Source organism: Sus scrofa, unplaced genomic scaffold, assembly GCF_000003025.6.
Source record: "Sus scrofa isolate TJ Tabasco breed Duroc unplaced genomic scaffold, Sscrofa11.1 Contig740, whole genome shotgun sequence".
NCBI classification, from domain to species: Eukaryota; Metazoa; Chordata; class Mammalia; order Artiodactyla; family Suidae; genus Sus; species Sus scrofa.
The window spans coordinates 495,075-567,163 of record NW_018085303.1 but is presented as its reverse complement, the minus strand read 5'-3'; the positions used below and the strand labels follow the sequence as shown (position 1 = coordinate 567,163).

Here is a 72,089-nt window from a genome sequence, read left to right as displayed (position 1 = left end):
AATGTGTGCCCCAGATACTTGGTGAGCCAAATAAAGAAACCCAGGGTGATCTGAATTCTCTACTGAAAGACCAGGTTTTTTCTTGACATCTCCCTCATTAACACTTCACAGATATTTCTGTTCTTTTCAAAACATACTCCTCTTCTACTTTGCCCCGTCTCAGCTAATGGCATTTCTCTTGACCCAGTGATTCCAGCCAGAATTTAGCTCCTTCCTTTTCCTCACTTCTTTTACTAATCCTGCTTTGAGTTACTCCCAAATATTCCCAATTTATCAAGTTATTATCAAATCTTTTATCAAATATTTCCATTTAATGCTCCACCTAAACTTTCATTGTGTCTTTCTCTTTAAGTGTTTTGAGGCATTCTCAAAGTCTCTACCTCGTACCTTTGACTTTTCCAGTCAATTCCTCCAGTAAACTTTAAATATAAATAAAATCATATTACATTATGCTGACCTTTAAAATAAAGCAGGCAGTAATTTACCAGCAAAATGGAATAGCAGAAATATTGCAATTCAGGGTATACAAGCCATAGTATAACCATAAGCAAGTCTGGCAAACAAAGGAGAGGAATGTTACTTTATAGAAAAAGAAAGGAGGAAGTTGGGAGGTGCCTTGAACAAAAGTCTGTTGGAAGAAAGTGAGATTTTAGAATGGTGATAATTTCTCATTGGCCGGGGCTATTTCTAGGCAAAGAGAAAATCTTTCTCCCTCCTACTGGGGTGGTGAAGTGGTATCTTCTTCCTGTTGGAGATGCAAAGTAAATTTTCTTTGTGTTTTGGGACTGCAGACCACAATGAGTGGCAGTGCATGAGTGCTCCCCCTTCACGACCTCCCAACTCCATTTTAAATGTTTTCCTTTTATTAATCTTCACAAGCAACTTGAAAATGGTGAATATGTTCCATTGCTCTAGAAATAAAATCTAATCAACTTACTGAGTCCTTATCATCTCATCTCTTCTCCTCTTGGCTGTTACGAAACTCCTGCTTTCATTTCCTGGAACACACTGCCCCTTTCAGCTTCAGAGAATATCACTTTCTCCCTCCTCTGTCTGAATATTTTTTCTTCTTCACAGGTTATATTCTCATTTTCAAGTATTGGATGAAATGCCATTACACAGAGAAGATTTTTCTAAGAGCCCTTCCCTCTCCCCATACTCCTATTTTTTTTTTTTAATTTTATGACATTATTTTCACTTTTCCTAATACTAATTACAATTTTAAACAAATTTTTGTTAGTTTACATGTTGGTGTTTCTTCCTCCTTTCCTCCTCTCCACCCCAAGAGAGTAGACTCTATGCATGAAAGAACTGAGTCTCTGAGAACATTTTTCATCTCCAGTACCTGCCATAGTATCTAGCAAATTATACGTACTCAAATAATAATAATTTTTCAGTGAGTAATTGAATATATAAAGTGGCAATAAGGTGTGACTTTTTGTTTTCAAGACGTGCAGTGGGGCTTTGACCTTTTGAGACTGTCATGTAAATGGGATCATACAACATATTTCATCTTTATACTGACTTTTTTTACCCAACATAATGCCTTTGAGATTCATTCAAATCGTTAAATGAATCAATAGTGTGTTCTTTTTTATTTCTTTTGTTTTGTTTCTTTTTTAATTACTTTTTTATTACTCAAATGAATTTATCACATCTGTAGTTGTATAATAATAATAACAATCCAATTTCACAGGATTTCCACCCCATAGCCCAAGTACATCCTCCCACCCCCCAAACTGTCTCCTCCAGAGACCATAATTTTTTCAATGTCTGTGAGTCACTATCTGTTCTGCAAAGTTCAGTCTGCCCTATTTTTCAGATTCCACATGTCAGTGAAAGCATTTGATGTTGGTGTCTCATTGCATGGCCGACTTCACTTAGCATGATAATTTCTAGGTCCATCCATATTGCTAAAAATGTGGTATTTCATTCCTTTTAATGGCTGAGTAATATTCCATTGTGTATATGTAGCACATCTTCTTGATCCACTCCTCTGTTGATGGACATTTAGGTTGTATCCATTTCTTGACTATTGCAAATAGTGCTACAATGAACATTGGATTACATGTGTCTTTGTGAGTCGTGGTATTCTCTGTATAAATGCCCAGGAGTGGGATTGCTGGACCAAATGGTAGTTGTATGTTTAGTTTTCTGAGGCATCTCCATACTGTTTCCCATGGTGGTTGCACCAATTTACATTCCCACCAACAGTGTAATGGGGTTCTTTCTCTCCACACCCTCTCCAGTACTTATTGTTTGTAGACATGTGGGTGATGGCCATTCTGGCTGGTGTAAGGTGGTACTTCATCATGGTTTTGATTTGCATTTCTCTAATAATGAGTGATGTTGAACATCTTTTCATGTGTTTCTTGGCCATCTGTATGTCTTCTTTGGAGAATTGTCTGTATAGATGTTCTGCTCATTTTTTGATAGGGATGTTTGTTTTTTTAGTATGGAGCTGCAGAAGGTGTTTGTAAATTTTGGAGATTAATCCCTTGTCAGTTGATGCACTTGCAAAGATTTTCTCTCATTCTGTGTGTTGTCTTTTCATTTTTTTTAGGGTTTCCTTTGCTGTGTAGAAACTTTTAAGTTTGATTAGGTCCCATTTGTTTATTTTTGTTTTTATTGTTGATACTCTAAGAGGTGTATCTGAGATGATGTTGCTGTCGTTTATATTAGAGAGTGTTTGGCCGATGTTTTCCTCTAAGAGTTTTATAGTGTCTGGTCTTATATCTAGGTCTTTAATCCATTTGGAGTTTATTTTTGTGTATTGTTAGGGAGTGTTCTAATTTCATTCTTTTCCATGTGGCTGTCCAGTTTTCCCAGCACCACTTATTGAACAAGCTGTCCTTTTTCCATTGTATATTCTTGCCTCCTTTGTCATAGATTAGTTGGCTGTAGGTGTGTGGATTTAATTCTGGGATTTCTGTCCTGTTCCCCTGATCAATGTTTCTGTCTTGTACCAGTCCCATACAGTTTTGATGACTGTTCCTTTGTAGTATAGTCTGAAGTCCGGGAACCTGATTCCTCCAGCTCCATTTTTCTTTTTCAGGATGTCTTTAGCTATTCTGGGTCTTTTGTGCTTCCAAACAAACGTTAAAATATTTTGTTTGAGTTCTGTGAAAAATGTCCTTGGTAATTTGATAGGGATTGCATTGAATCTGTAGACTGCCTTGGGTAGTATATTCCTTTTGATAATACTAACTCTTCCAACCATGAGCATGGTATATCTTTCCATCTCTTTGTGTCATCTTTGACTTCTTTCATCAGTGTCTTACAGTTTTAAGAGTACAGGTCTTTTGTCTCTTTAGGTAAGTTTACTCCTAGGTATTTTATTCTTTTGGATGTGATGGTAAATGGGATTGCTTCCCTAATTTCCTTTTCTGCTTTTTCATTGTTAGTATGTAGAAATGCCGTTGATTTCTGTGTATTGCTTTTGTATCCTGTGACTTTGCCAAATTCGTGGATGAGCTCTAACAGTTTTCTGGTAGAGTCTTTAGGATTCTCTAGGTATAGTATCATGTCATCTGCAAATAGTGATCATTTTGCTTCTTCCTTTCCAATTTGGATTCCTTTTGTTTCTTTTACTTCTCTGATTGCCATGGCTAGGACTTCCAAAACTATGTTGAAGAGTGGTGGCGAGAGCAGACCTCCTTATCTTGTTCCTGATCTCAGTGGGAATTCTTTCAGCTTTTCACCATTGAGAATGATGTTTGCTGTGGGTTTGTCATATTTGGCCTTTATCATGTTGAGGTAGGTTCCCGTTATGCCCACTTTCTGAAGGGTTTTTATCAGAAATGGGTGTTGGATTCTGTCAAAGGCTTTTTCTATGTCTATTGAGAGGATCATATGGTTTTTATTCTTTAGTTTCTTAATGTGGTATATTACACATCTGGTTTTGCGGATATTGAAGAACCCTTGCATCTCTGGGATAAATCCCACTTCATCAAGTTGTACAATCCTTTTAATGTATTGTTGCATGTAGTTTGCTAGTATTTTGTTGAGGATTTTTGCATCAATGTTCATCAGTGAAATTGGCCTGTAGTTTTCTCTTTTTTGTGGAATATTTGTCTTGTTTTGGTATCAGGGTGATGGTGGCCTCATAGAATGAGTTTGGGAGTATCCCTTCCTCAGCAATTTTTTGAAATAGTTTCAGGAGAGGTGTTAGCCCTTTTCTAAATGTTTGATAGAATTCGCCTGTGAAGCCATCTGGTCCTGGACTTTTGTTGGTTGGAAGTTTTTTTTTTTGTTTTTTTTTTGTTTCATATTTTAAATCAGTTTTATTGGCATATAGGTGACTTACAGTGTTGTGTTGGTTTAGGTGTGTGGCAAAGTGAATCACCATACCTATACATAGATAGCCATTCATTTTCAGATTCTTTCTCCATATAGACCATCATGGAGTATTGGATAGATTTCTCTGACCTATAGAGTAGGTCCCGGTTCCTGATGGATTTTATGTATAGTAGGATGTATATGCCAGTCCCAGCCTCCAAATCTATCCTTCCCCTCAACATTTCCCCTTTGGTAACCATAAGTTTTTTTTTTTTTAATTTTCCCACTGTACAGCAAGGAGGTCAGGTTATCCTTACATGTATACATTACAATTACATTTTTACCCCAGCCTTTCTTCTGTTGCAACGTGAGTATCTAGACAAAGTTCTCAATGCTATTCAGCAGGATCTCCTTGTAAATCTATTCTAAGATGTGTCTGATAAGCCCAAGCTCCCGATCCCTCCCACTCCCTCCCCCTCCCATCAGGCAGCCACAAGTCTCTTCTCCAAGTCCATGATTTTCTTTTCTGAGGAGATGTTCATTTGTGCTGGATATTAGATTCCAGTTATGAGTGATATCATATGGTATTTGTCTTTGTCTTTCTGGCTCATTGCACTCAGTATGAGATTCTCTAGTTCCATCCATGTTGCTGCAAATGGCATTATGTCATCCTTTTTTATGGCTGAGTAGTATTCCATTGTGTATATATAACACCTCCTCTGAATCCAATCATCTGTCGATGGACATTTGGGTTGTTTCCATGTCCTGGCTATTGTGAATAGTGCTGCAATGAACATGCCGGAGCATGGGTCTCTTTTAAGTAGAGTTTTGTCCTGATATATGCCCAAGAGTGGGATTGCGGGATCATATGGAAGTTCTATGTATAGATTTCTAAGGTATCTCCAAACTGTTCTCCATTGTGGCTGTACCAGTTTACATTCCCACCAACAGTGCAGGAGGGTTCCCTTTTCTCCACAGCCCCTCCAGCACTTGTTATTTGTGGATTTATTAATGATGGCCATTCTGACTGGTGTGAGGTGGTATCTCATGGTAGTTTTGATTTGCATTTCTCTACTAATCAGCGATGTTGAGCATTTTCTCATGTGTTTGTTGGCCATCTGTACATCTTCTTTGGAGAAATGTCTATTCAGGTCTTTTGCCCATTTTTCCATTGATTGATTGGCTTTTTTGCTGTTGGGTTGTATAAGTTGTTTATATATTCTAGAGATTAAGCCCTTGTCAGTTGAATCATTTGAAACTATTTTCTCCCATTATGTAAGTTGTCTTTTTGTTTTCCTTTGGGTTTCCTTTGCTGTGCAAAAGCTTTTCAGTTTGATGAGGTCCCATGGGATTATTTTTGCTCTAATTTCTATTGCTTTGGGAGACTGACCTGAGAAAATATTCATGATGTTGATGTCCGAGAGTGTTTTGCCTACGTTTTCTTCTAGGAGTTTGATGGTGTCCTGTCATATATTTAAGTCTTTCAGCCATTTTAAGTTTATTTTTGTGCATGGTGTGAGGGTGTGTTCTAGTTTCTTTGCTTTGCATGCAGCTGTCCAGGTTTCCCAGCAATGCTTGCTGAATAGACTTTCCTTTTCCCATTTGATGTTCTTGCCTCCCTTGTCAAAGATTAATTGACCATAGGTGTCAGGGTTTATTTCCGGATTCTCTCTTCTGTTCCATTGGTCTGTCTGTCTGTTTGATACCAGTACCACACTGTTTTGATGACTGTGGCTTTGTAGTATTTCTTGAAGTCTGGGAGAGTTATGCCTCCTGCTTGGTTTTTGTTTCTCAGGATTGCTTTGGCGATTCTGGGTCTTTTGTGGTTCCATATAACTGTTTAGATTGTTTGTTCTAGTTCTGTGAAAAATGTCATGGGTCATTTGATAGGGATTGCATTGAATCTATAGATTGCTTTGGGTAGTATGGCCATTTTTCCAATATTGATTTTTCCAATCCAGGAAAATGGACTATCTTTCCATTTCTTTACATCTTCTTTGACTTCTTTGATTAAAGTTTTATAGTTCTCGGCATATAGGTCCTTTACCTCTTTGGTCAGGTGTATTCCGAGGTATTTGATTTTGTGAGGTGCAATTTTAAAAGGTATCGTATTTTTGTATTCCTTTTCTAATATTTCATTGTCAGTATACAGAAATGGGACTGACCTCTGAATGTTAATCTTATATCCTGCTACTTTGCTGAATTTATGAATCAGTTCAAGTAGTTTTTGGGTTGAGTCCTTAGGGTTTTCTAGGTATAGTATCATGTCATCTGTATACAGTGACAGTTTTCTCTCTTCTCTTCCTATATGGATGCCTTTTATTTCTTTTGTTTGTCTAATTGCTATGGCTAGGACTTCCAAAACGATGTTGAAGAGCAGTGGTGAGAGTGGGCATCCCTGTCTTGTTGCAGATTTGAGTGAGAAGGCTTTCAGTTTTTCCCCATTGAGGATTATATTTGCTGTGGGTTTATCATAGATGGCTTTGATTATATTCAGGAATGTTCCCTCTATACCCACTTTGGCGAGGGTCTTGATCATGAATGGATGTTGAACTTTGTCAAATGCTTTTTCTGCGTCTATTGAGATGATCCTATGATTTTTGACTTTTTTTTTTGTTAATGTGGTGTATGATGCTGATTGATTTAGTATGTTGAACCATTCTTGTGAACCTGGGATGAACCCAACCTGGTCATGGTGTATAATTTTTTTGATATGTTGTTGGATTCAGTTGGCTAAGATTTTGTTGAGCCATTTTTGCATCTATATTCATCAATGATATTGGGCGATAGTTTTCTTTTTTGGTGGTATCTCTGCCTGGTTTTGGAATGAGGGTGATGGTGGCATCATAGACTGTCTTTGGGAGTATTCCTTCTTCTTCAACCTTTTGAAAGAGTTTAACGAGGATGGGCACCAATTCCTCTTTATATGTTTGATAAAATTCACCTGTGAAGCCATCTGGTTCTGGACTTTTATTTGTAGGGAGTGATTTTATGACCTCTTCAATTTCATTTCTAGTGATCGGTCTGTTCCGTTGGTCTGTTTCTGCTTGATTCAGTTTTGGCATGCTGTAAGATTCTAGAAAATTGTCCATTTCTGCCAGATTGTCAAACTTGTTGCCGTATAGTTTTTCATAGTATTCTCTTATGGTTTTTTGTATTTCTGCTGTATCCATTGTGATTTCTCCTTTTTCATTTATAATTTTGGATATTTGGGTTGTTTCTCTCCTCTTTTTAGTGAGTCTGGCCAGGGGTTTGTCAATTTTGTTTACCTTTTCAAAGAACCAGCTCTTGGTTTTATTAATTTTCTCTATTGTTTTTTTGAGTCTCTATTTTATTGATTTCTTCTTTGATCTTTATAATTTCCTTCCTTCTGCTGACTTTAGGACTTTTTTGTTCTTCTTTTTCTAATTCATTTAGGTGGAGGGTTAAGTTGTCAATTTGGGATCTTTCTTCTTTTTTGAGAAAGGCCTGGATTGCTATAAATTTCCCTCTGAGCACTGCTTTCGCAGCATCCCATAGATTTTGAGAGGTTGTGTCTTCATTATCATTTGTTTCAAGGTAGTTTTTAATTTCCTTCTTGATTTCCTCATTGACCCATTAGATTTTTAGTAGCATGTTGTTTAGTCTCCATGGAGTAGGTTTTTTCTCTTTGCTTTTCCCATGGTTGATTTCTAATTTCATGGCATTGTGGTCAGAGAAGTTACTTGAGATAATTTCTATGCTCCTAAATTTATTGAGGTTAGCTTTGTGTTCCAATATGTGGTCGATTCTTGAGAATGTTCCATGAGCATTTGAGAAGAATGTGTATTCTGCTTTTTTTGGATGTAGTGTCCTGAAGATATCAATGAAGTCTAACTTTTCTATTGTTTCCTTTAGGATCTCTGTTGCTTTATTGGTTTTCTGTCTAGAGGATCTGTCCATTGATGTGAGGGGGGTATTTAGGTCTCCTACTATGATTGTATTCTCATCAATATCTCCCTTTATGTCTGTTAATATTTGTTGTGTGTATCTGGGTGCTCCTATATTTGGGGCATATATGTTGACGATAGTTAACATCCTCTCCTTGGATGGATCCCTTAATCATTAAGTAGTGTCCTTCTTTGTCTTTCTTTATGTCTTTTGTTTTAAAGTCTATTTTGTCTGATATGAGCGTTGCGACTCCTGCTTTTCTGTCATGTCAGTTGGCGTGAAATATTTTTCCCCAGCCTTTCACTTTCAATCTATATGTATCTTTTGTCCTAAGGTGAGTTTCTTGTAGGCAGCATATTGAAGGTTTTTGCCTTTTTATCCACTCAAGCAGTCTGTCTTTTGATTGGGGCATTCAGTCCATTGACATTGAAGGTGATAATTGATAGACGATTATTTATTGCCATTTGAACCTCGTGTTCCAGTTGAGTCTATGGTTCTCCATTCTTCCTTTCTTTTTCTTTTTTTTTTTTTTTTTTTTTTTTTTTGGTTGGATGGTCTCCTGTTATTATCTGCTTGAGTGTATTTTTTTTTTCATTTTTGCAAATGCAATATTTGGTTTTGGCTTGTGGTTGTCCTGTTCTTTAAGTATGCTAACCCCTTCCCATAATTGTGTGTTTTAGCCTGATGGTCCTGTAAGTTCAAACACTTCATTACTATATTAAAATTAAGAAGAGAAACATACAAACAAACAAAAAGGGTTATTTACTTTCTCACATCCCTTGCCCACATTTTATGGTTTTGATGACTCTTTTTTATTTTTTTCTTTTTAATTTTATTTTGTTTGAAGCATGTTCATGATTAAATCTGTATGCTGGCTTATTTGAGTGATTGCTCTCTGATTGCGGTTTCCTCAGTCCTAGTTCTTCCTCTTCTTCTTTTTTTTTTTTCTTTTCTTTTTTCTTCCCTTTCCTTCCTTCTTTTTGGTTTAGAGAAGTCCTTTCAGTATTTGTTTTAGCCTGGGTTTTGTGTTGCTGTATTCTTTAAGTTTTTGTTTGTTGGGAAAAAATTTTATTTCCCCTTCTATTTTAAATGATATTCTTGCTGGATAGAGTATTCTAGGTTGCATATTTTTTCCTTTGAGCACTTTAAATATCTCTTGCCATTCCCTCCTGGCCTGTAGTGTTTCTGTAGAGAAATCAGCTGATATTCTTATGGGGGTTCCCTTGTAGGTAACATTCTGTTTTTCTCTGGCTGCCTTTAGGATCCTCTCTTTATCACTAACTTTTGCCATTTTTATTATGATGTGTCTTGGTGTGGGTCTATTTGGGTTCAGTTTGGGGCCCTCTGTGCTTCCTGTATCTTGAACCCAGTATCCTTTAGATTTGGGGAGTTTCCATCGATAATTTCTTCAAATATATTTTCCATTCCCTTATCTTTTTCTACTCCTTCTGGAATTCCTATTATGCATAGATGGGCCCGCTTTATATTATCCCATAGGTCTCTTATATTGCTTTCCAGTTTTTTGATTCGGTTTTCTGTCTGTTGACCGGATTGAGTGATTTCCATTATTCTATCTTCCATATCACTGATTCGTTCTTCTGCATTATTCATTCTGGTTTTTACTGCCCCTAGTTCAGTTTGCATCTCTGCAAATGAATGTTCTAGTTTTTCTTGGCTCCTCCTTATATTTTCTCGTTCCTTTCTGAGGGTATCTGCATTACTGTTCATATCTTCTCTTAATTCCTTCAGTATTTTCACTATTTCTCTTTTGAACTCCAGGTCTGTCTGACTGCAGAGATCTGTTTCATTGTTGACTGTTTTAGGTGAGTTCTCCTGTTGGTTTGACTGGGGGTGGTTTCTCAGCTTCTTCATCTTGCTTGTTGTTTTCTTTCTCCTGAGGGAGTTGTACTCTCCGTGATCGGGCAGTGTTTGCCTTGTCACTGCCGTGGAATATTTCCTGAGGGCTAGCTTTGTTGGTCAATCTTTTTTGAGGCAGTGTGGCTTTTCTGGAGTGTTGATGGGGCTAACAGGGTTTCTTTGAAGCAAAGGAGGGCTTCCTGAGGGCAGACAGGACTGGGAGGTCCACACCACGATGGTAGCAGATTTCACTTGGTCATGCAGAGCTTGCTCTGGTGTTTTTAGGCTGTGGGGTTCTTGCAGGGGGTTGGCGGTGTTGGGCAGCTGCTCCTCAGGAGTGCAGCACCCCCTGGGGACTGGAGCAGCTATCTGGGTCACTGAGAACCTAAGAGGCTCTTCCCTAGGGCAGCCCAACTCAGGACAGCCTGAGAATGTAGGCGGATCTTTTCACAGTCTGGCCGAGCTTGTTGCAGCTTTTCTGGGCTGCAGGGGCTCTTCCAGGGGGCCGGTGGTGCTGAGCAGCTATTCCGCAGGAGTGGGGCACCCCCTGGGGGCTTTGGGGGTAGCAGGGCCGTTGGAAACCCAAGAGGCTCCTCCCCGGGGCAGCCTGACTCAGATAAACCATCCAAGAATTAGGCAAATCTATTCACTGCCTGGCTAGGCTTGTTCTAGCTTTTCTGGGCTGCAGGCCTTTTCTCGGGGATGGTAGTGTTTGGTGCTACTCTGCGGAAATGTAGCCTCTCCAAAGGGCAAGCAGGCCTGTGCAGGGACAGCCCCTGCGGTGGTAGGCTTCAGGCAATTGTTGAGGCCAGCCCTCCTGGATGGCAGGCAGCCCCAGGTCCTGTGAGAGCATAGTGGGTGGCGGGGGTGGGGGGAGGGGATGCACTGGAAGCACATCTTTCAGCTAGCTAGCAGGCCTGTAACCTTGCTGTGGCATGGGGGGTATTCTATGGGGACCCACCCCTTCTTCTCTCCCCTCCCCAGCATGGGCACAGACCAGGCTCTTCTCCCAGGTTCCCTCTGATGCGTCTTTCCACTTCCCCCCCCCAGAGTATTGCTCCCTTCCTCTGCAACAGGTTTGTTTTGTAGTCTCCCAGGCAGTCTCTGCCCCGTCAAATGGTCTCTAGACCTCCCAAGCAGTTTCTGCTCCGCCCCGCCTCCCCCAGCCCAGGGACTGACTTCTGGAGCGGAAGTCTCGGTGCCCAGCCCCCACCCAGGCGTCGCCCCGCCCTTTCTCGGGGACCAACTTTCGGAGGCAAGGTCTCGGTGCCCAGCCCCCACCCAGGCATCCCCCGGCCCTTTTTTGGGGACTAACCTCTGGAGCCGAATATTCAGTGCCCAGCCCCCACCCAGGCGTCTCAATTTTTGGTGACTGTGCCCGTAGTTCAGATGGTCTGTTGGGTTCTTGATCGGCTTTTCCGTACTCCAACTTACTTCTACACTTTTCTCTGCATCTGGAGATTCTTCCGGTTCGTTTGATCTTTCCCCTGTGTAGGTCACTTTCCAGGGTGCGGGATCCCTTTCTCCTCCACAGTTCCCTTTCAGGAACTCTCCTCTTCACTCACTCTCCTCTTTTCTCCTGTTCTGCCCAGTATTGTCACGAATTTCTTGCCGTTATTAGAGTTTAGGTTCTTCTGCCAGTGATTGGTTGCTGTTCTGTGCGAGTCATTTATTCTGTAGATGTGCTTTTTTTGTTGTGTTTGTGGGAGAGGGCGAGCGTGTCCCCCTACTTCTCTGCCATCTTTTCCTCTCTGGTTGGAAGTTTTTTAATCACAGTTTCAATTTCAGTTCTTGTGATGGGTCCATTCATCTTTTCTATTTCATCCTGGTTTAGTCTTGGAAGATTTTACTTTTCTAAGAATTTGTCTATTTCTTCTATTTTCCATTTTATTGGCATATAGTTGCATATAGTAGTCTCTTATGATCCTTTGTATTTCCATGATGTCCATTGTTACTTCTTTTTCATTTGTAATTTTATTGATGTGAGTCCTCTCTCCTTTTTTCTTGAGAAGTCTGGCTAAGAGCTTATCAATTTTGTTGATCTTTTCAGAGAACCAGCTTTTCGTTTTATTGATCTTTTGTATGATTTTCTTCGTTTCTATTTCATTGATTTCTGCTCTGATCTTTATGATTTCTTTCCTTCTACTAACTTTAGGTCCTGTCTGTTCTTCTCTCTGGAACTGTTTTAGATGTAAAGTTGGCTTGTTTATTTGAGCTTTTTCTTGTTTTCTGAGGTAGGCTTGTATTGCTATATACTTTACTCTTAGAATGGCTTTTGCTGCATCCCATAGGTTTTGGAGTGTTGTGTCTTTGTTGTCATTTGCTTCTAGGTATTTTTTAATTTCCTCTTTGATTTCTTCAGTGATCCATTGGTTGTTTAGTCTCCATGTGTTTGTGTTTTTTGCAGAATTTTTTCTTTTTGTTGATTTCAAGTCATATAGCATTGTGGTCGGAAAAGATGCTTGATATGATTTTAATTTTCTTAAAGTTACCAAGGTTGGATTTGTAGCCCGGGATGTGATCAATCTTTGAGAATGTTCTGTGTGCACTTGAGAAGAATGTGTATTCTGTTGCTTTTGGATGGAATGTCCTATAAATATCTATTAAGTCCATCTGGTTTAATGTGTCATTCAGGGCCTGTGTTTCCTTATTGATTTTCTCTCTGGTTGATCTATCCATTGCTGTAAGTGGGGTGTTAAAGTCCCCCACTATGATTGTGTTATTGTTGATTCATCCTTTTAAGGTTGTTAGCAGTTGCCTTATATATTGTGGTGAACCTGTGTTGGGTGTGTAGATATTTAAAACTGTTATATTTTCTTCTTGGATTGATCCTTTGATCATTATGTATGACCTTCATTATCTCTTAAAATATTCTTCATCTTAAAGTGTATTTTGTCTGATATGAGTATTGCTACTCCTGCTTTCTTTTGATCCCCGTTTGCATGAAATATTTTCTTCCATCCTCTCCCTTTCAATTTGTATGTGTCCCTAGAAGTGAAGTGGGTCTCTTGAAGACAGCATATATATGGGTCTTGTTTTTGTATCCATTCAGCCAGTCTGTGTCTTTTGGTTGGGGCATTTAGTCCATTCACATTTAAGGTAATTATTGATATGTATGTTTTTATTGCCATTTTATTAATTACTTTGGATTTGTTTTTGCTGATCTTTTTTCCTTCTTCTCTTGTTCTCTCCTCTTCTGGTTTGATGACTATCTTTAGTGTTGTACTTGAGTTGAGTTTTCTTTTTTTATGTATCAATTGTAGATTTTTGGTTTGCAGTTATTCTAAAACTTTGATATAAGAGTCTATATGTATATGAGATTGTTTTAAGTCGTTGTTCTCTTAATTGCAAGTTCATCTCCAGTGTCCTGCATTCATACCCACCTCTTCTCATGATTTCTGATTTTGGTGGTATACTTGTCCATGGATTATTTTGTGTCTTTACTGTATATATACCTTTACTGGTGAGCCTTGTCATTTGTGGTATTTTTGTGTCCTGTTGCTATCTTTTGTTTTCTGCCTAGAGAAGTTACTTTAGTATTTGTTGTCAGGCTGGGTTAGTGCTGTTGAATTCTCTCAGCTTTTGCTTATCTGTTAAGGTTTTGATTTCTCCTTCAAATCTGACTGAAAGCCTTGCTGGGTAGAGTAATCTTGGTTGGAGGTTTTTTCCTTTCATCACATTAAGTATATCATGCCACTCCCTTCTGGCCTACAGAGTTTCTGCTGAAAAATCTGCCAATAACCTTATTGGGGTTCCCTTGTATGTTATCTGTTTCTTTTCCCTAGCTGCTTTCAAGATTTTCTCTTTGTCTTTAATTTTGGACAGTTTGATTAATGTGGGTCTCACGGTGTTCCTCCTTGGGTTTAGTTTATATGGTACACGTTGTGCTACCTGGATTTGAGTAAGTGGTTCCTTTCCCATGTTAGGGAAGTTTTCGGCTATTATCTCTTGGAATATTTTTTCTGTCCCCTTCTCTCTCTCCTCTCCTTCTGAAACCCCTATAATACAGATGTTGGTGCATTTAACATTCTCCCAGAGTTCTCTGAGACTCTCTTCATTTGTTTTCAATCTTTTTTCTCTTTTCTGTTCCACATTTGTAACTTCTTCTAATCTGTCCTCCTCCTTGCTTATTCATTCTTCTGCCTCCTGTATTCTGCTCTTAGCTGCTTCTAGTGAATTTTTTCTTTCAGTTATTGTATTTTGCATTTCTTCTTGTTTACATTTTATATCTTGTGTCTCTTTGGCAGTGTTTCCTGGAAATTATCCATCTTTGCCTCCAGTTTATTTCCAATGTCTTACATCATCTTCAGCATCAAAAGTCTAAAGTCTTTTTCCTGGAGGGTGAGAATCTCCTCATTGCTTAGCTTATTTTCTGGGGTTTTTCCTTTCTCCCTCATCTGAATTATAGTTCTCTGTCTTTTCATTTTTATAGGTTTTTGGTGTGGTGACCTTTTTACAGATGATAGAGTTGTAGCCTCTCTTACTTCTAGTGTCTGCCCCTCTTTTGGCTGAAGTTTATATGGGGGCTTGCTGTAGGCATCCTGATGGGAGGGGCTGATGCCTGCCCCCTGGTAGATAGAGCTGATTCTTATCCCTCTGGTGGGTGGGGCTTAGTCTTTGGATGGGATTAGAGGCAGCTGTGTGCCTGAGGGGTCTTTAAGTGGCCTGTTTACTGGTGCATGTGTCTGTGTTCCCACCTGAATTGTTGTTTGCCCTGGGGCTTCTCAGTGCTGACTGATCGGTGGGGCTGGTTTTTCCCAAAATGGCTCCCTCCAGAAAAAGGCACGCTGCTGACTATTCTCAAGAGCTTTGCTTCCAATGTACTTCCCCCACAACAAGCCACATTCACTCCTGTTTTTCAGGATGTTCTCCAAGAACTGCAGTCAGGTTTGATCCAGATTCCTATGGAGATGTTGCTTTGCCCTGGGGCCCAGTGCATGTGAAAGTTTCTGTGCACCTTTTAAGAATGGGGTCTCTGAGGACTTCCCGTGTGGCTCACAGGAATTGGGTCTCTGTTTCCCCCAGTCCCGTGGAGCTCCTGTGCACAAGTCCCACTGGCCTTCAATGCCAGATGCTCCAGGGGCTCTTTCTCCCAGTGCCAGATCCTCACAAGTGAGAGTTTGATGTGTAGCTCAGAACTCTTCACTCCTATAGGTGAATCTCTGTGAACCAGTTAGTTTTCAGTCTGTGGGGCTTCCCACCCGGGAGGTATGGGGTTGTTTATATCGCAAAATCACTCCTCCTACCTCTTGATGTGGCCTCCCTGTTTGTCTTCTGGAGTAGGATATCTTTTTTAAGGTTTCTGGTCCATTCAAGTGAAGACTGCTCAGCCTTTAGTTGAGAATTTTGTTGTTTTTAGAGAAGTTGAGCTCCAGTCCTTCTATTCCACCATCTTAATCCCATCCTTCTTTTTTATTTCTGAGTACTGTTCTACATCAGTTCTGGAATTGACCATATGTCTTGTTTTTTCCCAACAAAATAATAGCAAAAAAAAAAATGTTTTGCATTTGACCTGACCTTTTTGCAACTCTGGAAATCTTGAAGCCACCATGTGTATAAGCCCCAGCTAGTCTGTTAGGGGATAAGAAGCAATAGTATGCTGGTTAATATTTAAGAACTGCTTCTGTGTGAAGATAGAGGAGCACAGGAAGGCCTTGACTGTTAATGTTTCCCAGCATCTGTGGTATACATATTCCTATCATGGTGGATTTCCAGCCAACAACAGGTTAACAACCACGTAACAAAATCCTTGATAATTTAACAAATAGTTCTCAAGGATTGGTATAAACAAGTTCCAACCAATCATAGAGGAGAGGCCATGTGGAGATTCCTTGGGTGACAGTCAGCGAGGGCTCCTGCTTTCAACCCATCAACCACCATATATATGAGTGAGCTCATTGTTTATCTAATTTCCAGACTCACCAGAGAATCCAGCAGAGATCAGACATGACCAAGACCAGAAGAAGAACCCACCTAATTTGTGAGTAAATATAAAAGTTATTGTTTAAATCTATATGTTGGGGGTAGCTTGATATGAGACAAAATCTAATGGATACAGCTGTCTACTATTTTATTCTAGATTACTGTCATATCTTAAATAGTATAAATAAATAAACCTTTTTCTAAAAATTTAAATCAGGAGTTCCCATTGTGGCTCAGCAGGTTAAGAACCCAACATAGTATACGTGAGGATGCAGGTTCAATCCCTGGTTACACCCACTGGGTTAAGGATCCAGCATTGCTGCAAACTGTGATGTAGGTCACAGATACAAATCAGATCTGGTGTTGCCATGGCTGTGGCATAGGTTAAAAGGTCCAACAGTCACAGTAGCTGTGGCATAGGTCACAGCTGTGGCTTGGTATTGAAGCCCTGACCAGAGAACTTCTGTATACTGCACATGCAGCCATAACAATAAATAAATAAATAAAAATTTAAAAAGTAATAAATGAATGCCTTCTAGAATACCTACCCAAACAAGAAATCTGAGAGCCAGTCTTGATTTCCCCTTATCTTCAGATGGAGCCAATCCCTGGTATTTATCTTTAAATGTCTCTGAATTTGTTCAACTCTAGCTATCTAGGCCTTCTCTCTCCTTGCAGGAATCCATTTCTTTCCTAAACAGCAGAGATAATTTATATGTATATATATATATATTATATATATATATCTGTATGTAGATAGATAAATATAGGTATATAATATATATGTATATACAATATACATATATTTATGTATATATCAGTAAAGATATGTATATACACACACATATATGTATCTCATACATTTATATCATTGAACACAAATGATAGTATGCTTTGCACATGACCATGCATGCTGATTTTCTCATATGTGAATACTTAGTGGAGTTATTTTCTGTCAGCATAAAGAACTCCCTAATACTTTTTTTTTAATTTTTCATCATAAAAAGAAAAGCATTTCTTTCTTGTGGTTTTGGTGCTTTAGGAATTCAGCAGTGATTTGGCAGTTCCACCTTGAGGGCTTGTTCTTATGAAGTTACAGTCATTGAAGGCATGACTGGGGCTGGATGATGTGATTCTGTGGCTGGCAGTTGGTGCTTGAGGTGGGAGGGAGGTATTGGTTCCACTCTGAACTTGCTTGAGTGTCCTCATGGCATGGGGACTAGCCTCTTCCAGAGGAAGCAGTCTAAGAGAGCAAAGTTTTTATGACCAAGCCTCAGAAGTACCACATGGTGATTTTCACCATATTCTGTTGGACGGCTCTAATTTGGTGTGGAAGGGACACCACAAAGGCATGAAAGCAAGGAGGTCAGGATCTTTGGAGGCTTGCTACCACAGTTGAAATTTATAGTTTTGTCAAGAATGGGAGAAAATGGGTGCCTTCATATGTTATTGCTGAGTGTATGAATTGGTGGATGATGTGACAGTAGTAAGACAAAAAATGAACATATCTTTGAATGTATTCTATTTGAAAAAAATATGTATAAAGATGTTCATTACAACAGCATTTGCCATAAAAAAAAGTAAGGAAAACGTAAATATCTGTATATTGGGAATGGGTAAATAAATTATAGAACACTGAGGAGAAGTTAAAAATGATATGGCAAATCTATGACTTACCATGAACAGATTTCTAAGACATAGAGTTAAGAAAACAAGCAGAATGTATACTTCCAAATACTTAAAAAAAAACAAACACATGAAACTGAATTTTGCATGTGCCATTGCACAAATGAATATGAATATTCACAGGAAACCTCTTAAAGAATACTTTTTAAAATGTCGGCAGTTACTTCTGAATAAAGTGTAGAGAGTGGGGTGAGAAGGCAGCACTTTTACATTATAATATTCTATCTTGTTTGGATTTTTAACAAAATGACTTTAATGATTTAAACATTTTAGTTTGGCAACTAACAGACTTTGAGTGACAGCCCAGAATGTCCTCTTATAGGAAAGAATGTGTTAGTGGTTAGATGTCTTAATATTTATTTTAGTTTTCAGAAACCTATTATGGCTTATGAATTTCTAATTGCTGCTACAGTTTTGTTGATCTCAGAGAAAATCTTTAGAAAATTAATAGAGCAAAGTCTTAACTTAGCAGTTTTCATTTGTAGTGTTGTAATGAATAGAAAATGGCTGTTGGATATGTAGACTTTCAACTCTTGGCTCCCATTAGTCTCATCATTTCATGATCTATAAGACAATAAGGATAAGATACACTACTATACAATGCCACTATGATCAGATGTGACACTAAAAGTCATTGACACTTATTAGATATTAAAAAAATGGCCATAACTAGTTCACATCCATTAACAATCTCTTATCAGAAATAATGTTTTGGTTAGTATGACTGAATACATACTAAGTGGAATGAAGTCAGTCATGACTTGTATTGGTCTACTCTTATTCTTTCCCAAAGGGTATGTAAAGAAGGAATACCATCTAAAGTAGAACTATTAGCTTATGAGAGTATGTTTGCTTGGATTATAAATCAAAACAATATTTATTGGTTTGCAAAGGAAAAAATCTTTGGAGAATTATTGCACAAATATTAAAGTCTCTATAACTAATGTCACCAAATTATAATACATTTATTCTCCAGAAAATCTTAACTATATAGTTATAAAAATCATTGGATCTAATATTAATTATAATACCTCTTCAGCTTGAACATTTCTCTCAGAATATCTATATTCATGAAATACCTACTGAAACAGCAACACACACACAGGGCTATAATTCTATGACCCTGCAACTTGATAGAAGGAAAAACTGAGGTATATAAACTAATCATGCCTATGTTACTAACTAATTAAATTATTTGGACAAGTCATTTATCTTTTCTGGGTTTGATTTTCTCAGTGAAAAGTGAGGAGTCTGGATTAAATTTTCTCAAATAACCCTTCCTATCCTGAAAATCCATGATAAAATGTTCTCTAGCCCTCCCCTCTCTAGGGCACTTCTTTTCCTTATAAATTGACCAAAGCATCAGATAAACCTTAATTTTTTTTTCAGAGTTGCACAGCATTCTATTTTATGGATGTACCAATAATATTCTTCAGGAGTCTACATTGGTAGACACTTGGGGTTTTATATTTTTTTCAACACTGTATTCTTAAAATCAATGCTTGTAAAAAATATTATGTACATTTTAAAATTTATTTTATTTCCCCAATATATTATTTTTTTCTACTGTACAGAATAGTGACCCAGTTACACATACATATATACATTCTTTTTTTCTCACATTATCATGCTATGTCATAGAATACTACTCAGCCATAAAAAAGAACAAAATAATGCCATTTGCAGCAACATGGATGGAACCAGAGACTCTCATACTGAGTTAAGAAAGTCAGAAAGGGAAGTACAAATACTATATAGTATCACTAATATCTGGAATCTAATATATGTACTTTTTTTACATACGTATGGGTATATCTGTAAGATAAAATACTAGCAGTATAATTACCAGTTCAAAATTTAAAAATTTTAATAGATATTGAAATTTTTCCTCATATATTCTACTAATTTAGAGATAAAATAACAATATTTGAGTTTTCCACTTTTATCAAAATCTTCTCAACACAGTATACTGTACAGTACACATTTGGATCTTTGCCAATCATAGATGAACAAAGCAATCTCACTTTGCATTTTTATGTGACAGTTTAAGTGTTTATTACTGTGTTCAAGAATCACTTGTGCTTCATTACTAATAAGCCACTTGTTAATATGCTTTGCTAATTTTTTGATGGGTTTATGGGTGACCTATAAAAGTGCTTTAGAAATTAAAGATATTGCCCTTATGGATAATATTGCCTTTCATATAGTTTTTTATTTGGAATTATGTGTGATAGGGTTTAAAACAAAACAAAAACATGAAAACCTTTGTGGGAACCAAAGTAGTAAGATTTGTCAACCTGTTTGTTAAACTTTACAACTTTTGAAATTTTTTTTTTTGTCAAACTTAATGTGATAGATTACAACTGATCACTGAAAGCCAGGTAGACTCAATGATGAAATAAGAATTAGAGAGTGGAAGAATGTCTCTTTGGCAATACAAAGAATGGGGCAAATGAAATAAACCCTCATAAATTCTAATTTTCCTCCTTTTTATCTGCTCTCTCTCTCTCTCTCTCCATCTTTTTCCTGGTGCCCCCAACCCCTCCACCCCTTCAGTATGACAATACTGAGGAGCAGGGCAGCTAAATGACAATTTCTCAAGGGTAGAGTTAACACCTCTCCATTCTCACCAGTAGGACAAAGTCGAAGGAAAAAAATACTGCTGACAACAATATCATGAATGCATAATATGTATTTAAATTGTTTTGTCACTCTACAAAAATATGTAGAAGATATTCAAGTTTAAAAGAACATTAGGCGTTCCTGTTGTGGCGCAGTGGTTAACAAATCTGACTAGGAACCATGAGGTTGCAGGTTCGATCCCTGCCCATGCTCAGTGGGTTAATGATCTGGCATTGCCATGAGCTGTGATGTAGGTCGCAGATGTGGCTCGGATCCCATGTTGCTGTGGCTCTGGCATAAGCTGGCAGCTCCAGCTCCAATTTTAGACCCCTAGCCTGGGGACCTCCATATGCCACAGGAGTGGCCCAAGAAATGGCAAAAAGACAAAAAAAAAAAAAAAAGAAAATTAACATGTATGATATTGTTCAAATGAAATTGACCAAAAGTCTAAAGATCAAAGAATCCTTAGCTAATTAGCATCATGATTTTAGACATGTCTATGTCTAAAATTCAGCTTGCACTAACTTATCATGCAAAGTTAATATCTTTGTACATAGACACTTACTCGTATCTTATATTTAAAATACTGAATCCAATGTGATGACAATTGTAGGCTTTCTACTGTTAAGCAATTCTTTTTATCTTTGTTAAAATATATGTGGTCTTCCTGTTTTACAGTCTTTTTCATAATGCAATTCACAGGGAGAATTACATAAGGAAACTTTTGACTAGTGAATGAAACAGTATTAACAGACTTTTAAAATATTTACTATTACATATACATGAATTTTACTTTCTCTCTTCTATTTTCCAAGAAATATGAAAGAAGAGATCTCAAATTTGGTGCCCAGTTGCAAAAAAATTTTTGAGCTATTGTGCATTTGTATGTTTTAGGTTCATATGGAATTAACATTTTTGGTAAATTTAAAGATTCTACACCCACCATACTTGGAGACAATTTCAAAAGTATTTGCAATTTTCTATTACTAATGCAAAATTCATTACAACGAATTTGTCCTACTTAAAAATAAGTAGGGAAACAGGTATACTAATAGCACCAAACATATAGAAAAGTCCCATAATGACTAGAAATGCATTTCAACCTAGAAAAGACAGAAAATTTGCATTGGAACATACTAGTAGATTGAAAACTGTATTTATTCTCTTCTGATGAGCATGACATAGGGGTAATGTGAGAAGAAGAATGTATATATGTATGGACTGGGTGACTTTGCTGTACAGTAGGAAATTGGCAGAACACTGTAAACCAACTATAATGAAAAAAATAAAAACATAAATAAATAAATAGAATTATAATCAAAAATTTCAATTCATAGTGAAAAGATAAGCTAACAAATGTACATCAATAAAATCTGTGTTGTGAGCACAGTATTTTTCCACTATGTCAATTTATAGTAATGTTTTTGTCAATTTATAGAAATTTATAGAAATGTTTTGAACTAAGATGAGAGAAGAATCGGAAACTCAGAAAGTCAATTTGCTTATATGTTCTGATTGCAAAGCTTGAAAATAGCATATGTTCAATTAATGAGAATCACAAGTTTAGTAACATGAATAGATTTTTATGTAGATTAGAAACTCTAAATTATTTATGAAACATTTAAAAGGATCAATTATATTATCAAGAGAATTTGTACTTTAGAATTATAAAGACTGAACAATTACCTAAAATTATATTTAAATAGCAAAGCAGGAACTGATTTCATGCAATTCTCTTGCACTTAGGACAAATATCAAATTCTATAACTTGATAACCCCTCTCACTACAAAAAATAATTCACACAATGCTGGGTTCCAGCTGGGGCTCTTCGTTGCCATTTAGGGTTATGTTCCTTCATGGTGATCCTTAGTATTTCCAGGAGTTCACATGACGGTTTCTCCACTTGTGCATAGCTGATTGAACATCTTCATTCCTCAGAGAGTAGATGATGGGGTTTAACAGGGGTGTACAAACAATGTAGAACACAGAAAGAAACTTATCCACAGAAAGTCTGCTAAAAGGCCATATGTAGAAGTAAATGCAAGGCCCAAAGAAAAGAATCACCACTGTGATGTGGGCAGTCAATGTAGAAAGTGCCTTGGATGACCCACTGGAGGACCAGCGGTGGACAGTGATCAAAATGACAGTGTAGGAAATAATTAAAGCCAGGAAACAGCCCAGGGATATGAGGCCACTGTTAGTTAGGGTCAAAATTTCCATTTTGTAAGTATCCATGCAAGCCAGCTCTATCACAGAGGGAGGTCACAAAAGAAGCTGTCTACCTCATTGGGGCCAGAGAAGGGCAGATCCATTGTAAAAGCCAAGTGGCTCACCGAATGAAGAATACCCACAGCCCAGGAGATAAACACAAAAATGATACATAGTCTGCGATTCATAATGGTGCTATAGTGTAGGGGCTTACAGATGGCAATAAATCTGTCATATGCCATAGCTACAAGCAACATCATCTCACTGCCAACAAAACTATGAAGAAGGAATATCTGGGCCATGCAGCCCTCAAAGGAGATAGTTTTGTGCTCGACAAGAAAGTCCACAAGCATCTTAGGGGTGGCAAAGTTAGACTGGCAGATATCAATGAAAGAAAGGTTACCAGCAGGAAGTACATAGGAGAGTTCAAATGGGAGTCAGAGGCAATGATGACAATAATCATGGTGTTGCCCAGCACCGACGTCACATACACGATAGAGAAGATGGCAAAAAGGAAAAGCTGAAGTTCCCAAGAGTTAGTGAGTTCCAGAAGCACAAACTCCAACACCACTGATTCATTTGTGTGAGCCATGTATCCAATCTACTGTTTCCTAAGAAAAAGAAACCAGGAAAATATCACAATGATAGAGCTACATATAGTATATATACAAAAGAAATATGATGTTTTCAATCAAAAGTCAATTTAAAGAAATTATGTAATAATCAATTTAATATTTAATAGCTGTGAGTTCTGTGGAAAGTGAGAAAAGAGAAAAAAAGTAAATATGTGCCTTATAGTTAGAAAGATGATACACATTATTAAAAATTAAAATACAACATCAGAAGCAAGCAAATATAAAGGATTCATTAATTTCATAAATATTATAGTTGAAATAAATTACACCAAAGTGTTAGGTACTGTCATGGATAGGTATTAAGCTAAAACTTTTTTAAAAGTTTGGAGTTTGCTCACCAAAACTGAAGAAAAAGGCTATTTGAAGCAAGGGGAGTAATGCCAATAAAGATATAAAGGTAAAAATATGAAGAACATGCAAAGGGAGCCATGAACTGGGAAGGGTGCTGAGGAGCAATAAAAATGAAGTAGAGAATGGTAGATCAGGAGCATGATTATGGCTGCAGGTAGTGTTGAATGCAAGGCTAATAGACTAGATTGATATTCTTGAAACTGAAAATCATAAAGTGCCTGTCTGTTTTAAGAAGCTTCTTTATAGAGGCAATTCACCACTTTGTAGCATGAACAATGGTCATACTCAGAGTTTCTATGAAGATCATGAATATTTATTTCATCATTTTAACAATAGAGTTCACCTGTCACATAAAGACCAATTATGAACAAACCACCAATGTGTCTTCAGTCTTTTCTGACTCTGCCTTTGTCTCTTCCTAAACACACCTAACACTCCTGGATTTATCAAAATCGGTAGTATCATTCAGAAACTCTCCTTTTGGAAATATTTTATATGACTCTGCATGGTGTATTTTGAGTACATAATAGATTTTTAAAAGGGAAAATTCACTCAACATTCCTTGTGCTGTGGACAGAGTGCCCAGAAGCTTCTTTATTAGTGAATCATTCACCAGTGTACTTCATAGAAGAGATGGTAATATTTTGAGAGTGCAAGATACACCATAAGAAAATTTCCTCTTTCTTGGTGTAAGACAAACTTGATACATAGAAGTTGATGTTACATTAAAATCCATCTCTAAATTATGCCCATTGATCTCCAACACCATAAGCATGCATAATTTTTATTATTTTGTTTTATAATAAACAATTGATTACCTGTTAGCCTAGCAGAAAAAGCAATAAAGGATATTTATTCACCATTTATTTATCTAGCTACCCATTTCTCCCTCCAGGCAAATTTTGATAGCCAATAATTATTTCTTTAACAAATGACCAAATATCCTCTGAATAGAAAGCATAGAAGAAGACAGAGAAGGAACAGATAATGGTGATAGCATATTTCCTTTTGTTTATCAGAAACTGACATCTCAGAGAGTCATATCCACGAAGTGCAGAACAGGAATATGCCTCTTCCAGATGGACTTTCCAATTTGACTAAGACAACCATAATCTCCCCTGTGCTATCTTCTACTTGCTGATTTTGCATCTAGAAGACAGTTTCCTAATTACTTGTCTAGTCTGGACAAGATATTCAAATGTATGTACAATACTTACACTCTTAATAAATAATTTCTTCCAACCCTTCAGTTCTTCCTTATTTCCTTCACTTTGGTGTTCCACAGTTTACTTCTAAGCTTCCCACTTTCCACTATGGGTCTTCATATTGAAAATATTTGCAATATACTCTTGACTTGATGCATCCTAACTTGGTCCCTGCACTAAGCTGTGCAGACACAAGAACCTCAGGCTTGTCCTCAGGTCTTGATGGCCCTGCTCCTCTTGCCCTGGATGATACAATTACAGTACACAAGGTAAGGTAATAGAAAGCCATCCATCCTCATTCCAGGAAACTGATATCACTGGGGAAGTGAGAAATCACCCTTTAGAGAACTGATGTCATCCTGCAGTGGGAGTAATTATTTTTACAAAGTAATTTTTCCAAGAATGGAAAAGAAAAAAACAAGTGTATTACCACCTAGTAGGTATGTGTGAAAGCAAATGATTATTTATCACTAACTCCCGGTCAGCAGAGTAATTTTTCCATCTCTTTCTGTCGATGAAACAATCATGCCGTCTTATAAACAATCATGCCATCTTATAAACCACCCTAGGCTCAGAGTGGTTTCCTCCACTCACAAGGAGCCCACCCCTTCACAGGACCTCTTAGTCTATTGTCAACATGCTCAACTGGTTCTACCATCTGTAGTTTAACAGAAGAAATCTTTCCCACTTAAATATCATGATTCTTCAAATATTTCAGGGTGTTCTCATTTCCTCTCCATGATAAATCTGTTTTTACCCCCCAAATATATCAGCAGTCTTTCAACTGTATTTTACATAATACATTGTCTAGATATTCAAAGGTTGTGATGTAGATGTAAGTTTAAAATGGTCATCTTTAAAGAAGGACATTGAAATAGTTTCCCTGTAAGGAAAATGAAGGGGTGAGGGTGGGGGGGACAGATGGAGACGACCTCAACAGAGCCAGCTCATCTTTATTAGGCAAAGAGGGGCAGCAGTCAGTCTTAGACCAAGACCAGGCTACTGCATCGAGGGTCGTCGGGGGTTTGAGGGAGGCTAAGTATGAAAATATTTTTTTTTGCTGAGGTCTGTTTCTTGTCCAAATTATTTTATCAGTTAAAGTTTAACAAGTTAGGTCCAGGGGAACAAAGGTTTCTGGGCTTGGACATTTGGTGTTTCTCTGACATTTCCCTTGGTATTTTGGGGAGTCAGTCTTCCAGAGAGAAAGGCCATTAAAGCTAAAAACCGTTCCTTCATTCCCTATCACTCAGCATGTATATATGCTAAGTGTGTATATGTGTAACCACATTTCAGTAAAATGTTCACATACATAAAAGCATGGACAATAGCATAGATTACAGCATTGGTTAAAAGAGATAGATAGAGGAAAAAAAACTAAGTCTCTAAATTTGAGAGTGAAGAAATATAGTATTTTAGAGATGTAGAATACATTTAATGATTTAAATTATTAAATTATTTTTTCAGATAAATATGGATAAAATAAAAAAACATGTCAAGGGAATGTATAAGATTGGTAAAATTATTATGTGCACATTGTATAAACCAAAAATAAAAAAAATAATGACACACGTCATCTGAAATAAAAATGCTCAAGTGAATGTTGTTGTGAGTTAAGTTTTATTTAGGGAACTCCCTGAGGACTATAGCCTGGGAGACAGTTTTTCAGATTGCTCTGAAGAAGTAAGAGAAGACCAGGGCATATGTAAATATAATTATATAATATAAATTATATATATATATATATATATATAATTTTTGCTGAGAAAAACATGTAGTCAAGCATAAAAGGATTACTGCTAATCACAAAGAACAGATCTGAAGTTAATGATTTTAGTGCTTTTCTATGTATGGGAAGATGCAAGAATCTGGGGTCACTGAAATGTTTTCTTAAAATATGCATCTTAACTACCTAGGGACCAGTATCCAAGCACAGCAGGCTTCCTGTTTTTCTCCATTCTAAATTCCCCTCAGGTGCACAGTCAGTGGATGACTGCAGTGGCTAATGGCTTGATCCTTTCTAACTGAAGTGAAGGGCAGCATTTTTTTTTTTCTTTACACTAACTCCTTGTACTAGTTACTTTCTGCTTAGGCTGGTCAGAATTAGTTTCTTTTGCTGCAAAAAAAAAAAAAAAAGCAAGAAAGAATGAAAAGAAAAGGATTATTACAATCAAAGTAGTTGCAGGGGAGAAAAATTTGCCACCCCAAAATGTTTATTTGGCATGTGGATTATCTTGAGATGAAAACAATTAAAATGAAAAAGACTCAGGAAGAAACTTTAACTGCCTAGAGAATGTTGAGGATCTCTTCCAGGAAGGGAGCTTTCATCATAGATAATTTAAATGTGTAGACAGGGAGGACACAGCAAACTCTTGTTAAAATTTCTCTCAATGACCTATTGCCTGTACATGGCCCTCCAAATATGTGTTTTCCAAACATTTGCTTTTCCATTTCCACGTGAATTGCCGTCCTCCTCTCTGAAGTCCCAAATTAATACCCCCAACATTCTTGTTTGTCTTTAGTGAAGACAATATTAAAATGAAGGTTTTCAACCATTTTGGCGAGTTACTCAGTTTTCCTAGGTCTCCCCCATGTATATATATATTATTAAAATGTGTTTGGTTTTCTCCTGTTAATATGCCTCATGTCAATTTAATTCTTAAACCAGCCTTAAGAATCTAGAAGTGTAGGGGAAAATTTCTTCTTTCCCGACATAGTTTTTGATAATCTGAATATTGAGAAAATAAGAAGCAATGCTGCAAAAGTCCTGTCATATTTTCTGCACAGAGAGATTACCTATTTTCATAGAGTTTAGTTCAGTCAGGGAGAAATATGTTTTCAAATAATGGTATGTGGTAGTGTGGTGATTTAAGTAGGGAACCAAATCATACACAGCCTTGTTAGCCAAGTCACAGAGGGTTTTTTCCCCTTTTATCCTGAGAACAATGAATAGGAATTGAAAGACTTTAAAGAGCTTGGGGACCTGATCAAAAGCAAGTAATGTATTCTATTGTAATGTAGTCATTTTTCAAACCCAATTTGGTTGATAAGCAGCTGAGAAGTTATTTTCGCATTTACCAAAATTTCCACATTTTTTTTACCATATTTTGTATAGTTAAATATATTTCCTTGCCTGTGGTGCATGAAAAACCTACAGAGATCTGTGGACCAGACAAAATGAAAGACTTTTTTCATATTATTCTATTATTTTTAAATGCCTGCATAAAAAAGTTTATTACCAAATCATTTTAGGATTTATTTTATTTTAAACAAAATGTAACATGGTATTCTACTGTGCAAAATGTCTCAATTCAAGCTATAATATGATTATATCATTCACCTTATATAGTTTCCCTAAGGTAGAAACTAAACTGAAAATTTATTGTTACTTGTATTTCAGATGTTCCCTTTGGAACACTGAAAACTAGAATGATTTGAAATATTTCATGAAAAAAACTTTCTTAAAGTCTGTGAACTCTTGGATTTATTTTTGTTTGTTTTTATCATTGAATGTATGACACACAAGTTTAAAAATACAAAGTGATGCTTCTTCTGGTTTGGTAAGGCTCCTAATAGAGGGTAAAGATAAGAAGCAGACTTCTCTTTTCAAGTTGAAATTTCCTCAGTTTGGATCATTTAATGAAAAGCACTTTAAGATTGAAATTTTACTACAAACTTGAAGGATTATGAGTTATATATGCTTTTAATCTTCCCTAATTATATCAAAGCCTTCTTACCACACTTCAAAAAAAAAGGTATGAATGATGTGGAAAACCAAACAAAAATTTTTGGTTAATCTATGAAAATTGTTACACTGGCTTAGAACAGAGAAATTTGAAATAGTGAGTTGACAAATGATACCATCCACTTCATAGATGCCAGAATTTCTTGTTTTGAAGTGTATCTTAAATGAATTTCACTTAAGTGTGTAAATATAGGATACTGCTGACATTTTTTTGCCAGATAGATCCTAGGTATTTTATTAGACTCTTTTGGATGCTTCTGTTTTTTCCCAATATCTTCAAAATGCTTAAAATTTCTATATCTGCCAGAGTCTAGTTGGGGTACAAAAACCACAATGGTAATTTGAACAGGGTATATTTACTATAAAGACTTAGGAACTGACAATAAGTAGTAGATACTGAGGGGATAAAAGAGTACTCCAAAGAATACCTGAGGGCTGAGGGAGAGAACCCAGGGAAATAATAAGCATGGGTGAGTTTCAAAACTCAAAAGATATGATGAGGTGGATGAGGTGTTCTCTGGGTTACCCTGGGCTTAGCTGATGTACAGATGGAGGGAAAATGGGGAGCAGAGAATTTAAAGCTCAGGCTGGCAACAATACTTTCTAGGGGGTGAGAGCCACTGGGTTTCCTTGAATCACTGGCAGCTGCACTGTAGGAACAAGAAATTAAAGAGTTCTTGTGGTGGCTTAGGCCGGCAGCTAGAGCTCTGATTCAGCCCCTAGCCTGGGAATCTGCATATGCTGCTGGTAGGACCCTAAAAAGAAAAATAAAGGAAGAAATTAAGCACACTGGAAGCAAGAAGAGAAGTCCATTCCTTCTTAAATGTTCATCCTGCCCCTTATAATCACAAAGAAGAAAGGTTTAAAGTTCATTTCCAGTATTGTTGCTGAAACTCAGCCTCTGTCCCAAGGTGCAGAATAGAAACATGAAGAGAGAGTTTTGGGTGAAGGAGAAAAAAATAGCTTTTATCACTTTGCCAGGAAAAGGAGGTCACAGCAAGCAAAATGCCTTAAAGAATGTGCCCTCCATTGGGATGAATTGAGGGGAGTTTTATAGTAAAAGGAGAAAAACAGGCTTTCAGATAGGAATCAGGATTGGGGCAAACATGCATTCTTCTTTCTTTGGGGGGATGTTAGTCATCGAAGCTGGCATCAGGAGATCTTGGCATGATCATGGTGGTGGTCTTCTGGGTTATTGCCTAGAATAACAGTACTTGCAAAAGGGCATATCAATCAGAGATTAGAACAAACTAGGAAAGTTCCTGAAAAAGTCACATGCTAATAATCTTTAAGCCACAGGCAATTATGTTCATGGTGCCTGATCTTTAGCTTATGGGATATTATGTTTAGGTCCAATTAAGCTAGGGAGAAGGACAAGGAAGGACTCTAAACTTTTAAAATATTCACTTCTGAAAGAAGCATACAGAATATAACTTTTCTCTTAGGTCTATAAAATACCTACATCGTTATGTGTATCCCTTGAGAGGGAACCAGGATCCTGCCCCAAGGCTGTACTATTGTTTCTTGACTATCACTCCCTTGTCTCTGCATCCCCATCTTTCTCTTATCAGCAACTGTCTGAACCTGTTCCCTCAGAACTCAGAGATGGTCAGAAAGGCTGAATGAGGCCCATTTCCTAAAAACAAGAAATGTGGGACCCAGAAGGGCTTTTATGCCCAGGAGCTCCATAGAGCCCTGCTCAGTTACAGTATCACAAAAAAGCAGGCCAGTGAAGGTGAATTTGATGTTGAAAGATAATAAGCTGATAATTGATATAGTTCTTTGTCAATAAATACACAAAGGAAAAATGTACTTTATATTAAGTGAAGTAGTTGTAATTTTCTTCAGCCAAAGTAACTTTTCTTGTTACATTTTTGCTGAAAAGAAACAGCACATATTATTGTGACCATTGTTCTTTTTCTTGGCATATGTTAGCTGGAAATTCTTCTAACCACTCTGAAATTGTATCTACTTACTGCTAAGATCATTGTCAACTTCATCAACATTTAAACGTAGGACCTTAAATATCCAGTGTATAAAGAGATTATCTAAAGAATTAAGAATAAAATGTGTTTTCCTCTACTACAAGAAAACTTGCTGGCTTTCCAGACATTCTTTGGAAAAACTCAGTAGAGATATTGATAGTACTTTATCTCTTCTTGGAAGAGACCTCACAAAGATACTTCATTTATTTCAAAACAATGTAAGTGAGTCTATATGAAAAAATTCAGAGTCTGGGAAAATTTGGAGTCCTCTGAGACAAACATATCCTCTTCTGTGAATTAGCTGTGGGAGTTCAGACTCCATTTCTTAATACTTATTTTATTTCAGAAAGTCCATTAAGGTAAAAATTTAAGCTTAATTCAGTATCATAAATGGCACATAGATTTCAATGTCAAAGATCACTCTGCAAAGTTGTCTTAAACTAAAAGCTACCTGCCTTCACATTAAAATGTAGAACTGGACAAAATTTAAATTATTTGCACAAGTTTTATCTATATTATTTTAGCAAAATTTTATTAATTTTACATAAAAATCCTAAAAATAAAAAAGGAAAGGAATTTCCCATTGTTGCTCAGTGGGTTAGAACCCAGCATAGTGCCCATGAGGATGAAGGTCTGCTCCCTGGCCTCACTCAGTGGGTTAAGGATTCAGCATCGCCACAAGCCTCAGTGTGGCTCAGATCTAGTGTTGCCATGGCTATGGCACAGGCCTGCAGCTACAGCTCCAATTTGACCGCTAGCCCAGGAATTTCCATATACTGAAGGTGTGGCTATTAAAAAAAAAGAGAGAGAAAGAGAAAAAAAGATTTTTTTTTAAATTTAGTATATATTCAATTTTAATGAATAAAATCAATTTCTGGAGTAATAAATATTATGTATAGGAAATCCTATGTGCGTTTATGCTGTTTGAGTGGGGGAAGGAGAGCTATGATTAATCATATTTTCAAAATCACCTCTGAGTGAAAGAATGTTATGAGTGCCTAAGTAACTAACAACTAGTATAGCTAACCAGGTTACATAATTTCTGAAATTCTTAGTGTATCAATTCTCAGCTCTGATTCAACCCCTAGCCTGGGAACTTCCATATACAGCAGGTGCAACCCTAAAAAGACAAAAACAAAAATAAAAATAAAAATAGGAAAAAAAGCATGGCATTAATAAGCTTTTTAATGAATCCTACCTTCCTAATACTTTAGTACTATAGGCTTATTAGGAGGAAATCGTAGAGTGCACAGCCTTTTCTTCAAGAAGAACAATTATAACACCAGCCCTCATTCTGTGAACAGAATATGCGGTGGCCTGTGTACTATGAAGTCAGGGAACATTGGTGCAATCTCTTCTTGTTCCTGTTCTAGATCCAATCTACCGACTCTTCTCTAGCTATGGATGGACTTATATTCTAAAATTAGAAAGAAATCAATATGTCACATTCCTGGAGGAATGGTAATTTATGGGTTTAAATTTATACTAAAGTGTAAATTACTTTTACAGGAAGGTAGATTTTGAGAGTAGAAAAGAGCAAAGCATATCAGATCTCAGAAGAACTAGACTGCTATAAGAGAGAGCAAAAATTGAGTGGGGTGGGAGAAAAGGAAATTTCCAAGGTTTCTTTAATTTTACTTAATGATGATTCTATTAGGGACAGACTCAGAAAAGATTAGCTGGAAATGGGAGGATAAGAAAGCAAACAACAAAGTGCAAAACTAGAGTTTTCATTCTTAGCATAGAAGAGAGGCTAATATTTCAAGAAATCTATCTGCCTCATATGAATTGAAAAATTTGGGAAAGTAAATGTAGAAACTCTAATCAATATTAATAACCCCCCTAATTATCCCTAGAGTCAAAAGCAGAGATCTAGCTCTGGGGTCCTGGTTACCAATTTGGATATATATTTAACATTGATAATTATCATTAAGAATGTATTATTCGGTCCAAATGGAAGACTGCTACATAGCTCTTTATAGCACAGACAGAAAAGTCCATGTTGAATTGGTCAGCTTTAAATATTCTCCTGTCTCTTCTATAACGTAACTTCAGAGGAACTGGAATTAGCTTAACTGATCAAAGAAAGCCTACTAAATGAAATATTTGAAAAGCAAACTTCTGATTACATATAATTCCATATTTTAATGCACTGTTAGTTATTGGAAAATAACATGGGATAGGCATAAATAATGTTGGGGGAGGGATCTCATTACCTAAGAAGCTTCACTTACATCTATGCACTGATCTTAAATCAGTGGAGTGGCTGTCCCCTGGTTGGGAAAATTTGGTTTCAGATTTTTTAATACCATCCTTGTATATTGATATTTAGGCATGCAAATTAGGAAACTCATAAGATCAGGAAAATGTCTAAATTTATCCCCACCAAAGAATCGGGTTCACATTCTTTTTTCAATCATACTTCTATTTATCTGTAACTAAAGCAGTCAATGAATCTACGCTATCCATAGAAAGTCATTCCATAACTTCTCTCCAAAATCAGTAATCATGATGTATTTTTTACTGTTTTGGATATTTAACTTTTGCTTAGATGATACTCAGAAAAAGACTTGTCAATATCAATTAAATAATCTCTATACCATCTTCTTTATTACTTTCACCACAGTTAAGATATGCCACATGAACATGTCTTACTAAAGGGAATTCCTCAGTACTAGTGGCATTTCAGAAATTTTCTTGGGCCTCAAGTAATACATCATAATTTTCCTCATGGCAGTCTTCATATCTCTGTTCCTTAGTGTGTAAATAATGGGGTTTAGAATGGGAGTAAAAATGGTGTAAAATATGGCAAGAACTTTATCCACAGGGTAGGTGGTAAAGGGCCACACATAGATGAATATGCAAGGTCCAAAGAATAATATTACTTTGGATATGGGCAGCTAGAGTAGAAAATGCCTTGGCCATTGCAGCAGAAGACTTAAACCAGACAGTGGCAAGACTAATGATGTAGGAGCTGACCAAGAGAGAGAAAGTGCTTAGTGAAAGGATTCCACTATTGACCACAATGAGTATTTCAGTGATGTAAGAGTCCAGGAAGGCAAGTTTGGCCACTCAGGTAAGGTCACAGAAAAAGCTGTCTACTACATTGGGTCCACAAAAAGGCAGGTTCATAGTAAATGATAACTGGCTGAGTGTGTGCACCAAGCCCACAGCCCATGAGATCATTACCAGTACAATGCATGTCCTTTGGCTCTTGATGATGACATAGTGTAGAGGTTTGCATATGGCTACATATCTGTCATAGGCTATGGAGACAAGCAGCACCATCTCCCCTGCAGTAAAAAGGTGAATGAAGAAAATCTGAGCTATGCAGCCACTGAAGGAGATGGTCTTGTGTTCACTTAGAAAATCAACAATCATCTTAGGAGTAGCAAAGGAAGCCTGACAGATGTCCACAAAGGAAAGGTTTCCCAAGAGGAAGTACATCAGGGAGTGCAGTGTGTTATCCAAAGTCACCATGAGGATAATAAGAAGGTTTCCCAGCACAATGACCACATACAACACAGAGAAGAAAACAAAAAAGAAAAGCTGAAGTTCCTGAGAACTAGAGAGTCCCAGCAATACAAAGTCAGACACCACTGAAGAATTGACCTTATCCATGGATCCAGGCTGCAGGCTTGCTCTGAAACAATCCTGAAGGAGGGGAAATAGGGAAGGATCAGAATTCGGAACAAAGAACACTTTTAATGTAAAGGATTCTGTGATTCCAGATATAATGCATATTTACTGAATGAAAGATTTTGAAGAGACCATCCTAATATATCTGGAGAGCTGGAAAGAGCTTATGAGAATGTGGAAATCCTTTAATCAGTGTCATAACTCCTTGAGTTTTGGGATAGTCTTAGTAATCTATCATACTGTAGTAAACAGGCTCACTCAGGAGCTGACTTGTGATCACAACGCTAGAGGAGAGGTTTGAAACCAACTTCAGAGGGTTTGTAGGTTGGGAAAAAAATTTAGATCTGTTGGTCTTGTGGTCATTTCCATCATTAATTTCAACAAATCTTTGAGTACCACATTCTCTTTATCTTTCTGAGATCTATTAATGGCTTGATGTTTATGTGTAATGTCAAATCATACTGATTGAGTTCAGGATAATTAATTTTTCTGAACTTTAATTCCACTCAAAAAAGTTGAGAGGTGATTCACTCAAAAAAGTTGAGAGGTGATGAAAATACCTACCTAATTTTATGTTTAAAGATAACTCATAATATTTTTCTATCAAAGTCATTGTAATACAATAGTTGTTCTTAATATGTTAAGTATCCCCATGTTAACAAAAATTTTCCTTACTGCTAATGCAACTCATACACAAGTTAAACAGTTCCTCCTAAGGAGATGCTGTGGAATATATGTTATCCAGTTCCACAGTTGCAACACAGTTCGTCAGTTACTCATATGTATAATTTCTTAAAATGTTTATCTTATTTATCTAAAATTCATAGTTGCTTGATTATTAAGAAGCAGCACCTAAAGATTCCATTTTCCTCGCCCATCAAAAGTAGGTTTAGGATAACTTACGGTCCCCATTTGTTGTCCTCCATGACCATTATTATTAACACATCTTTATAATTAGTAAAAGAGTAGAAAAGTTGTCTTAGACTAGAGAAATAAAAATAATTGAGTTATTAATATCCAGTATGCCTTAAAATATATTCTGTTTGGCATCAGAATAATTCTGATAATTAATTCAAACTTGCACCTACTTTTTTTCCCCTGTAAAATACAGGAAAATCTTGCCCTATAATCCTGCTATATAAATCCTGCTGTATAAATCCAGTTCCATTGAACTGAAAAAAAAAGAAAAAAGCCTTTTCAGAAAGTTCTATTTTAGAACTATGTTTGTTCTGACAATTAACCATTGACTGTAGTCAGAGTGAGGAACCTAAGACTGAGATGTGATCTTAGCCCCACATAAGACATGCATATTTCACTGCTTATTTATTTCATACAAGAAGCTTTTAGTCTTCCTCCATCCCTGGGATAAAACCCTTACCTCTCATTCCCCCTCCCAATTTTGTTGAGTTATAATTTACAAATAAAAATTAATCTACTTAGGTATACAATGTGGTCTTTTGGTATATGTATACTTTGTGAAATTATTACCACAATCAAGCTAATATTAACATATCCACTACCCTGCATAGTTACCTTTTTAAAAACAATTAAAATATACTCTCTTAGCTGAGTCTAAATATATGACAGTATTGTTAATTATAGTCACCATGCTGTATATTAGATATAACACATTATTATTAATTATAGTCTCCATGCTGTATTAGATCTCCAGAATTTATTCATCCCAGATATTTGAAGCTCCGTACACTTTGGTCAGTTCCTTTTAGCAATTGCAATCCACACAGGGAAGCCTTCAAGTAAAAAATCATTTTGTATTTTTTACTGGAGGAGTGTTCAGAGAAGCATCGCAAGTGGTCCACATGTTGAATATACATTATTGTGGACTTCTGGAGTCAGAGAAAACTATTAAAAGGTCCCATAAAAATTAAATGAATGTGTTAGTGACAGTCAGCAATTATAATAGTATATGAGAGAGCAATAATTGAGAATAATTCTGAAATATACCATAAATTGTTTTATTACCTTTCCCATGTGTGACTAGCTTTGTTTCTCTAAAGTTGTTCTTGCTAAAGCATATGGGTTTATTGCCTAAAATTATGAACACTACCTAATGAAAATGTTTATTGTGTAAATGTGTATAAATTAAAAGAATGAAGTAGATTTTGAGTGAATGATAAACAGTAATTTTAAAATATGAGAAAGAATGGGAAAAAAACCCCACAGATTTGTTGAGACCCTGGTAAGTAGCATCTACTGTGTTAGATGTTTTATGTGTTGTATCACGTGAGCTTTACAATAGACCTGTAGAACAGGTATTATTATTATTTCTGAGCTGCAGAGGAGAAATTGGAGCATCAGACAAGCTAGTAACCTTCAGACATTCAGACATAGTAAGAGTTGCAAAACCTTAGAGGAGTCTGAAATTAGATAATAAAGATAGCATTGAACACTCAGGGAATTCCCATTGTGGCAAAGTAGAAATTAATCTGACTGGTATCCTTGAGGATATGGGTTTGATCCCTGGCCTCACTCAGTGGGTCAGAGATCCCATGTTGCTGTGAGCTGTGGTGTAGGTCCCAGATGTGGCTGAGATCCTGCATTGCTGTGCCTGTGGCATAGTTCAGCAGCTGCAGCTCTGATTCAACCCTTAGCCTGGGAACTTCCATATGCCACAGGTGCAGCCCTAAAAGGCAAACAAGCAAACAAAAAACACTTACTCAGAGCAAGCAAAGTGCCAGGCACTGTTATAAGCATCTTATGTACATAATTGAATCCTCCCATAAAATTACATGGTAAACATACACTAGGAAATCAGAGTTACAGAAATGATAAGGACTTCCTTGGTGTTACATAGCTGGTAAATCAATGAGCTAGAATTTGAACTCGGACTCTTCACTCTAGGGCTAATTTTCTCCACCATAACATCATATTGTTTTAGAACTGAATGATATGAAACATAGCATTTGCACTATTCTACAGTTGGAATTGATTCTAATCTTTCCATCTACTACAAGACACTGGTTCTTCTGCTAAGTCAGGGTTTCTCAACTCTGGCACTATTGACATGTAGGGTTGGACAATTCTCTGTTATGCAGAACTGTCCTGTGTGGTACCCATTAGATACCAGTAGCACTTTCCCCCAAGTTGTGACAACCACAAAGGTATCTAGACGTTGTGAAATTTGGGGTGGGAGTAAGGGGGAAGCAAAATGACCTCTAGTTGTGAACCACTGAGTTAAGCCATCTTCAGGTTTCATTTTCAGTCTCTCCCTCTTTCACTTAACATTTTCATCTACCCACAAAGTATTTGATCTCTCTCATTAGAGAAATAAGCAACAAAGAGCAAAAAGAACTCTGTAAATATGTCTAACCTCTTGAGTTTTTTTTTTCCTGAATTTATCTTTTTTTTTCAATAAGAAATTTCTTGAAGGATATCCATATGTTTCCCCTCCAGTTCTTTTCCAAATTTGTTCAGAACTTAACATAACTATGCCTTTTGCTTTCACGGTCAGGGAAACTTTTAAATCAAATGTCCTTAAACATCAGTTATAAAAGCTGATTTTGTTATACTCAAACAGTATAACAGCTCTGATTTTTCTCTCAGAATTTTTAATACCATCTTTCTTCATCCATGCATTACTCCTTACAATAGCTTTCCCTTGGTTTCCAATCCATCCCTTCCCTGCTGTGCATCTTGTGCCTTTCCATCGCTTACTCTGTACCCTTCGTAGTCTCTCTTTCTTGCTCCTCCTTGTTCCCTCACTCCCTTGGGTATTCCATTCACCTCTTGGCATCCATAATCACCTCTCTAGAATGACTTTAGATTTTATAGCACCATTTCTCATCATATTCCAGTATCCCAAAAGTATTCTGACAGTTTTATGCATGTGAAAATTACACAACCTGGTCTGGTCTGGTTTTACCTACACTACTCTCTAGCCAAATCAGATTGTTAAAACTTTTTAAAGTTGGTAGACTCTGCCTATTCATTTTCTCATGTCCTTCACAAATAGATGGTCTATTCCAGTGCAGGTATCATCTCCTCCAAAAGCCTTCACAGAGCTTAAGCTGAAATTTCTCTCTTCCTAGTATCATTATAATGCTTTGCTTGAACTTATGTGCTTTTCCAAGGTAAGAATTTTTCTATAATATCACTTCCCTACCACATTGAAAGATCCCTGAGTTCCTGTGCTTTTTGTATACCATGCACAGGATTTAGTATAGATATTTGCATGGAATAGATTCTACATAAATTGGTTCAGTACTAACTGAAATATATTTCACCTCATATATATCATTTTACCTAACATTTCTATGTTCTAATCTTCCTGTGTATAGAGGCCTTCCCAGTGAAGGTCAAGTCATAAACTGCATACATAAACTTCATCTTTAATAGAAGAAAGCATTTCATCTCACTAATAATACAAGCTCATTTTTGAGTCACCAAAGAGTGCCCATAAACAAACCAGCAAATGCAAAGATAATAAAATAATCCTTTTGCAGCACAGAGAAAATTATTTATTTGTGGTATTGGAAATAAACCATAGTTGGTTTACCAAATTTTTAAAAAATGATTAAAATAATGAGAATCTTAACAAAGAAGAAATTTGTACTTTATAGAGTTAAATAAGTCCTGTCTGGTTCAATTTAAGTATAAAATAAGTAAACTAAATCATTTATGCCAAGATATACCAGCTACAAACTTACAACCTGAATTTGGTGTTTAACATTCCCATGATTTTTTTTATAGTTTTACTTCATAGGCCTGTATCCACAAAGAAATATATAGCTTTGATTTGTATGTTTATTTAATTTCTCTAGGGATAGGTAAGCATGGCATAATGCATTTTTCTAAGTACAGAGTTTGTCATAATATGTGCAAGAATACATCATCTTCTTACACATAATTTCCCACAAATCCCTCCAAAGCTGCTAAAATAAATGAACATTCTCATCTTGGCTCACTTTCTTTTACTTCTAATACATTTTTCTCCCAATTGTGAGTTCCAAGGCACACTGTAATAATGTAAAACATAACTAGCATAATCCATTTTTAATGTATATCTTTGTTAGATACAACCTACCTCATATAAAGCATATCAGAAGTATAAATTGAATTCATCAGTTGTTCTATTGTGGAATTAATCTTTTTGACCTGGTGATACTTACAGATGCGTATTTCTTTTGTCAAATTGGAATAACATATGGTTTTATCTAAGTGACCAAATGAAGCTTTGGACCTTTAGTAATAGATAGCCAAGATTCATCTTCCAGTGGGGATTATTAATACCTTCAGCTACATACTCCCATTGGGACACAGTAAACAGCATCTCACATTATTGACAGTTACAATGAGGGCCATAGGATCATAGGAGAAAAAGAAAGGGTCATTTAGCTCTTGGGTGGTATGTAAAGTATCTTATGTGGATTTTACATAATTGAACCTACTACTCCAGGGAACATATGTGGAAAAAATATATTCTTTTTCCTAAATGAGAAACACTTTGCCTTGAGAATGAAAGACATATTGTGTCCTTGCTACTAGAGCACATGGTGATACTGAGGAAAAGGCAACTTTTGCATGTTAAAGTTGTGAGGAGAGCCACTAAAATAAAGTAGAATATAATAATTTATGAACTAAGAGGGGAAACAAAAGGAAATAAAAACTCAATCCATTTACTAGAAGCCAAGAATGGAGAAGAGAAAAAAACATAGTGAAAGCAAAGCATGAGTCCATTCTGCAACCATAAGTCTATTTCTCTGCTCACTTCTGTTTTGTGAGTTTGACTGTGAACTCAAATTCATCAGGACTTCATGTGGCCTAAATCCACTGTGATCCTTCAGAGGTTTTAGTCTTTGCTTTTCCAAAAGCACCCAAAACTTCATTGGCCCCTAGAGTTCCAAACATTGAACGTCAATTTTTCAGGTTAATGCTCTTCTGATTTTGCACAGCATGTAAATGCGAATTCTAAACTTATATGTAGGTAATCCCATAATTATAATTTCTAGGAGGAATCATTTTTTTCTATACATAAACCAGGAGTGAGGACAAATATTTTGGTCTTTTTCTTGTGCTCTTTAGTACCCTCTTCTAGTCCACGATTTGACTGAGAGTCCCAGAACTAAGAGGTCTAATTCTACCTCAAACTCTCACACAGAGAAAATTTCCCCATAATAGCCAAGCATTGCCCATCATTTTCATGACCTGCAGTCACTTTCCATAAACTTTCCTCTCCCAAATCTCCCACTGTTTCAGATAACATGATGTCATTTGTTTATTGTAAAGAATGTATCCAGAATTCATAAGTTATTTTTTTGTCTTTTTGCCATTTCTTGAGCTGCTCCCATGGCATATGTAGGTTCCCAGGCTAGGGGTCTAATCGGAGCTATAGCTGCTGGCCTACGCCAGAGCCACAGTAACACGGGATCCAAGCCATGTCTGTGACCTGCAACACAGCTCATGGCAACGCTGGATCCTTAACCCACTGAGCAAGGCCAGGGATTGAAACCACAACCTCATGGTTCCTAATCAGATTCGTTAACCACTAAGCCATGACGGGAACTCCCGTGAGTATTTTTATAGGAAGAATTTTTTTAATTTCAATACTGTTAATAGATGTGTAATCTTTGCTTTATAATACATGGATATTTTGTGAGGATCAATTGAAATGATATATAAGGACACAATTTATAAATTTCTTGTCAGTAAGTGTATGCTTTGCCTTATCATTACTATTATTATATAACACCTTCCTATATTGTCAGGTTATTATCTTTTAATTCTGTGTTGCACAGAAGAATCAACAGATGCTTACAGTGATGAAGTTATGAGGAAGAAAATGAGTAAAAAATTGTTCAAAATGCAATTGGTATTAATTCCTCTTCCATACTATGATTTCTTCTACATACTCTATTTCAGTAGCATAACTTGCCCTTAGGGCATGGCTTTACTTTGAAATGCTAGCAGTCAGAAGTTGAGTTTACTTGCATCATTTCTTCCACTTTCTGATTATGATTATGATTCTAACTTAACTTTCATGACACTCTCAGTTTCTAATTGGTGAAAAAAGAAGTTATACTACGATGAGAATTAAATATTAAATTTAAGTATGAATATGTAGACGTCTTTTGAAAATTCAAAATAATAATTTTATACTTTTAGAGAGTCTTGAAAAATGTATTATCAATTATGTTTTATTGGTCAGTGCAGATTAGAGCACATGATATGAAGATAGGCAAGGGAATACACAGAGAAAAATCATGCATTTAACACTGTTAGAAAAATCCTCTGCTTATGTATGGAGAGAGGTCTATTTTTGTATGTCCTCATGGAACCATGAACTTCAAGTGTCAATTCTAAACTTCAATTTAATACACTGATATAAGTAAACATTACTTGTGGGTCAAATTTTGGCATTTGTAGCATCACAAATATGTGAATCTATTTGCTTTCTGAGTTCAGATAATAAATTCTACAACATAACCTATTTGCTTTTTAGTCCCTAAGTTTGGATAGTTTATAGTGAGAGTCACATTGCAAGAAATGCCATTCCTATATACAAAAAAAAAAAAAGACCTCAATCTATTCAGTTCCTTAGTTCAGACAAAAAGAATTTGAATAGCAAGGAATATGATTGTTTGTATTTGTATACATACGCAGAGAAAGGACAGAGAGAGAGCATGAGGTCTGCAGTCAGAAGTCTTATTCTGTCACCTGAAATTGGTGAGAACTGAAGTTTTCCTCATTTAAAAATTTATGACAATAGATACCTCTAATTTGTGATCCCAGATAAGAATATGGCTGTAAAATAACTGTAAATTATTCTTCTGAAACCTTAAAATATTATTTAAACATCAGACATTATTTTAGTATTTTGTACATTTTCATATTTACCAGGCTATTGGAAGAAGCAGGAATGTAATAGACACATTTTATAGGAAAAAGCTTTTTATTGAAGTACAGTTGATTTACAATATATATTAATTTCAAGTGTAGAGCACACTGCTTCAGATTTTTTCAGATTAAACTCCATTGAAAGTTATTACAAGCTAATGGATATAGTTCCCTGTGCTATACAGTATATCCTTGTTTCTTATCTATTTTTTACATAGTAGTTTGTATCTCTTAATCCCATATCCTTAAAATTCCCCTCCCCCATCTCCTCTCTCCTCTGGTCAGTACTAGTTTGTTTTCCATACTTATAAGTCTATTTCTGTTTTGCTGTATATCCTTGTTTGCATTTTTTTTCTTTTTCAGCTACACCCATGGCATATGGAAGTTCCCAGGCCAGGGCTCGAATCTGAACTGTAGCTGCAACCTATGCCACAGCTGCAGCAATGCTGGATCCTTAACACACTATAACAGACCAGGGTTCAAACTCACACCTCAGTAGTGACTGGAGCTGCCCCAGATGCACCACATCAGGAACTCTTGTACTATTTTTTCAGATTGCATTGTAAGTGTTATCATACAGTATTCATCTTTCTTTGGCAGACATTTCACAAAACGTAATAATCTCTAAGTCCATCCACATTGCTGCAAATGGCAGAATTTTCATTCTGTTTTATGGCTGAGTAATATTTCATTGTATATACATACACCACCTCTTTTTTATCTCCTCATTGTTGATGGACATTTGGGTTGCTTACATCTCAGGGCTGTTGTAAATAGTGCTGTTATAATTGAGGTGCCTGTATTTTTCAAATTAGTGCTTTAATTTTTTTTCTGGATATATACTCAGGAGTGGAGTTGCTAGCTATATTTTTATGATGATAGTTATATTTTTAGTTTTTTGAAGCACCTCTATATTGTTTTCTATAATGGCTGTACCAATTTATACTCCCACCAACAGTGTACAAGGGTTCCCTTAGGAAAATAAAATTTTATTATCATTGGGGTCCATAAGAAGCTGCCCCAAAATTTGCCTCAATGGCATATTATTTTGAATTCAGGTTATTTCAGAAATGGCCAGAGTAAGAGGGAAACTCTGACCCTCCTTTCTGTCTCCCTGTAAGCAGGAAATAAATCTCTCATATGAATGGTGCACTCCCTGTAAGTAGAAGGACACCCTTACTTCCAAAGATAGGGAATTTGGCCAAGAAACCTACATGAAAAAACTTGTTAGTTGTTTAATTTACAACCTCAAGCCCATACTCTGTTTTTATTCTTCACTAATTGGGCACCCCAAACCTGAGTTTTCTTGTCCTGTCAGTGCCTCAAAAATTTATCTTTTCTTTGTCTAAAAAGTGTAAAAGCTGCCTGCTTTGGCTGCTTCTTAGTTTTCATTTCTGTGAGATCTCCAGGAGCATGAATTAAAATGTGTTTCTTTTTCTCATGTGAATCTGTTTAGCATCAGTTTTATTATTCATCCAGCCATAAGAACTCACAAGGGGTAAAAGAGGAAATACTCCCCTCCCCAACATTATAAATAACTTTAGTTTGAAGAATTGTATCACAGCAAAAAAATGGGGATCCCGTTTGCCTATCATCTAAGATAATTTGTTTACTGTTATGATAGCAAGCACTATGAAAAGGGAAAAAAAATGTGTCCTATGGTATTTGAGGCATAACAGTAATTCACAGAGGAAGACACACTAACCTTGTTGTTATAATGGGTTGCTATGATCACAAGGGAGAGCTGGAAGACCATTACGAACTCACCTCTCGATGCCTTAGTTTTTGCATGGCTGATATTACTTCCTTATTTCTTAAGGTGTAGATCAAGGGGTTTAGAAGAGGGGTAAAAACAGTGTAAAATATTGAGAGGACCTTGTCCACTGGGAGGTTGTTAAAAGGCCAGGCATAAATGAAAATGCAGGGCCCGAAGAAGAGGGTCACCACAGTTATATGGGCAGTCAGGGTGGCCCTTGCCTTGGCCATGCCCGCTGAGGAACGCCGCTGCACAGTAACCAGGATGACCATGTAGGAGACCAGCAAGAGCACAAAGGAGCTCATGGCTATTAGACCACTGTCTGAAAGCATCAGGACCTCAAGAGTGAAGGTGTCTGTGCAGGCAAGTTTGATAACCAGGGGCAAGTCACAGAAAAAACTGTCCACTTGGTTGGGTCCACAGAATGGAAGGTTTACTGTGAAGACCAGCTGACTTACTGAGTGCAGAATCCCAATGAGCCAGGAGCCCACCACGAGGCTGGTGCACCTGCGCTCACTCATGATGGTCGCATAATGCAGGGGGCGACATATGGCTACATATCTATCATATGCCATGGCCACAAGGAGCATCATCTCACCACCAGCAAAGACATGCAGGAAGAATATCTGGGCCATGCAACCCTCAAAAGAGATGGTCCTGTGCTCCTCAAGGAAGTCAACAATCATCTTGGGGGTGGCAAAGGTAGACAGACATACATCAATGAAAGAGAGGTTACTGAGTAGAAAGTACATGGGTGTGTGCAGGGCAGGTTCAGAGATGATTGTGAGCACAATGAGGAGGTTCCCCAGCACAATGGATAAATACAAAAGTGTAAAAAATGCAAAATAGAAAAGTTGTAGCTCTCGAGGACCTGAAAGACCGTGCAATACAAATTCAGTCACTCCTGATTTATTTTCTTGATCCATGATTTCAAATTGCTGAAATTGGATCAGAAATGTTCCTGTAAAGTGAAATGGAAAAGCATCGTAAGATTGAGAGAGTAAATGACCAAAGTCAAGCCAGGTATCACATTGTATTCAACACATTTATGTTCCTCATTAGCACACAAAATATACATTGCATACAATCATTTATTTTGTCATGACTGGATAACCTTGGCTTTCATCTCTGCATCTGAGCATGATAGTTTTATTCTAAAAACAGAAGTTTACCCATCATCTTACAATTTCTAAATTCCTGAAATTAGAAAGAAATTCTAGGGTCATACTGACAGGTTTCAAAAGCTATCTCCTTTAATTCTTAGCAGTATGACCTTGGGCAGGCTAATTAAATTCTCTATGCTTCAGTTTTTGTACTTGTAAATTGGGGGAAATAATAGAATGTGGCTCAGAGGATTGCTGTAAGGATTAAAAGAGTTACAGGTATTTCCTGCTTATTCAAAGTTTGCTTTATACCACTTTGCTTTTACTAAAGACTTACATTAGCACCTGTTTTCAATAACTGAAAGAAATCCAAAGAAGGTTTTTGCTTTTTGAAAAAAGGTAAATAAAATGTAACCATAGGGTTCAGCGAGATTTTTTGTGTGTGTGTGGCGCTGTATTACATACCATATGACTGTAAGAATAAGCTTAGAATAAACATGGCTGAGTCTGCAGAAAAGGTCCTGAAGTTTAATACCATATAGAAAAAAAGAATTCACTTCTAGAATATTAAGAGGGAGTTCAAACATAGAGAAACAAATTCAATCTCATTCACAGAATGGAAAATACAGACAATTATATTAAAGTAGTTTTTTCACAGACAGCTATTTGAAGTGGCAGAAGTATTAAAACTTACATGAGTCACTACTCATTTGCCATATAGACTCACTAAGCAAATTGGAATTTGTCCAGTCTTTTTATTTCATAAGTTCCACATGAAGGCACTTATCATGACGATATGAGAAATATGTTCTTCTCAGATGGCTTGCGATACTTCTTGTACTTTATACTCTATTTAAAAGGAGGAGAAAGTGAAAATGGATTTCTCATTGATGAGTAACTTTGCCCCAGTGGGGCCTTGCTAACAAGCCCTTTCATGTTATGGACTAACAAATATCATTTCTATCTAGGGATTCACACTTCCAAAAATCATGCAAAAATTACCATATTGTAAAGGTATAAATCACCTAGGCAAGAGAAAATATATCCTTTCTTTCTTCTTTTCCCAATTAAACATAATTCAAAAATGTCTACAAATTCAGTTTCTACCAGAATAAGAATTTTAAAATGAGCAAGACAAAGTGCTTATCTGTAAGTAGCCTGCAATTTAGAAGGGCAATTAGAAATAAACAATGAAAACATACAGAGGAAATAGATGAGCATACATATTTTAAAAGAAGTAACAAAATTACATAGGTGTTCAACCTTGGGACAGACTGTATTCTGTTGGAAAGATCAGGAAAGGAAGAGGAAGGGTCAAGGAAAAGGATGACGTAAATACAAAAGGGACGGGAGACAAAATATAGTAATCATAAATGGCCTTAATATGATATAAGATTTTGAAAGGCAGAGATAATGAGTGAAGGAAGATGACACAGCTCATGGACTGTGGCACCATGAGTGCCCATAGGGATGCCTACCTGCTGCTGCCCTCTTTGCCTGCCATGGACCCTTCAGGGTTGGCCAAAAACCCGGGCTCCAGGAAGGGTGCACCAGATGGAGGAGGTGCAGAATGTCGACAACCAGCACCCACCTATGCTGAATCAGTTATTCACAAAGATTCTGTTTCAATGACTCAAGGAGACCCCTTGAGTCTCCCTTGTCAGAAGGAGCTAGTGGGGGCTATGATGCATCCCAGTGAGGTCTTCTGCTCAGTTCCTGGAATACTGTCCCTTCTCAGTTCTACATCTAAATACAAAGTGACCATTGCTGAAATCCAGAGGCGACTATCCTGCCTGAGTGCTTAAATGCCTCTTTACTGGGAGGTGTTCTCCGAAGAGCCAAATCTAAAAATGGTGGCTGGTCCTTGCACTAGAAATTGGACAAGATTGGGTTGACTCTTTCTGCTCACATTAACCCTCCTGATGTCTTTAGTAGAAGGTTAGGCTGTTCATTTGGCCTGGGACGTTGTCTCTGTCTTCGAGGCAGAATTTCCCAGTAAATCCATGGCCAAATATTTAACTGGACCTCATCTCAGAAGATGGACTGAGATGGCAACTGGGAAAAACATGCTGCTGGCCACACAGCCAAGTGTGTAAGGAATTCATGAAGCCTACCAATCAAGAGGGAATTCCCAACGAGAACAACTGGCCCACCCCAGTACTACTCATCTCATATCAGCCTGACTACCTGTGGGTTTGGCAGCCACAGGTAATCAGTGGCATCTGTGCCACTGTGGCTGTTGTGCAGAACTATGTAAAAGATGTCCTAACAGTCACAGATAAATCAGGTATGAATCCTGGAGACTAGAGTCCAGCCAATTCTAGCAAAGCCCTGGGGAAGATGGCGAAACATAGGAAATAAAATGGGCATGAACAAGGGCCAGAGAGTTTGGAAGGAAACAGACTCCAAATCCATTCTCAACCAAAACAGCCTGGAACCCCTCTTGTCTGGGAGACAGAGTTTGTTATCCACATTCCCATTAGAAAGGGATCCATTTCCAAATCTAAACATCTCCTCCTGGATTCCTTGTATTTCTCTAGAGAGCACTGAAGTGCATCCTTAACTCTGGGTGAGATGACAGGTACTGGTTCTTTTTATTATTAAGCTTATATCTTATTTTTTGAGCCTCATTCCTTTTTCTGAACGTGGTGCCACAAGTTTTTGAACCTTTTAAATAAATTCCCTGGGCGAAACGAAAACACACACACACACTCAGCTGTTGAAATGTCAAATTCATGTGATTCAGGTCAACAATAACTTGCAGGGTTAAGGTAAAAGTATTTATGTACCTTCTTCAGGTCTATTCCTACACCCTTAGGAGGCAAAGATTCTATCTGCTTAGCAACTGGTTAATAGGTGGCATTTGACATACTTTTACCCCTTGCTCAAGGGGGCTCTTTGGATTTTACAAAATTTGTAGAAACAAAGCCGGCTGATGATTTAATTAATTTTAATGATATTTCAATTTAATTAATTTAATTTAATCCAATTTCTTCAAATTGGACTCACTTTGAAAAAAGACTTGTTCCTTTAAGGTATGGAAGGTTTATTTTGCATGTTTATCTCACACCTTGGTGTTTGGGGGAAACTTGAAAAGGGTAGGAATGAAGTTTTGGATTGTTTTGTTTTGTTTTGTTTTGTTGCTGTCTGTCACCCCAAGTCCTAGAGGAGGCTCTGCATTTTGAGAAACTACTGAATGCACAGATTGTATTTATGCATAATTTAATGGGGTCTATAAATATGGGTGCACTTCTTATGACTTCTTGAGAAATGGGAGTCAATTTTAATATTAACCATTAAATGTGTCAGGGTAATCTAAGTCTCAGTTGTAGGTTTTATTCATTATGTACACAAGGTATGAAGAATTAAGAGGAAGCATCCTGAGCTCTGTTCTTGACACAGGAGACTATTTAACTGAAGCTCTCTGTTCACAGAGCAGTACCTTTGTCTCATTCCTGTTAAGCTGACCCAGAAGATTAAGTGTGAGGTAGAATGTGTGCGTGGATGAAAATGGAGATTTGAAATTGAAATCCTTGCCTATAAATATTCCTCAAATAATTGTAAATATGAAACATGTATAATAAAAGTCTTCTTAATTTAAGAAAAAGAAAAGAAAGAATTTCTGTATTTAGCTAAACAGAGATCAGTAGTGACCTTGAAAGAATTGATTTTAGTGGAATATGGAGATGAAAGCCTGATTAGAGTAGGAATAAGAGAACAAAAGAAAGAGATAATAGAGACAGTGTGAATAATCCTGCTGAAGTTTCATAATCTCTGAAAGAGAAGAAAAGAAATGACATATTAGAAGAGCAGAAATCAGAGGTCCCATCATGGCTCAGCAGAAACAAATCTGACTAGTATCCATAAAGACACAGGTTCAATCCCTGGCCTCACTTAGTGGGTTAAGGATCCGGAATTGCTGTGACCTGTGGTGTAGGTCACAGACACAGCTCAGATTTGGCATTGCTGAGTCTGTGGCATAGACTGGTGGCTACAGCTCTAATTCAGCCTCTCGCCTGGGAACTTCCATATGCCATAGTTGCAGCCCTAAAAAGAAAAAAAGTAAAAATAAAAACAAAAGAGCAGAAATCAATGAAACAAAAAATAGCAAACTATCAAGAAAATCAATGATACTAAAAGATCTTTTCTTTTCTGAAATAGATCTTTAAAAATGATAAATATCTGGACAAGAGTTTCCTTGAAAAAGACACATGAACCCACATGTTCATTGCAGCACTATTAACAATAGCCAAGACATGGAAACAACCCAAATGTCCATTCACAGATGAATGGATTAGGAGTATGTGGTATATATACACAGTGGAATACTACTCAGCCATAAAAAAGAACAAACTAATGCCATTTATAGCAACATGGATGGAACTAGAGACTCTCATACTGAGTGAAATGAGTCAGAAAGACAAAGACAAATGCCATGTGATATCATTTATAACTGGAGTCTAATGTACAGCACAAATGAACATTTCCACAGAAAAGAAAATCATGGACTTGGAGAACAGACTTGTGGCCACCCAGGGGGAAAGGGATGAAGTGGGAGGGATCAGGAGCTTGGGGGTATCGGATACAACTTGGAATGTATTTACAATGAGATCCTGCTGAGTAGCATTGAGAACTATGTCTAGATACTTATATTGCAACAGAACAAAAGGTGGAAAAAAAAAGTATACGTGTAAGTGTAACTTGGCCCCCATGCTGTACAGCAGAAAAATAAATAAATAAAATAAAATAAAATAAAATAAAATAAAAAATGATAAATATCTACCTTCACTGACAAAGACAATAAAAGAAACTAATTACCAATCACATGAAGTACAGAGGGGAATATTACTACTAACCCTAATGGACTACACAAACATTAAAGAGATAACAAATGAATTTCATAACCCACTTTATGTCAAGAAATTAGACAACTTAGATAAAATGAACCAATTCCTTGAAAGACACAAACTGCCCAATTCACTCAAGGATCAGTAGATACTTAAATAGCCCTGTATCCAATAAAGAAATAGAATCTGTACTCAAAAATCTCCCCCAAATGAAAGCTCCAGTGCAAGATTATTTCCTTGGTGAATTCTACCAGACATTTAAGACAGAAATAATATCAGTTCTAAACAATCTTTCAGAAAATGGAAGATTAAAAACTTCCCAACTCGTTTTATGAAGCCCAGCATTAATTCAATATAAGAGCAAAGCAAGTATATCACAAGAAAATTACAAATCATTGTCACTCATGAATACATATGTAAAAATCCTCAGATAAATAAACATTAACATTAGCAAATCTTATCTAGCAATATGTATGTGCAATAATATATCATGATGAACTGGGGTTTATCTGAAGAATACAAGTCTGGTTTAAATTCAGTACCATTCAAGAGTTCCCTGGTGGCCTAATGGTTAAGGATTTGGCATTATCATTGCTGTGGTTTGAGTTCGATCCCTGGCCCAGGAACTTCCGCACGCTGTGGGTATGGCCCAAAATAAATAAATAAATACAGTTCATTACATTTACAGACTGAAGAAGAAAAATGAGACCATTGTCTCAAAAGATAAGAAAAAAGAGAGAAACCTAACATCTATCCGCAATAAACACTCTCAACAATATAGGAGTAGAAGGAAAATCCCTTAATCTTTAAAAGATATCTTAAAAATGCAACAATTCTTATCATACTTGATGAAAGACTGAATGCTTTTCCTTTAAGATTACTAACAAAGCAAGGGTGTCTTCTCTCACCCCTGCTATTCAACATCATACTGAATGTCTTAGGCACTTTATTAAGGAAAGGAAAAGAAATAAAAGGCATAGATGGGGAAAATATGAGATAAAACTATACACCTATCAGGAAGGCTAAAATTTAAAAGATACATCATACCAAATTTGGGTGAATACATGTTGGAACTACAACTCTCCAAGGAATGTGAGAATGTTAAAATGATATAAGCCCTTTGGATAGCAGTTTGACCATTTCTTTAAAAAGTTAAACTTATGCACCTATAATATGATCTATACATTTCTTTCCTAGTTATTTGTCTTTAAGGAAAAGGAAAGAAGAAAGAGAGTGAGAGAAAGGAAGGAAGAAGGAAGGCAAGAAAGAAGGCAGAAAAGGAGTTCCCACTGTGGCAGAGCAGATTGAGGATCCAGCATTGCTGCAGTTACTGCTCAGATTCATATGCCACAAATGTGGACCAAAACATAAAAATAAAAAATAAAAAAAGAAAGAAAGAACCTCCATGGGCCAAAAAATAAAAATAAAAAAGAGAAAGAAAGGAAATATATACGTATACAAAGATTTATGTATAAATGAGCAGCTATATTTGTAGTAACCAGAAGCTAACCAAAATACAAATGTCTGCCAATTATGAATGGATTAAATAAACTATAAATGTGTATATATCCATACAATGGAAAACCACTTGGCAATAGAAAGGACAAACTATTGATATATGTGACAAAAAATGAATGAAATTAAAATTTTCACACTGAGTAAAAGAAATCAGATCAAAAAATAACAAAAATATAATACACCAGGGAGGAGTAGAAGATAACTGCTGGATGCCATGGGTATGTTATTTTATTGTGATACAGTTTCACTGACATATAAATATGTCAAAATTTATCAAATCATGCATTTTAAATATGTTCAGTTTATTGTATATCAATTATACATTAATAAAACTATCTTTAAAAATATAAACCATAGGACTCAATAATCTAGGAACTTATTCAAGATAAATGAAAATTTACGTTCACACAAAAGCTTTAATATGTATGAAAGTCTATAGCAACTTTGTTCATAATCACTTAAAATCAGAAACCACTCAAATATCCTTCATCTGGTAAATGGATAAGTAAACTCTTTGCATTTATACAATGGAATACTATTTATCACTAAGGAATTATTGATTCATGCAACAATCTTAATAAATTATAAATACATTTTTCTAAGTGAAAGAAGCTAGACCCAAAAAAGCTACATTCTTTTTTTAAAAATAATTTATTGGAGTGTAGTTGATTTACAATGCCGTGTTAGTTTTAGGTGTACATCAGTGTGACTCAGTTTTACATATACATATATCCATTTAACATACATACACTACTATATATGAAACAGACAACCAACAAGGATCTACAGTAAAACACAGGGTACTCTACTCAATATTCTGTAATAAGCTATATGGGAAAAGAATTGCAGAAAAGCTATATTCTGCATGATTTCATTTGTATGACAATCTGGAAAAAGCAGAACTATAGGGAGGAAAACAAATCAGCGGTTGACAGAAGTTTTGGGAAGCGGGGCAGAAGTTGTTTATACAAACAAGGGTAGCACCATGGAACTTTTAGGGTGATGGAACCCATCTGTATAAAACTGGGGGATGGACATATAACTATGCACTCTAAAAATTCCGTAAAAACACAAGAACAAACTAAACATTACTCTTTGTTAAAAAAAAAATCACACAGATAATTACAGAAAAAAATTTACATTTCATAATGTATCAAAAGTACAAACAAGATGGTTGAAACAGTAATAGAATATATTATTCTATTAATATATTCTATGCTCCTAATTAAAATATTCTGTGCTCCTAGTAGAAGATGAAATCTTAACACAGTTTACATAATATAAAAGCTTCATTATAAATCAAAGAAGTACAAAATAAAACATAGTAAGAAATATTTAGTTGCTCATTAAATTAGCAGATTAAAGGTTTACACTAGCAAAAAAAAGATGAAACACAGAGGAATACCATTCCTTTAAGAAACATAATTATTAGGAATTTAAAATATTTGAGGAAATGTTTGTAATATATCATGTGAAATATATCAGTATATTTATGAGGTCTGAATGACCATAGCTGGCCCTAATGCCATCCAGTTGCAGATATCAGGTGTTCTAGACCAGCTGCCAGCTCTCTGTTGCTGTCACCTGGCTGTATAGTCTAGGTGGGAACACACATTGGTCTCCTGCCATCTCTATCCCCTCAGCCACCAGCACCTGTGTGCTGCACCATTCCTAATCATTTCAGTGCCTGACCACATATTGCGATAAAAGAGAAATTTTGCAACCAGAACTTGGCCAAGTAGAAGCTCTTTATCTACAACAAGACTAACAGGAAAATCTTGGGAGGCACTGCCAAGACCTGGGGGGTGGGAGTCCCTGAGATGCCATTTTTGTAGAATCACCTGCTCTCATCTAGGTCAGTAAATGGTCTACTTGGGAGACGAGACTCTCCATTCTCAGCTTTGTTTTCTATAAAGGAAAGGACAATAAATGAAGGCTAGTGATGTGCATATTGGTGACAACAATAGAGAACATTCTGAGCCATCACCCAAAGAGACAGTACTTCCTGGACTAGTAGTGAGAGGGAGAGAAAGATTTTGTGTTGCTCTTCTGTTTAGTCTTCTGTGGGTTACTAGCTGCACTCTTCTTATTCACAATGTGGGGTATGATTCAGACTCCAAAAGATGAGGTTCCAAAACATCATGACCAGCTTCCTAGTCTAGGACTTAAGGTTATTCCAACGCCAGCGACTGCACTGGATACACATTCAGTATGTCTGATTCAATTTCCTATAAGGGGTTTGTTGCAGACCTCAATAATTTTCAAAAGCTGTATTAGTTGAACAGAATAATTCCACAGTATGTCCTGATGGTGTAGTTTTTGAATAGAAGGTCCCAGTGTATTGTGCTTGTCATTTTCCTGCTACTTTACTTGAAGCATGTGATAGCACCAATGATTTTGGTGTTTCCAAAAAAAAACCTTGTATTCTTATGAAAATAAGCAGAATAATTGGGTAAAAGCTTCAAGAAGAACCAAGAATAATTGTGTTTTAAAGGAAGAAGCCAGGACTGTTCTGCCAACTTTCCCTCACTATAGAGTTATGGACTTTGGTTTCTATATTATGAGGAAAACGTGCATGTAGGATATCTCTAGCAATCATTGCCCTCCTTGTAATCTTTGATCATGCTGCTGATACCAGGAAAGAAGCAATAATATAGTACATAACAAGTGAGTCATCCAATCTAAAAATCCAAGATGAAGAGCTGCCATGGTAGCACAGTGGTAACAAACCCAACTAGTATCCCTGAGGACACGGATTCGATCCCTGGCTTGCTCAGTAGGTTAAGGATCCTGTATTGCCATGAGCTGTGGTGTAGGTTGCGGATGCAGCTCGCGTCTGGCATTGCTGTGGCTGTGGTATAGACCAGCAGCTACAGCTCCGATTCATCCCCTAGCCTGGGAACTTCTATATGCCGCGAGTGTGGCACCAAAAAAGACGAACAGGAGTTCCCGTCGTGGCGCAGTGGTTAACAAATCTGACTAGGAACCATGAGGTTGCGGGTTCGGTCCCTGCCCTTGCTCAGTGGGTTAACGATCCGGCGTTGCCGTGAGCTGTGGTGTAGGTTGCAGACGCGGCTCGGATCCCGCGTTGCTGTGGCTCTGGCGTAGGCCCGTGGCTACAGCTCCGATTCAACCCCTGGCCTGGGAACCTCCATATGCCGCGGAAGTGGCCCAAGAAATAACAACAACAACAACAACAAAGACAAAAAAAAAAAAAAAAAAAGACCAACAAATACAAATTAAAACAAAAAAAATTCAAGATGATGGTGGCAAGTTCTTGGGACACATTATATTAAAAATCACAGTGAAGACACAATATGAGTAGGAAACCTCCACAGAGGAAATTCTGTGTTGTCTACCTTTCATTGCATCAGCTGCACCTGACATTCTAGAGAGAGACCACCTTGAAGGAAGTTAAGGTGATTAGAATACTGTGCTGACATCAAAATATGCTTCTAGATCATTATGTTCAATGATTTCCGGAGTAACTGCCTTTGAGTTTGTTGCCCTTTAAAGCAGTGTGCAGACACCGTATTAGGACCCAGTAAGTGCCTGATTCAGAACATGTATGATGGGGATCTTGTCCTATTTTATGTGGTCTTACAGCTAGGTGTCTAAAGCTTCATGTGCTGGGTTATAAAAATATTTTATGGATTTAAAAGTGTTTAACTCATATTTTGATGTAAGCACAGTTTTAGGGATAAAATGATAAAAGAATAAATGGTACCTGACCAACATAAAGTGATTTTATATAAGCTGCAGAAAATGTGGAGCTTTTAAGTAAAGTCCATTAGGTTCTACAAATGAGAAAGAAAAATAAAGGTGGATTTTATGTGTTGTTTTTTTATAAAATTATTTTACATGCTAAATTAGTCTGTTGATCTTTTTGATGTAAAATGTATGAAAAAAAGTTTAATGGGATTGTTTTTAGTCCTGGAACTAAATCTTACAGATTATTTGAAGTATTTTAGATTATAAAGGAAATGGAATTTTTAGTTTAGCCAGTATGAATATGCACCTAAATTTTATGAAGTTAATTTCATACAATATAAATTTTATAATAGTTAAACATCTTGTCATTGATATTAGGTAGCAAATATAAGCAAATTAACTATAAACTATAAAACTATACCAAAAGTAAGTATAGTTAGAGAATGTATAATTGCATGTAAGCTTCTTTATTATAAATATTTAACAAGGAACATATATTACATTTATCACTTTAAATCAAATTATTTTAAAAAATAATGGTGTTCACAAGAAAAAAGTAAAGTCCAATTTTTTTCTCAACTCAACAAACCTAATCTTGAGAGAGACAGATGAGAATGCAGCCTAGAATTTACATACGTGGTCTTTAGTTTATACATTGCTGATTTCACCTCTTTGTTTCTCAATGTGTAGATAATGGGGTTCAATGTAGGTGTGAAAACTGTAGAGAACACAGAAAGGACTTTATCTACTGGAAAGTTGCTAAAAGGCCAAGCATAGATGAAGATACATGGCCCAAAAAAGAGGGTCACTACAATGATGTGGGCAGTCAGAGTACCTCGGTCTTTGGCCATGTGCACTGAGGAACGCTGCCGCACAGGACCAGGATGACTGCATAGGAGATCAGCAACAGCACGAATGAAGTCACCCCCATGAGCCCACTATTCAAAAGCATCAACACTTCAGGGACATAAGGATCTGTACAGGCAAGTTTGATGACCAAAGTAAGGTCACAGTAAGAACTGTCCACTATGTTTGGACCACAGAAGGGCAAGTTTACAGTGAAAGCTAACTGGCTCAGTGAGTGCATGACCCCAATCACCCAAGAGCCTACTACTAGACCTGTACATTTGCACAAGTTCATGATGGTTGCATAATGGAGAGGTTTGCATATGGCTACATACCTGTCATATGCCATGGCTTCAAGGAACATCATCTCTCCACCAGCAAAGATATGGAGTAGGAATATCTGGGCTATGCAGCCCTCAAAGGAGATGGTCTTGGGTTCATAAAGGAAATCATGGATCATATTGGGGGTTGCATAAGTGGCCAGAAACACATCAAGAACAGAAAGATTACTGAGCATGATGTACATGGGTGTGTGCAGGGCAGGTTCAGAGATCACTGTGAGGACAATGAGGAGGTTGCCCAGCACAATGGTGACATACAAGACATTAAACAACATGAAGAAGAAGTATTGGAGCTCCCAAGAACTGGAGAGTCCCAGCAACACAAACTCAGCCACCCTAGAATTATTTACTGGGTCCATGAAGTACCTACAAAGAGAAATATTAGTAAATTATTATCAAGAGCAAGAAAAGTATACCCGAATCCTTATGGGTTCTTCTCAACATTAATTTGAAATGCTCTACAGTTATTCCTATTAGGAAATATTTTATCTGTAATTTTGACAAATATATTCTTCTCTCAATTACACTTTCTAATGAAGGATATCTATGAGGTGTAAATGAAGTAAATAAAGAACTCCATTTATATATTTGTGTGTTAAATGTGATGCTAAACAAACATACCAAAAAATCAACATGCAAGTATCACAATTAGTAGGAGATGTTAAGGCATTCACAATTTTTACTACCTTCTTGCCTTGCTGATTTTCACTATCTGATTGGGATTATCTACAAACAGCTTCAATTCTTAGAGAACTCTTAAGAGGGCACACTTAAGAAGGACCAGACCTATCTTGTTCCCTGTGACTTTTACTATGAGTTTCTCTCCTCTTGCCTCTGTCCTTTCTCTATTATTTAACCTTCACAACTATATCATTAAAATTTAATCCATTTTGTCCCTGAAGCTACAATAGCTGTTTTGGTTTGGAATAAAGTCCTTGAAGGTTGCCCATATGTCAGTACAGAATATTGATAGATAAGACAATAGCTATAAAATGCAAGGGTCTGATTTTGTTAACATAGTTGAAAAGTTCTGAAGGCCAAATGTAACATTTCACTTATCAATTTTGAAAACTTCCAAAAGGGGAATTTTAACCAAGATATGGAATTGGTAGGTGCTGACCAAGATTTCTCTGACCTAGTAAACTAAGGTAACTTATTTGACAATTATCCAGCACAAAATGTCTTCTCATTATGCAAAAGTTGAGGTAATAAACAATAGGAGACAATAAAAAAATAACAATTAAGATAACATACTGTTGAAAAAATCACTTTGTTGTACAGCAGAAATTATCACAACCTTGTAAATCAACTATACTTCAACAAGACTTGTTAAAAAAGAAAAAATAAACAATTTGCCAATAGATTATTAAATAATCCATTCTTCCTATGTTCTCTCTGCAGTTTCTTTGGAAGAATTCAGAAGGAGCTTCCAAAGAGATAGACAAGACTTTGAGGATTCATTTTTTAAAACTGTGTTTTAAAGTTTTTAGTTGGAAAGAAGATAGGTTTTTTTCTTTTAGGAAAAATATTCTCATTTTTCATTTTCTATGTTACAGTTATAAGTGATAAGTGTCAGTCTCCATAAAATTTATGAAGTAAAAGGATGATGTCAGTGGGAAAACCTGTGTAATTTGAAAGTGCTTTACATGCAGTATGGAAACATTAAAGTATTTATAATAATCTGGTAAGGAGGAGATTATTGCTCCCATTTTTCTTAGAAGGAAATAAAGTCTCAGAAAGGTTAACTAATATGCTCAATATTATACTAATCCAGAACTTCATCCCATAGCTTCAAAGCTCTTTCCACAAATGCTGATAGTAGAGTTTCTAATGGAATCTGAAAGGTATGGATTAGGAGTATGTGTCAAAAGTTTTTTTGGTCATCTCTCTTCTTTAGAGAAATATCCACCCAGATCTTCTGCCCATCTTTGATCCAACAATCCCACACTTGGGCATATATCTGGAGAAAACCATAATTTGAAAAGATATATGCTCCCCTATTCTCCCTGCAGCTCTATTTACAGTAGCCAAGTCATATAAGTAACTTAGATGTCCATTGACAAAGGAATGGATAAAGAAGAGAAGATGTCGTACATATACACAGGGGAATACTGTTCAGCTATAAAAAAAGAATGAGATAATACCATTTGTAGCAACATGGATGGACCTAGAGATTGTCATACTGAGTGAAGTTAAAGAGAGAAAGATAAATATTACATGATATCGCTTATATGTGGAATCTAATAAAATGATACAAAATAACTTATTTATGAAAAAATAAGCTCACAGATTTCAAAAGTAATCTTATGGTTATCATAGGTGAAACAAACCAGTGGGGGGAAGAGGGGATTGGGAGAGTGGGAATAACATATACATACTACTGTACAGAATAGATTATTAAGAACCTACCATGTAGCAAAAGAAAATCTACTCAAAAGTTTGAAATAACCTATATGGGAAAAAAGAATGGATGTATTTGTAAATATGGCTGATTCACTTTGCTGTACACCTGAAACTAATGCAACATTGTGGGTCAACTATACTCCAATATGTATTAAAAAAAAAAAAGAAAAGAGTATGTGTATGTGACAAATTGAATTATCCATATTAGAGGATGAGAGGAGGTGAGTTTAGGCAGTTGATATAAAACTTAAATATTATTAAATGTACCATAGATAAACTTAATTATCCCTTTCTAGTTAAAGAGGTAGGAAGTGATATATATTTTGTTTTTCAAAATGGTTAATACTTTTTGCTTAAAGAGATAAGTTTGTAGTTTAAAATGCATTAGCTTGGAAAATTTTATCCTCTGATAATATTTGCTAGATGGGTTATTGCTGTCTTACAGTTAACAAAGTTCCTTCCAAAAATTTGAGCATTAAAAAAATAATCAAAAGGAATTCCCTGGTGGCTCAACAGGTTAAATATCTGGCATTGTCACTGCTGAGGCTTGGGTCACAGGTGTGGCACATGTTCAATCCCTGGCCCAGGAACATCTCTTCTGCATGCCACAGGCACAACCAAAAAAAAAAAAAAAAAAAAAAAAAAAAGAAAAGAAATTAAACCAGGAGAATAAACAATGAATGCTGTGACAAAATAACTAAAATGAAACCATTCCAAAGGACATTTAGATCAATAATTATCACTAGGAGCGGAAGGAACAGCCTCTCATTTGCATTCTCTGTGGGAAAGGGAATTTATATACAAAAGGAGAAAGTATGGGTTTAAAAAACATTGGGAGTAAAATTATTCTTGACCATATTTTTTTTATTCGGTCAGTAACCTATGAAATGACAACTTTCTAGTAGTGAAAGTGAATGAGAAATTAATAGGTGTGGGAAAGGGAGGAAGAAAAATACTGGAAGAAACCCAGAAATCCTTACAGTATGACTCTGTATCCTTCCACTGAGTGCCATTTTTATCTGGATGTTGGACTGGGCTGTGCTGAACTATGATAAATATAAAATAATGTCCCTATCCCTATGCTTTTGTAGAGTCACTTCTTCTCAGTTTTTTAGAAGAAAAACCTTAAAATAAAATCAGCTCAAATATTACAGAAATTAATCCCTAATCCATTTTCTATCATACCCAAAGTAAAATTCTATGAGCCAGACTGTCATGAATGTAAATAGTTTGCAGTTGAGGCAAAGGAATTTGAACAAAACTGTAAGTCCAAACAGCACAAGCAGTTGCTTCAAATTACTTTCTGTGGTTAAAGGCCTCATTAACATTTTCGAAGGAAAAAAATCCAGAGAAATTAGATCGAGCAAGTGCTTGACACCAAATGAAGAAAACATACCTGGTTTAATTATCTGCATATTGCAAGAACGTTGAAGCAAATTTTGGCTCCTTTCAAATTAAATGCTCCTATAAGAGAGCTGGATCAGATATATAACTAGAATGACTATTGACTTAGGCAAACCACCTCTTCTCAGCACTCTATTTGACTGGATTCCCACTTCATTGTTTCTGCATTTTGTTCAGGACTGGGGAATGAATTGGGACTTTGGGAGGACAGAGGTGTCCCATGGTGATTCATTGTCGCTATAAGTTTGCTGTTTCATTGAATAAGGAAAATGGCTCATGTTCAAAAAGTCAAATCACTTTCAGCTTCCCTTCAGCTCTCAGGCTCTTCCCCTGGCTCTTACTTCTACTGATTATGGGAACTATGTTTCTAATAGATTTAGGGAAATTTTGATATATGAGAATTTCTGAAATATTTTATGAATAATTGACTCTTTAGTGATATTCTCCACCTTAGAATATGGAAAAAACTCATCAGAGAATATCTAATCCCCCACAATAAGGATATGTAATGAATTCCTCTTCTAATCTTAACTATTAAGTATCACCAATAGAGACTTCAATGTGAATATATTTGCACACCTATCATATATCCTACTTATGATGTATTATATGAGAAAAGAATAACCTGGGTTTTATGTACAATTTTTTTTAATGTAGGATTTTTGCACAGGTGAAACTGACCTGTAGTATTTTGAAGCTGTGCTATCCACATCCAGTTTTGGTATTGAGACAATGATCGACTCATCAAAGTACTTTATCCCTAGTATTATTGGTTCTTTGAAGGCTTGGAAGATTTTGTTCATAAGCTTGAATGTGGGGAGTTCCTGTCATGGTACATGGAAACGAATCCGACTAGGAACCATGAGCTTGCAGGTTCGATCCCTGGCCTCACTCAGTGGGTTAAGGATCTGGCATTGTCCTGAGCTGTGTGTAGATTGCAGACACGGCTCGGATCTGATGTTGCTGCGGCATAGGCCAGGAGCTGTAGCTCTGATTAGACTCCTAGCCTGGAAACATCCATGTGAGGTGGGTGCAGCGCTAAAAAAAGGGAAAAAAAAAAGAAAAAAAATAACTTCAGTGTGTCCCATGTCTTCTGTAGGATAGCAAATTTGACCTCTTTTTCAAGATGTGCCATAGGTATTAGCAACTTCACTTTTCTTCTTTTTAAGAAAACGTGGCAACTTATGCTTTCCTGAAAAATTAGTAAATTCATCCTAGTAAGTCTACTGTCTTCTGCTTTTATTTGTATAGTATAGGTCTTTAGTGTTATTGTTGCTGTTCAGCCCTGGTCAGTTCTTTCATTTGTTTGTTTTGCATCTTCAAGAATAATACTTGGCTTTCATTGATAACCATACTAGTTTATTTGGTTTTATTTCAAGAACTTCTGTTTTTAAAAGTAGAACTAAACTGAAATATCATCTCTCATATATTATATTGGTAAATATTCAAATTTTCACAACTCAGGCTAAGAGGCACTCTCATATATTACAAGTGAGAATGCAAAATGCATCAACTATTATAGATGTGCAGTTAACAGTATCTAAAAAATTTGTACCGTTGACTCTTGTACTTAGCAGTTTTACCTAGGAGACTAGGAAAAAAACCCATAATTAAACATATGTTGATAAGAGTTGAAGTGCATGGAGGGGAGCATGTGGGCATTCTCTCATCTTTCATGTATCTCTTTGATGGTCCTTAGAGGCCTTTCTGAGGACAATAGTGGAGAACAAGGCTCAGACAACAAAAATGAGTAAGACATTGCCTACAGGCTGTGATATTGAACAATAGCTGCTATGATTCCAAAAAGACAGCAAGACTTCAAGTTTCTCCTAATGAAAGAACAGAACCCTATCTATAGTGTGTCCTGCAGAAAGTATCAAACAATGTGATCAAGTCTCTGGGGTCCATGATTTGCAGAAAATACAGAGGACAGAGGTACATGCTGTAATGTACTCTATGCATGCAACCACAGTATTTCAGTCTTGGGGAGATGCTGCAGGGTGAATAGCTGAGGTTCTTCAAAGGATAAATTGCATAGAAAAAGAAGGAATGGTGGGAAGGAGACTTAAAGATTAAAAGAAAAGGAAAGGAAGTGAACAAGATGGGTATAGATGTAAACATAACTGCAAAGAAGTTACTAGAAAAGTCCAGGTAGTGGTTAATTGGGGAAGGAGAGAGAGTTGTGTTTGAGATGGACAAATGTGAGACCTTCAGGGATGACTGGCAAGGTTCTATATTGTAAACTGAAATATGGTTATAATGGTGTTTGGCTTATATTTTATTGTGCTATACATTTGGGGTATTTTTCTGTAATTGATTTTACTCTGCAGTTAAAAGGTTCTAATAATGAAAAATGAATATTGTTATGATAGATATTATTCATTGACTCAGCTTCCAATCCATCCTCCTCTAAGATGTTTTCTGTTGCATTAAAAAATACTTGAAATCTATAAAGTGCTTTGTTTAGCCAAGTTTTTCTATGCAAATTAGGTTCCACCAATTAGATGCACTAATATAAGCTTTAGAAGGCAGGGGTGAGGCAGAGAGCAGTACCAACATAATCGCTGCTGGTGAGCAAGATGATGAGATGCAAGGGAGAAGTGATTGTGGCAGCCTGATCTGTCTTCTAGAGATTACACATTAGCTACACAGCTGTTGAGGATGGTGAGTCAGAGGCAGTAGCATTTTGAGGCTTTTTACCTTAAAAGATAACTGCAGAGTTCTATTCTGGAAACTAACAACTGAAGAACTGGCCCCCAAGACCTACTTCTCCAGCTCTTTCAATGAGCATCTAATGCACTGTGTTAAATCTGCTTACTATACACAGTGGTTTTCTTTGCTTCACTAAATCCAATCAATATTATTATTCTCTGACAAAATGAAAAAGTAGAGAGAGATACATAGTTATGTTAAAAAAAATCCTAATTTAAGCACACTTTCTAGCTGTATTTATTTAACAAAAAACAATCAGAAGGAAAAGATAAAGTGTCAGTTAAGTTATACCAGCAACTCTGTAGGCTACATCAACCCATGATCTTACAGTCCTATTTGGATGTTGGTCCTTCTTACTCCAGCATAAATTGTACATATTTATCTCACAGTATAAGTAGTAACATTTAAAATAAGTTACAATAAAAAGTACCCTGATCTTTATGAGATTAATCATCATAACAGAAGCATCATGACAGTAAACTGAAAGACTGTCAAAGACTAGACTTTATTGGCATCTGACAGTACATGCAAGACGTTCACACAAATTAGGTTTCCATGGTTCTTTTCTCCTCCCAGTTTTCAATCCGGATACATGCATCTCAAAATCACCATGCAAAATAGTAAGAGGGAAGACACAGGGGAAAAAAGAGGGTTATTTCAGTTCTCTCATCACCTTTGCTCTGTTTGTGATAAAAGCTTATTCAGAAAGCAAGGTTTCATTGGTCATTGTTTAAGGTTGAAAACAGGTCTATCCCAAGTCTGAATATATTCAAATGATAGCATCTACAAAGAATTTCTTGGAGTTCCCATTGTGGCTCAGTGGAAACAAATCTGACTAATATCCATGAGGACACAGGTTCGATCCCCGGCCTCACTTACTAGGTTAAGGATCCTGCATTGCCATGAGCTGTGATGTAGGTCACAGATGCAGCTTGGATCTGTCATTGCTGTAGCTGTGGTGTAGGCCAGTGGCTACAGCTCTGATTTGACCCCTAGCCGGGGAACTTCCATATGCTGCAAGTGAGGCCCTAAAAAAGACAAAAATAAAGAACTTCTTCCCTTTGACAGCAGAGTCTAGTGATCACATTATCTCAGGCCCTTATCAGGGTAGAATAATTCTTCACATAAAACAGTTCATATACAAAATTTTACTTATCTAAGTTACTATTCACTAATTGATGTATTCATCTATATCTTCACCTTAATAGTATTGAAAGATCAAATATCAGTATTCTTTTTTTAATTTTTATTAAAGTATAATTGATTTACATTGTTGTGCCAATTTCTACTGTACAGCAAAGTGACCCAGTCATACATATGTATACACTCCCTTCTTATATTATCTTCCACCATGTTTGATCCCAAGAGACTGAACATAGTTCCCTGTGCTATACAATAGGACCTCATTGTTTATTCATTCTAAATGTAATAGTTTGTATCTACTAACTCCCAACTCCCAGTCCATTCCACTCCCTCCGCAATATATATCATCATTCTTATTCTGACCAAAATTGTGGTGAAAATCCAATCTAAAACAAATAATTTAATAATTACTCATTGTAAAGAAGAAATTGCATAATAATTAAACAAAAAAAATGTAATTTCTTCTTACAAAAATTATGAGCAGTGAAAAAAAAACAAGTTTCTAAAGGCTTGAATTAATATAAGAACCAATGTAGCTTTCTAATGGAAGCTACTTTTAATTTTCTAAGTTAATCTTGATATATATTAATTTTATACACTACTTGTACAGACACAACTATTTCAAATTTATAAAATAAAAATTTACCTTTCAAATTAAACATATCAATTGTTAGCTCAGGAGAGTATTAAGTTCTATAAAAATATCCAGAGTTGTTTGAAATGATGCCATAGTAACATTTATTGACCTAACATTTATGTGCTTTATATGTCCTTTATTCCTCAAACAACTATGGGGTGCAGGTACCATAACTATATCCTTTTACAGATGTAGAAACTGAGGCTGAGGAACATTAGGTAACTTGCCCAAGTTTATACCACCAACAAACAGAATAGGCATTTAATCCTGATAAAAGATGCCCAAGTCTAAGACACTTTACCCCTACACTCAGGGTGGATCCAGATTCTGCAGAGCCTAAAGTTTGTACAATCTAAGGGGACTTCCTTAAAAAAAAAAGATCAAAATTATGAACAAATGGCTGCTGGGGTCCATTCTAAGTATTTGGAAGAAACCCATGCAAAACAGGGGTCTAAAACTCAGTCTTCAGTGTAAATCCATCCCTCATTACAGCATATAATATTCTGAAATTTTCCTCCAATATTTTTGGAAGTATACATCATTTAGAGTTTTTATTGTCATTACATATATCCAATTCTCTCATGCTTTACAATTTACATTTATCATTTCATCTAGACCAGATTTTAATAGTTTTTTCACCTGCCTTCAATGATATTGCTAAATTTTACAAAACAGCTTTTTACAGTTTTTAAAAGCTCATAGATTTGGCATTGCCAAGCTTTCCAAACACCTGAGGGAATATGAGGTTGTTTGTCCTCATTGTCTCCTTGTAAATCCTCTGTATCTCAATGTTCCCTCAGTTGGGTTACTGGAAATTTGGACCATTTAAAGCTGTCCTCAACCTGCTATGTTTGTACCAGCTTGTTTCTCTTCACCTAGCATGCTTTCCAAGACATTATTTCTGCCTCTAATTGCCCCAGTGGCAAATGGCACCATCTTTATTAACTGCTAAAGGAGGCTGTGGCCATGTCACTCCACTTACCCTTGGCAAGAGTGTCAGCAGCATGTTGAGAAGACATGGTGATAAAACAATCCACCTCTACCTCCTAATTAAGATCTAAGTGTTTATGTGATATGTAGAGGTAGGTATCTTGTATGTTGACCCCTCATGCTGAACCATCAAGGAAAATGGTAGTTTCCTTTATATATGGAAGTTCTCCAGAGGCTGCCTTTTCATTTGCAGATACACAGCCTCACTGTCAACCCAAAAACTCAATCTCAATATTGACTTGCCTTACAGAATTGTTTGCTGATGAGTTATATTGTTGAAGTTTTTACAAATGTCATTGATTTTAAAATTGGCCACATAAGCACTCAAGATTGATGACACCTCTTTAAAGTTTCCAGAGAGTTCCCACTGTGGCTTAGCAGATTTGAGCCCGACATAGTGTCCATGAACTTGAAGGTTCAATCCCTGACCTCACTCAGTAGGTTAAGGATCTTGCATTACCACAAGCTGTAGGATAAGTTGGAGGTGCAGCTCAGATCTGGCATTGCCATGGCTGTGGCATAGGCTGGCAGCTGCAACTCCAATGAAAACCCTATCCCAGGAGCTTCCATATGCTATGGGTGCATATAGAAGAAAAATTAATAAAAATAAAAAGTCTCTATAGTTTTATCATGTAAAAATCAGTTCATTTTAAAACGTATTTCCTGTTAAAACAAATACATTATTTGAAAGGGTTATTTGGAGCACCTCTAAAACACCGGTTAGAAAATTTATATATAAATGAGTTCCTGGACTTCCCGTCATGGCTCAGTGGTTAACAAATCCGACTAGGAACCATGAGGTTGTGGGTTCTATCTATCTCTGGCCTTGCTCAGTGGGTTAAGGATCCAGTGTTGCCGTAAGCTGTGGTATAGGTTAAAGATGTGGCTTGGATCACGTGTTGCTGTGGCTCTGGTGTAGGCCGGCAGCTACAGCTCTGATTCAACCCCTAGCCTAGGAACCTCCATATGCCATGGGAGCAGCCCCAGAAATGGCAAAAAGACTAAAATAAAATAAAATAAATAAAATAAAAATAAATGAGTTCCTTGATCCCAAACATATTTTCATATGTAACTGAAACTGAGAGAAAATGTATACACACAACCAAAATTTGGCTATTTTTATCCCTATTTCAAATAGAATTATGCTATTATTTTGCAGATATAAACAGGTTTTATTCTCATGTTAATACTGTAGACATTTTATTCAACAACTTCAAAAAGGCCTAGGTTTAAACACAATATCACACTTTTAAATTCTAAAATTGTTTACTTATTTCCTTAATACATTAATGAATAAGATAAAAACACATTGAGGAAGAAACATTCCTCTTATCATTTGGCTTAAAATGAAACACGGGATATTTCATTTTCTTAACTTCTGTCTAGTCAATGGTGATTAGTTCATCTGTTATTCTTTTTTTTTTTCCTGCTTTTTTTTTTAATTTTTTTTTTATTTTATTTTCCCACTGTACAACAAGAAGATCAAGTTATCCTTAGATGTATACATTGCAATTACAGTTTTTCCCCCACCCTTTCTTCTGTTGCAACATGAGTATCTAGACATAGTTCTCAATGCTATTCAGCAGGATCTCCTTGTAAATCTATTCTAGGTTGTGTCTGATAAGCCCAAGCTCCCGATCCCTCCCACTCCCTCCCCCTCCCATCAGGCAGCCACAAGTCTCTTCTCCAAGGCCATGATTTTCTTTTCTGAGGAGATGTTCATTTGTGCTGGATATTAGATTCCAGTTATAAGTGATATCATATGGTATTTGTCTTTGTCTTTCTGGCTCATTTCACTCAGTATGAGATTCTCTAGTAACATCCATGTTGCTACAAATGGCATTATGCCATTCTTTTTTATGGCTGAGTAGTATTCCATTGTGTATATATACCACCTCTTCCGAATCCAATCCTCTATCGATGGACATTTGGGTTGTTTCCATGTCCTGGCTATTGTGAATAGTCCTGCAATGAACATGCGGGTGCAAGTGTCTCTTTTAAGTAGAGCTTTGTCTGGATAGATGCCCAAGGGTGGGATTGCAGGGTCATATGGAAGTTCTATGTATAGATTTCTAAGGTATCTCCAAACTGTTCTCCATTGTGGCTGTACCAGTTTACATTCCCACCAGCAGTGCAGGAAGGTTCCCTTTTCTCCACAGCCCCTCCAGCACTTGTTATTTGTGGATTTATTAATGATGGCCATTCTGACTGGTGTGAGGTGGTATCTCATGGTAGTTTTGATTTGCATTTCTCTTATAATCAGCGATGTTGAGCATTTTTTCATGTGTTTGTTGGCCATCTGTACATCTTCTTTGGAGAAATGTCTATTCAGGTCTTTTGCCCATTTTTCCATTGGGTGACTGGCTTTTTGCTGTTGGGTTGTATAAGTTGCTTATGTATTCCAGAGATTAAGCCCTTGTCCATTGCATCATTTGAAACTATTTTCTCCCATTCTGAAAGTTGTCTTTTTGTTTTCTTTTTGGTTTCCTTTGCTGTGCAAAAGCTTTCAGTTTGATGAGGTCCCATGGGTTTATTTTTGCTCTAATTTCTATTGCTTTGGGAGACTGACCTGAGAAAATATTCATGATGTTGATGTCAGAGAGTGTTTTGCCTATGTTCTCTTCTAGGAGTTTGATGGTGTCCTGTCGTATATTGAAGTCTTTCAGCCATTTGGAGTTTATTTTTGTGCATGGTGTGAGGGTGTGTTCTAGTTTCATTGCTTTGCATGCAGCTGTCCAGGTTTTCCAGCAATGCTTGCTGAATAGACTTTCTTTTTCCCATTTTATGTTCTTGCCTACCTTGTCAAAGATGAATTGACCATAGGTGTCAGGGTTTATTTCCGGGTTCTCTCTTCTGTTCCATTGGTCTGTCTGTCTGTTTTGATACCAGTACCACACTGTTTTGATGACTGTGGCTTTGTAGTGTTTCTTGAAGTCTGGGAGAGTTATGCCTCCTGCTTGGTTTTTGTTTCTCAGGATTGCTTTGGCGATTCTGGGTCTTTTGTGGTTCCATATAAATGTTTGGATTGTTTGTTCTAGTTCTGTGAAAAATGTCATGGGTCATTTGATAGGGATTGCATTGAATCTGTAGATTGCTTTGGGTAGGATGGCCATTTTCACAATATTGATTTTTCCAATCCAGGAACACGGAATACCTTTCCATTTCTTTACATCTTCTTTGATTTCTTTGCTTAATGTTTTATAGTTCTCGGCATATATGTCCTTTACCTCTTTGGTCAGGTGTATTCCGAGGTATTTGATTTTGTGTGGTACAATTTTAAAAGGTATCATATTTTTGTATTCCTTTTCTAATGTTTCATTGCTGGTATACAGAAATGCAACTGACTTCTGAATGTTCATCTTATATCCTGCCACTTTGCTGAATTTATTAATCAGTTCAAGTAGTTTTGGGGTTGAGTCCTTAGGGTTTTCTATGTATAGAATTATGTCATCTGCATACAGTGACAGTTTTCTCTCTTCTCTTCCTATATGGATGTATTTTATTTCTTTTGTTTGTCTAATTGCTGTGGCTAGGACTTCCAAAACGATGTTGAAGAGCAGTGGTGAGAGTGGGCATCCCTGTCTTGTTCCAGATTTGAGTAAGAAGGCTTTCAGTTTTTCCCCATTGAGGATTATATTTGCTGTGGGTTTATCATAGATGGCTTTGATTATGTTCAGGAATGTTCCCTCTATACCCACTTTGGCGAGGGTCTTGATCATGAATGGATGTTGAACTTTGTCAAATGCTTTTTCTGCGTCTATTGAGATGATCATATGATTTTTGACGTTTTTTTTGTTAATGTGGTGTATGATGATTGATTTGCGTATGTTGAACCATCCTTGTGAACCTGGGATGAACCCAACCTGGTCATGGTGTATAATTTTTTTTGGTATGTTGTTGGATTGGGTTGGCTAAGATTTTGTTGGGAATTTTTACATCTATATTCATCAATGATATTGGGCGATAGTTTTCTTTTTTGGTGGTATTTCTGCCTGGTTTTGGAATGAGGGTGATGGTGGCCTCATAGAATGTCTTTGGGAGTATTCCTTCTTCTTCAACCTTTTGAAAGAGTTTAAGGAGGATGGGCCCCAATTCCTCTTTATATGTTTGATAAAATTCACCTGTAAAGCCATCTGGTCCAGGACATTTATTTGTAGGGAGTGATTTTATGACCTCTTCAATTTCATTTCTAGTGATGGTCTGTTCCGTTCGCCTGTTTCTACTTGATTCAGTTTTGGCAGGCTGTAAGATTCTAGAAATTAGTCCATTTCTTCCAGATTGTCAAACTTGTTGCCATATAGTTGTTCATAGTATTCTCTTATGGTTTTTTGTATTTCTGCTGTATCCATTGTGATTTCTCCTTTTTCATTTATAATTTTGGTGATTTGGGTTCTTTCTCTCCTCTTTTTAGTGAGTCTGGCCAGGGGTTTGTGAATTTTGTTTACCTTTTCAAAGAACCAGCTCTTGGTTTTATTAATTTTCTCTATTGTTTTTTGAGTCTCTATTTTATTGATTTCTTCTTTGATCTTTATAATTTCCTTCCTTCTGCTGACTTTAGGACTTTTTGTTCTTCTTTTTCTAATTCATTTAGGTGGAGGGTTAAGTTGTCAATTTGGGATCCTTCTTCTTTTTTGAGAAAGGCCTGTATTGCTATAAATTTCCCTCTGAGCACTGCTTTCGCAGCATCCCATAGATTTTGAGAGGTTGTGTCTTCATTATCATTTGTTTCGAGGTAGTTTTTAATTTCCTTCTTGATTTCCTCATTGACCCATTGGTTTTTGAGTAGCATGTGGTTGAGTCTCCACGTAGTAGGTTTTTTTCTCTTTCCTTTTCCCATGGTTGATTTCTAATTTCATGGCGTTTTGGTCAGAGAAGTTACTTGAGATAATTTCTACGCTCCTAAATTTATTGAGATTCGCTTTGTGTCCCAATATGTGGTCGATTCTTGAGAATGTTCCATGAGCATTTGAGAAGAATGTGTATTCTGCTTTTTTTGGATGTAGTGTCCTGAAGCTATCAATGAAGTCTAACTTTTCTATTGTTTCCTTTAGGATCTCTGTTGCTTTATTGGTTTTCTGTCTAGAGGATCTGTCCATTGATGTGAGGGGGGTATTTAGGTCTCCTACTATGATTGTATTCTCATCAATATCTCCCTTTATGTCTGTTAATATTTGTTGTATGTATCTGGGTGCTCCTATATTTGGGGCATATATGTTGACGATAGTAACATCCTCTCCTTGGATGGATCCCTTAATCATTAAGTAGTGTCCTTCTTTGTCTTTCTTTATGTCTTTTGTTTTAAAGTCTATTTTGTCTGACATGAGTGTTGCGACTCCTGCTTTTCTGTCGTGTCTATTGGCATGAAATACTTTTCCCCACCCTTTCACTTTCAATCTATATGTATCTTTTGTCCTAAGGTGAGTTTCTTGTAGGCAGCATATTGAAGGTTTTTGGCTTTTTATCCACTCAGCCACCCTGTGTCTTTTGATTGGGGCATTCAGTCCATTGACATTTAAGGTGATAATTGATAGATAATTATTTATTGCCATTCGAACCTCGTGTTCCACTTGATTCTATGGTTCTCTTTTCTTCCATTCTTTTTCTTTTCTTTTTTTTTTTTTTTGGTTGGATGGTCTCCTGTTATTATCTGCTTGAGAGTATTTTTTTTTCATTTTTTGCAAATGCAATATTTGGTTTTGGCTTGTGGTTGCCCTGTTTTTTAAGTATGCTAACCCCTTCCCATAATTGTGTGTTTTCACCTGATGGTCCTGTAAGTTCAAACACTTCATTACTATATTAAAATTAAGAAGAGAAACATACAAACAAACAAAAACGTTTATTTACTGCCTAACATCCCTTGCCCACATTTTATGGTTTTGATGACTCTTTTTTATTTTTTCTTTTTAATTTTATTTTGTTTGAAGCATGTTCATGATTAAATCTGTATGCTGGCTTATTTGAGTGACTGCTCTCTGATTGCGGTTTCCTCAGTCCTAGTTCTTCCTCTTCTTCTTTTTTTTTTTTTTTCTTTTCTTTTTTCTTCCCTTTCCTTCCTTTCTTTTTGGTTTAGAGAAGCCCTTTCAATATTTCCTTTAACCTGGGTTTTGCGTTGCTGTATTCTTTTAGCTTTTGTTTGTTGGAAAAAAATTTTTTCCCCTTCTATTTTAAATGATATTCTTGCTGGATAGAGTATTCTAGGTTGCATATTTTTTCCTTTGAGCACTTTAAATATCTCTTGCCATTCCCTCCTGGCCTGTAGTGTTTCTGTAGAGAAATCAGCTGATATTCTTATGGGGGTTCCCTTGTACATAACATTCTGCTTTTCTCTGCTGCCATTAGGGTCCTCTCTTTATCACTAACTTTTGTCATTTTTATTATGATGTGTCTTGGTGTGGGTCTGTTTGGGTGCAATTTGTTTGGGGCCCTCTGTGCTTCTTGTATCTTGAACCCAGTATCCTTTAGATTTGGGAAGTTTCCAGCGATAATTTCTTCAAATATATTTTCCATCCCCTTATCTTTTTCTACTCCTTCTGGAATTCCTATTATGCATAGATGGGCCCACTTTATATTATCCCATAGGTCTCTTATATTGCTTTCCAGTTTTTTGATTCGGTTTTCTGTCTGCTGAACTGATTGGGTGATTTCATTATTCCATCTTCCATATCACTGATTCATTCTTCTGCATTATTCATTCTGGTTTTTACTGCCCCTAGTTCAGTTTGCATCTCTGCAAATGAATGTTCTAGTTTTTCTTGGCTCCTCCTTATATTTTCTAGTTCCTTTC

The 72,089-nt window shown here is 36.5% G+C and overlaps 1 protein-coding gene and 4 pseudogenes across 1 annotated transcript; 1 reads left to right on the top strand and 4 right to left on the bottom strand.

The window, feature by feature from the left end:
• Positions 1-22,141: 22,141 nt before the first annotated feature.
• LOC100153883 lies at positions 22,142-23,075 on the bottom strand (annotated as a pseudogene).
• Positions 23,076-33,055: 9,980 nt separating this feature from the next.
• LOC100152672 lies at positions 33,056-34,022 on the bottom strand (annotated as a pseudogene).
• Positions 34,023-43,649: 9,627 nt separating this feature from the next.
• Positions 43,650-44,576, bottom strand: LOC100513800 (olfactory receptor 4K15-like). Its single transcript, XM_003128599.1, has one exon. It carries the CDS (start codon positions 44,574-44,576, stop codon positions 43,650-43,652), a length of 927 nt encoding a protein of 308 aa, XP_003128647.1.
• A 1,604-nt stretch (positions 44,577-46,180) lies between these two features.
• On the top strand, positions 46,181-47,114 carry LOC100157911 (annotated as a pseudogene).
• Positions 47,115-55,404: 8,290 nt separating this feature from the next.
• LOC100155934 lies at positions 55,405-56,375 on the bottom strand (annotated as a pseudogene).
• Positions 56,376-72,089: the final 15,714 nt, after the last annotated feature.

Excerpts from the sequence above, each read along its gene's own strand:
- LOC100513800 (XM_003128599.1), bottom strand. The coding sequence starts at position 44,576 with ATGGATCAAGAAAATAAATCAGGAGTGACTGAATTTGTATTGCACGGT.